The 72,089-nt window shown below is 29.6% G+C and overlaps 1 protein-coding gene across 2 annotated transcripts; it reads right to left on the bottom strand.

Moving 5' to 3' along the window:
- Window positions 1–24,384: 24,384 nt before the first annotated feature.
- On the bottom strand, window positions 24,385–70,556 carry LOC142331580 (uncharacterized). 2 transcript variants are annotated; one of them, XM_075377584.1, is made up of 4 exons: window positions 70,456–70,556; window positions 56,806–56,868; window positions 52,076–52,208; window positions 24,385–28,793 (listed from the first exon to the last, which is right to left on the bottom strand). In XM_075377584.1, the coding sequence occupies exons 2-4, from the start codon at window positions 56,815–56,817 to the stop codon at window positions 26,992–26,994; spliced, it is 1,947 nt and encodes a 648-aa protein (XP_075233699.1). In that variant the 5' UTR covers window positions 56,818–56,868; window positions 70,456–70,556; the 3' UTR covers window positions 24,385–26,991. The 2 variants fall into 2 exon arrangements, with proteins under 2 accessions (XP_075233699.1, XP_075233700.1); XM_075377585.1 differs by lacking the exon at window positions 56,806–56,868 and having other exon boundaries at window positions 70,456–70,521.
- Window positions 70,557–72,089: the final 1,533 nt, after the last annotated feature.

The raw sequence follows: 72,089 nt of genomic DNA, 5'->3' as shown, positions 1-72,089 counted from the left end.
AAAATTTGTTTCATGAACTATCATTATCTAATTGTTTCGATAATCTTCCATTAGAGTATATGAACGTTGAGGTAACCCAGATGAACCAAGTTAAATCTCCACCGATAGTCATCTATGGTATCACGGATGTCAAGCGATTGTTTGAGGCTCTTAAAACAGCTATCAGCAAATACTACTGTTTACTGTTTAACAGGTTCTAAACAACTACGAGTGCTTTTTAATGACATTGAAATATATAAGAAAATAATCAGTTTGGTACGCGAACATGATCTCATCGGATATGTGTTCACACGGAAAGTCAAAATGGCTTGAACCTCAGGGTAACAACAAGGCGATATATACCCTGAAATTCGTAGCTAACTATAATGTGACTTTTGAAACTCCAAGAAACTCCCTAGGTGTAGTAAAATTGCCATTGGTACGGCAATAATGTAGTATTGCCGTACCAATAAAAAACCGTATGCGACCACACCGCTGTGTCAATTGTGAGGAAAAGCTCAGTACTGCGGACTGTCTAAAAAGAAACCTGCGCACTCTGTAAATCAGGTCATCCTGCCCACTACAAGGATGCAGAGAGTACAGAGAAATATTGGAGAGGAAACAAAGAGTGCACCGCGTCTCAAAAACTACTACTTTCCCTTAATATGTAGGTAAAGGGTCAACATGTTTTGTTTCTGGCAATGCGAATTTTCCCGCAATTGAACGGGAACCATACTGATTTTAACAACCTTCCGCGAATCTATGCTGCAGTGGTGAAATGTGGCTGCGGAGTTGCCGAGGGTAAGATAGAGAAACTAACCTTCAACATGGAGTCCTTCATAAAAAAACAGCCTTATATTCTCATAAGCTTATATTCTTATATATTCTTATATTCTCGAAGCTAATCACTAAAGTTTGCTGATGGTCAGGTCTTCCAAGATTGCCAAGTGGAACATCAGTGGTCTTGCTGGTCGAAGGAAAGAGTTAGAGGTTCTGATTTTTACTGAATCGTTAGATGTGATCCTGATCTTTGAAACCCATTTTTAGTGATCGTTACTTCTGATTTAGTTATTGTGAGTATTTGATGAAACATTCAGATGGTAGGGTACGTCGAGGAACTGAGTTGTTAGTTTAAAGTTCACTAATACCTCACTATCTCCCGAAATTCCGTAAAGAAAAAATTCATGCAACCTCAGGTTTAACTTCTTAGCCTATCAGGTTTTCAGCGATATACAATCCCCCCACCCCAAAAGTTATTATAAAAAGATTATTCAGAGAGTTCTTTGAAACGCTGAGCGACCGTTTCGTATCGGGGGGCGAGTGCATGTTCATCGGGGTTCAAAACGTAAAACTACTCATGGGAGAACATTAAAGAGCTTCGATTTCAACCGTAACCTTGATGTAATCTCCGAGGTGCAACCTACATTGCTAACCATTCAACAGTCTATTCTTTTAATATATCATATTACCGTAATTGTCACCAAAACAATTTAGTTTAAATTATTATCGTGTATTATTGTTATAGCATACGAATATATTTATCGATAAATAATGTGTATATATATATATATATATATATATATATATATATATATATTTATAAGAACTCATTGTTCATTATATATACCCAGAGAAATATATGTGGATACTGTCGTTTATATAGTATACAATGAAAGAAGAAATGTATGTATCAGACATAAAAGATAAATGATGATAAAATAAATCAAGATTATCTTCTATTATTGTCAATTCCCATAACATTATCAGAAGTTACAACAAAGGCAAAAATTAAGAAAACAGTGCGAAAACTTTACGCTATAAGGTTACAGACTCAAAGAAGACGAACGTATTTCTGGTTAATTGGACACTTACTATGTTTATGCGGTTCGAACACAAAGGACAATAAGCTCAAACTTTATAGAAATGTATTGAATCGATTGTCGAGTTACGAACGTTTACTATAGTAGTTGTGCACCTAGAGACTATGTGCTGAACTAACAGTACCATTGTAATTGTTAAAGGCGTTACCGTGAACAAAGGGAATGCTACGTTAAGTGAACATTATGTACAGGTGACAATGAGAAAATAATTTCGATATAGTTCGATAATCTTACGTATTGTTCTTTCTGTGTTTATTTAAAACCTTTTGATCGATAACTGCCGATTTTTTTCAAGTTCTAGTTTATTATTTTCTTTTTTTAATAAACAATTATTTTTATACATATAAAAGTTACTTTCCCAGATAGACTATAGAATTAAATTTTATCTAATTTTATAGAGTATCTATAAAAATAAAAAGGTAAATGTTTGTTTGTTCAAAATCTTTCTCGAAAGTTCTTCACCGATTGTTTTGAAATTTTGGCACAACGTTGCATTCGAATACACTAGTGTTTTTATATACCTACTATTTATATATATCTAAGATGTCACACCTGTGACAGGTAAAATGATTTAAAAAAAAAAAAACAGCGTTATCTGTTGGACGTAAAAGCAACACACGCTATACTAAATAATTTACGATTCTCTTTCAATGTTTCCGATATGTGTGTTCGCTGTAGACTAAAAAACTACTGGACCGATTTACGCGCGGGAAAAAAGGAAGAAAGGGAAAAATCGGAAAAGTGAAATAGATAAATATCGGAAAAGGGAAAAGTTGAAAAAGGGAAGAAGAAGAAAACGGGAAAAGGAAATGGAAAGTAGAGAGGAGAAAAAAGAATAGGAAAAGAGGAAGGAGGAAAAGAAAATAAAGGAAAGAAAATAGGGGAAGGTAAGGGAAGAGGGAGTAAAGGAGAAAATGGGGAAAAGAGAAATTGTATATGGTAAAACGGAAAATGGGAAAAAGGAAAGGGAAAGGTAAAGGGAGAAAAGGGAGAAAAGGGAGAAAGGGTAAAAGGGAAAGGTTAAATTTTGTGAAGTACCGTAATGTTAATTTTGTACTTTCAATTGTGTTCATTTAATCTGTGTATATATATATATGTACTCAAATCTAGCAATACCGAAGCATTGCCGGGTCTGCTAGTTATATAATATAATATTACTGATATAGTATTGAAATCTTAAATAATATGTCTAAAAACAGAGCAAAACTTCAATAAAGTTACTCGATAATTTTACAGAAAAATCTCTGGTAACAAAATTTTACTATAATCTGTTATGAATAGTAAGGTAACTTAATTCTGTGAGAAGGTAGCAGATTTAATGAGAGTGTATATATGCACAATGACAAACACATGTGTATGTGACTATAAATACTTGTACAATTACAAGTGGAACAAAAAAACAAATTATAATATTAAAATAAGAACGAACTAAACAACTAAAAGTTACATTACTTAGTATAAATTAATTTAAATTTTAAACGATTCTAAATTGAATTAATGATTTTAAACTTAAATTAATACTGGTACAAAAATAATCTTTTATTCTTATCGTTACTTAATTGATCATGTTCGGAATGAGAAAAAAAAAAGAAAAATAATTTTTTTTTCACACGTAACCTCGTTGTGTTGAGTAAATTTGAAGTTTTTCTTAATTTTCAGATAGAAATTTTTTTTATCTCCACAGCATCGGTGAAATTTACCTCCAACTTCCGGCGTGCCGAAAAGGATTTTTTAATTAGTATTTTTTTTTAAATTCATCGACAGAATAATGTTTTTCTATAAAAGAAAATTGTCTTTAAATCTATTTTAAATAAACTGATGGGAAGATATGTCAAACATTTCGTTAATTTATTAGTAGCAACAACGAAGCATAATAAGGTTCCCTTTCTTGTAATGCAATGTTTTATGTTGAGTTACGCTTAAATAGTTATTTTATCTGGGTTGATACGGATGCATATTTTTATTCCTTTTAGGATTAGGTAACTATTTTTGTTTTAATAAAAAATTGTATCTTTATTGATACTCGTATAGACACTAGCCGGTCAGCTAGGAACTCTTCCTGTCTAGCAGAGGGCGGTGTCCCTTGGACCACCACTTTGTTCATCATCCATAAGCTTGTGAGAATAATAATGATGAACAACAATTAAAGTCTGTTCAATTTATAAAATCTATCAGCGTATTGCAATTTCTTCTGAGCAACAATTTGGTCCGCTCAGGACTCGAAACTTTGACTGATTCGAAGTATGCAAATTTCATAATAGTCGACCTCATCATAAAAATAGTAGTTACATCTGATTACCCGCTTTTCGTATTAGGTAAAGAAATTTTTACATACTTCTTAACGTTTCCCGACAAAGACTACGAAAAAAAAATTATTTTTAGTCAAGTAACCGGAGGCAGATCCAGCTAGTCGTGCCGTGTCACGTCGCACTCACAGTAACAGTAGAAGTGGCGTGTTGGTTGAGCCGCCTTGCCGTACACCGTCACGTATTTAAAGCTAATTTTATCGATAACCGAATGAGATGTGAAAAAGAAAAAAAAAAGAAATTTTCATTTAAATATTGCACGGGGTCTCCGAATTCGATTTAAGCAACGGTTTGGCGTGGTAAAGTCGAATATCGGCAAGCATCATAATTCGATTGTTATTGCAAGCTCTGAAACGATGAAACATTTAGTAATGACTATAGTCCTATGTTCTTTTCAGACATAAAAACTATTTCCACGCAAAAACTTCAGCTCAATCGATTGAGTACTTTTTGCGTGAAAGAGTAACAGGCCCGCTAGATTTATATATACATGGTGTTTCTAAAATGGTGGGCTGGCTATACTTTTTCGGATTCTATATGTAAAACTAAACAAAAAATATCCTTAGGAAAAATAGCAATTTCTCCTCCGTTCTTTCTCTGTTCCCTATTTTGTTATTTTTATATAATAATTTATATCTCAAATTTGGATAAACGAATCACATTAATATTTGGTAAGCGTCTTGATAATAAAGTTTTAAAATTAGAAAATAATCAGGACTTAAATATCTTCGCAAATTACGAAATGACGAGCATGTATATTTTCAATCCGTTATATCTCCATTAATATTAGTTTTATCAAAATTTACTAAAATATTAAGCCTTTTATTTTGAACAAACTGACATCTGATTTTTTAAAATCGGTTAGGAAATAGTCGAGTTATAACAGCAAATTGATGTTGTAATTATGTGTCTGTTTTCATGTCCACTTTACGTTTAATTCGAAGAAGTATTAGTTGTTTTTATTTATTTTTAATTCTAGTATTGTAAATTAGTATATCACACTAAGTAATAATTTTCTTACAACAATAGACATAATAATTATGACAAAATAACATCAATTTTCTCCCACAACTCGATTATTTGTAAACCGATTTAAAAAAATAAAATGTCATTTTGTTCAAAATATAACGGTTAATATTTTAGCAAAACATAAATTTTGATAAAATTAATATTTATGGAGATATAACGGATTTAAAAATAAACAGGCCCGCCATTTTGTAATTTGCGAACTTATTTACGTCGTGATTTTTTCTAATTAATGTAATTCGTTTATCCAAATTTGAGATATAAATTATTTTATAAAAAAAAAAAAATGGCGGACAGGGAGAGAACGAAGGAGAAATTGCCATTTTTTCTAAGGATATTTTTTGTTTAGTTGTACAAGTAGAATCCGTAAAAGTATAGCCAGCCCATCCATTTTAGAAACACTCTGTATATCAGATAGATAAGTTAACATTTTTAATTTTCCAAATATTGATTTGCACAGAATCATTCTTATACATACCAAAATATTTTTTGATACCCAATTTTTTTATCTTGAAAACTAGTTTCGTCTTTTTAAGGGCGCTCTAAGAAGTGTTCTTATAGTTTAATCGAAAATATACATAAGTAATAAATAAATATTTAATAATAATGACATGCTCCTTCACATTTAGACGCTTCATAGCAAAATCGTAAATACGAAGACCAACTTCATGTACCTCCTTATACAATATGAGTTAACTTAGGACTTTCCGTTAACCCTTACGAATTAACCGAGGTAAATCTGTACTGATGATATAATTCTTTCTCAATCTTTACAACGTTATAGGTTTTAATAACTTCCACAATTTTCAATCAGTGCGATATTTATATTTAATTATTTATTTTATATTTTTTAAATATGAAACGTTTAAATATTACTTAGAATTAATTCATATTTGGTGAACCAGATATTATATATATCAGAGTAAAATGATGGCTCGTGCCATTTTGTAGAGACAGTTCTTCCTCAATTTTCTGAAATTGTGTGCGATGATGATTACTAATTGTGCACTTATAATTTTATCAACCCAATATATAGTCTATTATTTAAACAAGAAATCTGATCGTAAAATTAATTTATAAGCATTAGAAAATAATTTTATTTTATGTTTACGTATAAACACGAATCAGAACCCGGAAAATAAACTGAGAAATTGGAATCGCAAAAGCTGAAGTTGTATTTAGAAGAATGACAGGTTGATTCCTTATTTGTACGTTATGACATTTCATGTACACATCCTTATGTAAGTTAATTGATTATTTTTAAATATAAATAAATTGTTTATTTCTTTGTAGCGGGTTAAAATGATTTTTAATAGTTTTGTTCTCTTTTAGCTTTAATTAAAATTTTTATCTTTTTAACCGTTAAGTTAACATACAATTTAAACTTTTCACAAATTTCTGAAACGACAACTGTCGGAATGATGAAATGTCTTCTTCTCTCTGGTTTCTCTGAGTTTATCATTGCAAAAGGATTCATATCTGGTGACCGGTAGAGTACTTTATCCCTTTGTCCTGAAAAAATTTGGTTACCCGTGAAACTCGGCATCCGTGTGAGATCTTGCTAAAACACAACAGATTTATTAGACTGAAGTGTTTTTATTTCTGGTTACTTCTTCGCTCCAGTAACGATGAATATTTTTCACTATTCATCATACCTTCGCAAGCCACAAGCAACTCCTCTATATTAAAATCCTCCCCAAAACCTCTTTTTTTTTTTTGAAGAGTTTCTTTTAGAAATAACGTTTTACGATCAGTCTCTGTACGCGCTATACTCTTATTCTATGAACGTAAGATTCAAATTCATAAAAAATAAAGCATTTCTCTAGTCTTCCCGAGTTCAGTCTTTATTCTTTCTATCCCATTCTAGTCGTTTTTTGTTTGTCATTTCAAATGTTAAAAGTTGTTTTTTACTAGTTTACGAGCTCTCCATTTCCATCACAATCAGTTCCCAACGTTCTAGTCGTGTATTTTGAATCTAACATCTGCAAGATCTTTTGAAGGTCAAAGCTGTTTTTTTTTTAAGGATCTTAATTACTTTTATTATCAAAGATTCCATTATCTTATAAAGAGGAAGTCCTTTTTATTAAGTTTAAGGGATACTAAACCGGTTTCATTTTTCATTCAGTTACTTTATTACTGAACTTAAACTCACTGTACAATAAGATAAAGCAACTAGAAAGAAAAGAACCCATAGCTTATCGAGCTTCAAAGTTACCTCTCAAAATACTTTAAACATAACATTTTAAGTTATGCACGATTTAATAATTATGAATATATTAATATATTACGAAAAAAAATAGTAAATTATAATTGTAAAAGACAAAATTTATACGGAAAAGGTACATATTATACTCTTGTTACTATGAAAAGATTAATGTGTCTCTGTAACCACACAATATAACATCGTCGTTAAAAGTGGCCTTCGGCATTTTTGGCATGTTTAAACAGCAAAGGTTTAAGACAATTTAATTTCTTAGCGTTTATAATTAAAATCAAATTATTAATTTTTATTATAATTGTAAGATTTTACACACGGTTAATTAAAATCTTTAAAAATTTTATTTCTTTGAAAGATACTAAATTTATTAAGTAAATGACTAAATTTCCCAAAATTTCGTTTGTTTTAGTATTAATACAAAACCGGTATTCAATTTTTTATTTTGTAAAATTATTAAGTATGTCCTACATTCGAAGTTTTTAGGAATAAAAATAAAAATAAAAATGTATACATATACGACCGAATAAAAGTAATTAATTAATCATATGCAATATCTGCCCATATACGCTTTAAAAAGCGCGATGAAATTTGTTTATTCCATAACAGCAAGAAACTGTAAAAAAAAACAAAATAAATAAATAAAACAGCCTTTGACGTAATTGTTTTCATCTCTCTCTCTCTCTCTCTCTCTCTCTAAAAATGTAATTACGGCAACAATTTCAATTAACTGAAACCATCTACTCCCTCACGACTCTTCTACATCATCAAAATAAAATTAAATATCTATCATCGATAAAAGTAATAATAAATATTAATGACTAAAAAATAACAAATGGAAAACACACTCGGAAAACTGCAAAGTAAAGTAATTACCAAGAAATAAAACTGCTTTTTTACAAATAAAACCAAAAAGAATTACTTCTATTATCATTTTTTTGGAAAGTATTATAAACCACTTTTCAACGCAGTTTGAAACTATATACAATGTTCATAAAAATCAACTTACACATTAGCTACACGTAAATATATATATATAGTTTTTTTTTTTTTTTAGCCATCAGTCATTTGACTCGTTTGATGTTACTCTTTTTTCCTTTGTTTTGATTCTCCAACCACAGCAGTTTTTATCTTTTTTCAGTTTTTTCATCATTAAATTAATCTAATTTGTTTACATATGGACCAGACACGATTTAGGTTGTCTCTTTACAAGAATTTGCCACAAATTTTTCACGTCTTCTACAATAAGGGCCTGTTTTCTTACTTCTAATTGAGAAAACTTACTTTTAGCCTAGACTGTATATCGTAGTATATATACTCATATTTTAATATATTTTACGTTTATTTGGCGATTCAAACATTTATTTTAATTAATGTACATAACAATGTTCGTGAAGAACTTCATCAAGTAAAGAAATGCTATTATAAATTTTACCATATATAATGAATACGTAGGTAAGTTAATAATAAATATATTAGAAGAAAGAGAAGAAGAAATAAATGTAAGAGAATGAAAATATCATTTTTAAGGTTTGACGATGAAATGGTAATTCTAGCTGAAGGCACACGTGTGCTTCAAAGATTGTTAACATCCTGAAGGAAGGTACGTAAGTACGAAAAAAATAAATATAGTAAATAAATAAATAAGTATAGTAATAATATAGTAAGTAAATATAACTAAAGTACGTTTTTTAATGGAATTGAAAATCAAACAGGATTTAGTAGTAAGAATAAATGAAAGAAGAATAGAAAAAGTAAAAAATATAGATATTTCGGAATTCTGATGTCAGATGAATAGAAGAACGCAATCGAAGTAACAGAGAGATTTATACTAACAAAGAAAGCCATCCATAAAAAGACGAATTACTATGTTGTAATGGTCTGAACTTTTACAGTAGTTGGAGTTAAGTAGGAGGTAGCCGAATGCTACGTACGGCATGTCTTACTGTATGGAAGTGAAGCACGGGAGATGTGGAAGAGGGAGACAGAATGGATTGAGACTTCTCAAGATGGAGATATAGTGGGTGGGAATTTAAGAAGGGAAAGAAGGAGATTTAAGGATGGAAAAGTAAGACGAACGAATAAAATGAGGAATGAGAAAGTAATGAACATGTTTATAAAAGAAAGATCACTTATATGGGAAGTACACAAAAGAAAACCAAATTTGTTTTAACATGTAGTTAGAGAAAATGGAATCGAGACGACGGCATCGGAAGGGTCGATAGAAGGAGAAATGAAGCGAGAAAAAGGAAGGTTGAAGTTAATAGATGAGTTAATGATTGGAAACTATCTGGTGATCGAATTAAAACCGAACCGCTACAGGCTAAACACAGTTAAGATATGTAAAGTTTTATGAATGAATTTAAATAATAAAAATGTAAGTTAGATTAAATTCTGTTGTTACTTCGGCTAAAATTTACATATTTTTACTGAAGACGTTCGAAGCGAGTTCCCTGCTTAGGGATACAAATGTGGGGGATGCAGAGACCACCCGTCCACTACGACAGTTCGTTTTTCTGTAAAAGCCGCATAAACGTGGGCTAGGGAATCGTTGACTGTGAAAACGTTGCTCAGTCTTTTTGGAAGAAGCTCTATCTTTTTTCAAATCTATTTTAGAAGTCTTCGAAAATTTTGTAATACTCTTCTCTATTGACAGTCCGGTCAAACAACCCCTCTCCACCCTATACGATTACCAAAAAACCCACTATATACCGATTTTCTTATCGTGAACTAGAACTGGACGCTCAAACATCTGGTGAGAATTCTCAGGCATCCGATGCCTGATGTTAAGCGAATTAACTTGAACAAATAAAAATGAAATCGTGCCTCGTCCGATATAAGATAAGCATCGGGTTTATTTATCCGATGAAATGTTTTTTAAGATGCCGATCACAATAATTAAAACGTTTTAGTTTGTTTGTTCTGTTATGTATTTACACCATACGGTTTCAAATTGTAATTATGAAGAATCATACGGTAAGTTGTGTATTTTTCACCGCTTTTTTTAATAACCTACGTATAGATATTTTCCGACAACCAGATATTATTTTTTGAATATCGGTTATGGTCTCTACGTGAAGGAAGGTCATTTATTAGGTAGATTTCATAAAAAAGCTATCTACTGTAATGGGTACCTAATGATTCGACTTCCGGAAAATTTCGGCATATCTTTGCGTTTCACATCCCCCAGACCCCAAAACCACCGTCAGTTATCAGTTTAAAACTTTATATATATGTAAACTTTTTAATACGTTAACTGCCACGTTAATTTTCGGTCAATCACTTTCAAATTTATATATAAAATATAACGACCCAAAATCTCGGTCAAGTTCGTTAATGGGAAAAATCGGACCATGGGGGTGGAAATAAGCAGGCTTTGTCAAAAAAACAAAATATCGCTATAACTTTCCTATTAAGAAACATATCGAATTCGTTTAAAGTTCCTCCTACTCCTTGGATAAGATCCTAAAACTTATATAAGTAATGTTTTTTGATATCACCAACCATTGGTAGGGGTTGGACAAAATGGGGTTTCAAAGACAAAAAAATTATCATACCTCCCTTAATAGGCACCGTATCGAATCGGTTTAAAGTAGTCGTTAGTCCTGTAATCATTACCTAAATTTTTTGTCTTGAAGCAATTTTTTTTTACGGCATGGGATGACCAAAATATTGCTGGAATTGTGAGAAGATGGGGCTTGTCGTATGCTAAATACGTGAAACTTTTTTCACATGCAACCATTGACGTATTGAGTAAATTTGACATTTTTTTTTAACTTTAATGTTGAAATTTTTTTATTCCTTACTTACCACCAGTGAAATCTGCTTCCACGTTCTGGCGTGCAGAAAGGATTTTTTCTTGTTTTGTGTTTGAAACCGACTCCCTTTTTAACCGAATCCTAATGCTACTCTTTGCTAGGATACTGGCATTTGAAATATTTTACCGAATATTTGATGCGTTTCTTGAAAGGATCTAGAACGGACGTAAGTTTTCACTACTGCAACTCTTTTTTCGATCGAATAATGCGTTTTAGAAAAATATAACTGAAAAAAAAAAAACGAATCTATAGTGCTCTAAAGCACGAACAGTTTAAAACTGACAACAATGAATACACAACCGACAGTGTCACTAGTAGTAGCAGCGCCAGTAAAAGCGTTAAAGGTGACGCTCAAATAACTACAGTTTGGGCTGGATCGGTTCGGTTTTAATGCAATCACCCTGTACTTCTTTTTACCCTTGTACAGGGTACAAGGGGACAAAGAATCCGGCTTGGAAAAGGGACATCTTTTCCAAGTCGGCTTCGACGGAGACAGCGGTGGAATAAGGAGCCTGCCTCTAAAAACATCGGATGATGAGGTAACAAGGTGTTTGTTTAAGTACGGTCCTGTAAAAGCAAAATAAATAACATAAATAAAGAAAATTATATCATAAACATTTTATATTATTTTATTTTACATTTGTTTAACAAAATATTAATAATTTACAAATTTACCGGGTAATTATGTAGCTTAATTACAGATAATTACGTTTAACAATAATTAATAATCAGTTGCTAAAACGGTTATGTTACTGAGTAGGTTCCCCATTAATAATGACAATATTATTATTATTGTAGTTGTCGTCGTTGTAATTAATGTATATATATTACAAGTTACAGTAACTTATATTAGTATAATGGACAATGTGCACTAAATTCTATAACAATTAGTTTTGATACTATTTAGGCAAACAAAATTACATTAACTCAACAGTAGATTGTATTGTAAAGTCACAGTTGCATTACTGTACATATACGCGATGCATTTTATTGCAAATTGGTCCCGGTGAAAATAGTTTAAGCTATTTCTACATTCTCGAAACTAAACGTTAACGTCACTGTTTTGTATACGGTTATATATAAATGTACAACATCCAGTTGGACCACCGCAATAGTATAAACAACCAAAATGAATGAAATTAATTAAATGAAATCTATTAAAACACCCAGCTATTGTGCTATTATAATACTATTGTATCAATATAGTACGGCATGTTAGTATAGCAGTTAGTCGTTTTGTAACATCGGAATAATATGTGTTTTCCTGTTATTTGATTATACTCTCCGCACCATTTACTTGTTCTCTCTATGTAACTATACGTTTCTGTGTTTTCTGTTTACTGATAATGTTATTTCTGTTAATAGTATTAAGATTAATGCGTATCGATATTTGTTTTATCATTAAATGAGGTCTGTCGATATTTATTTATTATGTTTAATAATACAATATAATATAATACATTAAATATAATACATTTAATATAATAAGAGGGGTTGCTGAAATGTAACGCACAACCACTCAAATGAAATAAATATGGCATAAAAGTACCTTTCACTTACTACAAAGACAATTTTTTTTGTATAATTGCCATTTATAGCTACACGTTTTTTTCCGACAAATGGTGATAATTTTTCTCATTTCCTCGATGAAGAATTTTGGTGGTCTTACCTTGATCAACAATTTAATTGCATCCTTAAGCTCCATCATCAGTAGTGAATTTATTAATACCCTATTATTCGTATTCCTCTTTAGCGGAAAAAACTGAAAAATTTAAATTACAACTTCATAAGGCCGTTGCACGTGATGTGTATGCCTGAGCATTACCGTGTTGCAGAATTATCGGCTTAGTTGATCGTTAAAAACGACACACAAGTCTCCTAAAATGGTATAATGTATGTATCGCACATAATTTATAGTAGATCAGACTTCTATGTAGTCATTCACGTAAGGTTTGGTATCCCAGAACACTCTCAAGAGAATTTATTTTCGCAGAGGACTGTGTTTTAAGTATTTTGATTACGGTGGATTATAGTATCGGTATCTTAAGCTCTTCCTTTCGTCATCTGGGTCGTAATGATGCGACCAAGTTTCGTCTCCCGTATATCGTAGAGAAAGTCATCTATCTCTTCACGACAACGTTTCAGAAACTGTTCGCAGCATTCCTTTCGTTGATTTTGTTATTTTCTATGAGTTTGCGTGGCACCCACCGAAAACAGATTTTACGTTAGTCCAGTACTGCAATAATGTGTCCTATTCGTTCTTTCAATATGCCTATCCGGATAGCGATGCGTTGTTGTATGTTGCGACGGTTGATATAAGTTATTTTAGACCATTTTTAAGTACATTTCAAATGGGACGGAGAACATTCACAGTTTTAAAAATCGATCAATTTGTTTTATCGACAGAATAATATTGCTTTTGTTTTTTTTTTGTCACAGTAATTAATTTGCAATCGTTTCCAAACTACCGGAACCAAAAGTAAATTTGAATACAAAAAAAAAATTACATGGTATGAGGGATTTTCATTGAAATCCCTCAAAGAACGGTATATATATTTACATATATATATATATATATATATATATATATATATATATCGTTTGTGTCAGTGAAAAACATTTAAATTTTTTGGTAAGAAGATTTTTTAAACAATTAGATTATTTTATAAAACGGTTACGCAAGTATAATAAGGCGCATTTTTTAAGCCGAAGTATCATCTTAAGTTACACGAAAAAGATTCTGTTTTACGGCTTCGTAGAGGTGGATGTTCTGTATTTTTTTTAATAATAACTGACTATTCATTTTAGCAAGATTGTAAATTTATAAATATATATGAATGAACAATTTAAAATTTTTAATTTTCTTTATATCGTTCTATACAACTTATATTTATTACATCATCGTCAAACAGCGGCTTGGAATCTAACCGGCTGCTAACCCTTATTACAACTAATCCTTAACGACCTTAATGATTTTTTTTTTAAGTTGTATGTAAGTAAAAAGAGCTTCTTTTAAATATTATTAATAGACATAGATTCTCTAAAAAAATTGTTGTAACTGAAATCGTCGTACCGTCTTGATTTTATGACGTATATTTCTGCTGATCAACTGCTGTATCAGATGTTTCTGGTTAGGCTTTTACCGCTCCTATTACATCGCTTAAATTTTATACATACACGTATGTAATTATGTAAATTTTGTAACAAAGGTTGTTCCTTATAAGAAAATATTCTTGGGAACATTTTAAGTAGGATTTTAAAAGTTTAAAATAAAATTTATTTTCAATCACCGGATAAATTTCAAATTTCAAGAATAATGAGATAAACCTTAATTAATGTACCAAAGAAATAAATTCAAAAAATATTTTAATTATTTTCTCAAAAAAAAAGTTAAAAATGAATTAAAAATTGGGTACTATTTTCATTAATGCCAGTTTTTCCCGAATAATTTTTTAAAAGGTCATTGTATGATGATAAAGAGAAATATAGGATGTTTAACCGTTATTGAAATAATCTGAAAACAATATTACACTAAAATCCTTTATAAAGAATATTATTAATCTTAAATTAAGTACTCATTACGTATGTCAAACAAATCATTACCAATACTTACTAAGGAAATGGTACTTATAAAAAAAATAACAAAAAATGATAGGCTACTATTATTAAAATGATTATAAAAGCCACCCTGAACCCAGTAAGTAGAAGAAGTTCAGTTGATACAGTCAAAAAAAAAATATATATATAAAAATAACGATTGTAAACATTACTGTTACTGTCCAGGTCAGAAAGAAACACGTTAGATGTTTCACTTCGATATAGGGAAAAGACGCGCTAAAAATAACATGTGCATACAGAACGGTGTCTGCAGAGGCGGTGGGAGTACTCGCTGGAGACTCCACGATTCGTTTTAGCCTTTACAGAGAAAAAGACAAGATGAGGGAATGATCGAAGAAGATGCGACTACACTATTATTTCAAGAATGGCAGGATGCATAGTACACAGCGAAGAATGCCGCCTGGACGCACAGACTTAGACCCAGGTTACAGTCGTGGCCGGGGAGGGGCATGAAGAGGTTGGATTTTATGTCACACAGTTTCTCTCCGAACACGGCGAATTTGGGGAATATCTCTACCGATTTGGTAGAAGGATGTTCCAGAATTGCATATACTGCGGGTTGCAGGATACCCCCTACCATACCTCCTTTGATGTCCTCGGTGAAATGGGGCCAAGTTAAATTGTGATTTCGAATGGGTGACACCTGAAACCGCTGTCCCGTTCATGTTGAAGGGTTTACGGGAAAGGCTAAATATGAAGAAGCTGATTGTAGACATCCTAAAGAGAAAGGAAAAGGATTACCGAGAATGGGCGCAGACTGAAGACCGGATGGAAGACGTGTGGGGAAAGGATAGCCCCCTATCATCCGTGCTTGCATTGGTGGGTGGTAGTGAGAAAGTACGGGGACTCCCAACCTCGCGGGACAAAAAAAATTGGAAAACAACCCAGCGGATGGGGTGGGGTTCCAGGAACGGCGTATCCAGGCCCGGATACCCCCGCCTCTGAAGTTAGAGGCAGGTAAATTAAAATAAGAATATCCAGAACCGGCGTGCCAACCTTCTCTGCCGGACCTACTGCCGACAGGCGGGATGGCCCGTTAGTAGAGTTGGAAGGATACGCCCCTGGATTGAGCCATGCTTGACTGCAGATCCAGTCCAATGGTGTAGGAGGAAGAATATGAAAAAAAATCGTTCAGTGTTGCTGTCCAGGTATCCTGTACCGAATTTAAGGTGCTGTGCATATTATATTGCATAAAATAACTTGAGAAGGATGTATAAAAATTTGTTGCTTTACTCTATTTTTGAAAGTTTTTATTACATATGTAAAACTTCTGAGGTATGAAAAGCATCAATCAAGAGTCACTTTCTCTGTAAATAGTGATGTCCATTCTAAAGTCTTTTCCTGTAATGCACAGAATAAAGATGTTATTTTTCTGTGGAACATCCTTTGTAATTACGTGGGCTGGGTCCGGTTACTGAATGGTCTTGTACGGGATGATGGTTAATTATTAAAATAGTTTGCCGTCTAGTTTATGTGTGGTAAATTTGTGCCACCATAGAAAAACATAATATTCTTACGTAGTCTTGATCTTTTGATCTCTTGATAAGATCTCTTGATCTTATGTCTTGAACTCATGACATAGCTAGTTAATTAATTACTTTAAATGATAAGTTACATTTATTACTTATTTAATTTTTATTTGGGGTTATTAACAGGAAGTCATCCCTTTATTACAGAGTTTACTTAAGCCCACTTTATCACAAGGCTCACAAATAATAGTTACAAACTAGGTTTGCAACTGCTTATAAGGTTACAAGAAGGGTTAAGGTTTGTTCTTATATATTTGTTTATAAAAAAACCAATAAGATTTTCTTCTTAGATTTCTCCTTACAAAATCGTGACAAATATTTCTGTACTTTTCTACTCGTTTTAGAATCCCTTCATTTCAAATCATTGATCCACCTAATGTTTAACATCATGTTGTAACACCGCATTTTAAAGGTGTCTCTCCTTTCTACTTCTAATAAATTTCTTGTCTCTGTATCGTGATGTTTTTCACTAACACAAATATTTTTAAGGATATATTTTTAATTTTTTAATTTTTTCCCGAATTACCAGATTTTTTCTGCATGATGACTCCTTCGATTTATACTAATTTACTTTCGATCTCTACTTTATTTTTTTTTATATTTTAACTTTAAAATAAAACATTTCTGAAATTTCTGGTATGTTACTTCCATTTTAATTCTTAATTTAACGGTTTGCATTTTAAATAATTATGTAACCAGATTCTGTCGGATCAAAAATTATATACATTCGAGTTTAAATCCGCATAAAAAATATATTATCAACCTGGTTACGAATCAAGTCGCATAGAAATTTACTTAATTTTATTCTGCGTTTGAATTTTATTATTTTATAGAGAACGATTTTTCCTTTATCAGCTCAAAAATTATTTTGTACTTCGTAAATATTCTTTAAAAAAAATTCAAAGTAAGTACCATTATTTCTAAAATATGTACTCACCAATTTAAAATAATTCCCAAGACATGGTGCCTTGACCGGTATTTTTACGTCGCATAATAAAGAAGATAAACTGGTTTTACAAATTGGATAACAAATTTTAACCGATTGAAGATACGGATCTGAAATTTAAGTGAAGATAAAATAATAGAATGGATTATCTTGCATACAAATTTGAGTGGGATTCGTGTAATTGTAATATAGTGGCAAGCTATCAAATTCGAATACATTACAAAAAACTAAAAGAAAGTTGTCTTCCATTATTAAGGGAATAACATACCTTAAAAGAAGTAGTAAAATATAGATGTTTAATATAAAAAAAATAAAAATAAAATTATGTAAATTTCATTGTAATTCTTGCAAAAAATAAGTTTGGTAACTTGTTTTTTATAATGTTTCAAACTCGAGCCCATATTGCATTTGCACCGACAGTAAAAACGCTGAATAAAGGCTTTTAAATTCCATGTAATGGTCACACAGGTTAGACTTATTTTAAATTTCAAGTCATTTTTACAACAGTCTCCACGCTGAATATTTCAGTAATGCTGGTCGCTTACCCCCACCTATTATTACATATATTTATTTAAAAGTTTTACTGGGAGAAATATAATACTAATTATTATATAATATAAATAATGAATCTACCGAACCGTTTCTAGAATGTACTAAATGAAGATGATCTCTAGCTGCATTTTTTATTTTTTAACGATTTTATAGATCTTTTTTGGAATTTATCCCCCAAAAAAAACAATTAATTTTTTAACCAATCGGCAAAAAATCGATGTATTTTTAATATCCAATAAGAATTAGGTGGGAATATTCATGTTTCAAAATAAAAAATAAAAATTAATAGTTTATCGTTTCTCCCCCCCCCCCCACGAAAAAAAAGTTTGGAAGTTTTTCACCTGGAGATAACTGAAGATAGCAAGAAATATTGATATTAACAATAATCTGGTTGGAAAAATAACCCAATAACCATTTATATTTATTTATTTTATAATTTAACCAAACTTAACTTACGCTCTCTTCGCTCGCTAACCTTACTAATTAACAGTAATGTTTTGAATATTTAAATAATAAATTCAGTAATTATTGCAATTATTTATTAATTAAATAATCAAAACATTACTGTTAATTATTTGAGTTTAGCGATCAAGCGAACGTAGTTTAAGTTTAGTTGATTATATTTATAATTTATATCTATAATTATAAGCAATAATGCCTATATTTTTAATATGTAAAATGTTTAAAATGACTGGTATAAAAGAGCATGTTAGTATGTTATTGGGTTGTTTCTCCAACCGGGTTATTGTTAATATCAATATTTCTTGCTATTTTGAAACATGCATATCCCCATCTAATTCTTACTGGATATTAAAAATACATTGGTTAAAAAATTAAGATTTTTTTTTTTTTGGGGGGGGGGGGTAATTCCGAAAAAGATTTTATTTATTATTATTATTTATTTATTTATTATTATTATTTTATTATTATTATTATTACTTTATAAATAAAGGGCATAATAGAATTACCAATCCACCGGGTTAGTCTTGCGGTTAAACTCGTCATCGCAAAATCAGCTGATTTTCAAAGACGAGTTCAAAGATTTGACTCCCTGAAGGCAATTGTTTTATATACTAGACTGAGAATACCGGTGTTGTTTGGTAGCCGGATTTCAATTAACCTCATGTCTCAGGAGCGGTCGACCTGAGTTTCTTTAAGACGAATACATTTACTACATTTACAGGTACATTTACTACTACATTTTCACTACGATTGTAGCTACGTATATATATAATTTTATTTGTTCATACACACACAATCCTTGACCCGGCAGTAGCTGGAAAACTGTAGGTAATACAACAATAGATTTACGAAGAAATCTAAGGATCGAAAAATCTGCTGATATGTGGTAGCGAGTGTAGATTTTTTGAATTAGGGGTAAATAAATTACGACTATGTAAAAAATAAATCCTAATAAATATTATTTTTAGTTGAACTTAACATAGCTTAGTAGTATATTCATTTTTCATAATACAGGACTATTTTTAAATTATGTAATCTAAACATTGTCAATCTTTTTAAAAATGACAACCGAATTGACTAGATTACATATGATTTATTTTTTTCAGAATACCCGACGTCCCTTCCTTTAACAAGGAATTCTTTCAGCCTATCCATTAGACCGTAACATTTTAACGGCAGGGGGAAAACAAACATCCCTTTTATTATTAATGTTACAAACATTCTAGTATGCATTTCGATTCGTTTAATTTGTGTTTTCATCTTCCTCTGAAACAAATTTATTTCATTTGTTAATAACCATAAATTATCATAAATAATTCCTAAACAGCTCGGTACGAAATAAAGGATTTACATGCGCTTTCACCGCATAGCTCATTAATTCATTCATCGGTGTATTTGGTAACGGTAAAATATGTAAGGATAAAAAATAATCGTTTAGTTAAAGATAAAATCAGTATTAATCATGGATATTCTAGTCCTCTTCATCGGTATTTCTTTTGCTATTTAAAATGCATTTCTCCTGAAGGGATATCTTTTAAAGAAAAAAAAAAACTCTTTTAAGCAAACTGAATAAGATAAATTGAAAAATGCAAATAAGATAAGGGGGTTAGGAGATATCTTCTGTGATTGCATAACGATTTACCTTCGACTCTGAACCCCTTAGAACGAGAACCTTGTTAAACCTGGGTTTGCATATCAAAGGAAGCAGTTCCCCGGTCGACTGTGACAGACAAGCAATTTGTGGGGATCACCCCGGACAATGCATACAAAAGGGGGTGGTAGAAGTAGAAGCGGAGAAGGTTAGAGGGCTGATCTGAGTGAGCCCTATGCTCAAAGCAAAGGACAAGTCCTAACGCGACAAAGACCTTCTATAAACGTAATTGCGATCAAGTCACCGATCAAATTTGTTTTCAACTTCAATATTACTTCCTAGTTTTGTAAAGAAATAAGATTAATTTTTTACAAGCGTATTCTAAGAAACCAAACTATACCTTGTATTATTGTTAAGTTATTAAAGATTTAAATATGAAAAAAAAATTATATTATTCCCGCTTTTCTAATTAACAATTCTTTTTCGTTTCATTTTACTGAAAAACCTTTTTAAGGTAATTTAATATTTATATAAATTGAACATTTTATGCTCATAAATTTATTGTATTATTATTAAGTATATGTGCGTGAATGTATGTGTATGTGTGTTTATTTTGATGTTATTCCGTGCCGAATCAAATCAATGTTGCTGCATCAAATTTTTTCTAGCTTATTTTAATTACCTAAAATTAACTTTGAGATATGATTTTTTAAATCCAATCTCGCTTTGATTTTTATAATTTAGTTTATTTTATTAGCAAAATTTAAGAATAAAGACTAAGTGCATATAACATTCTTTTTACATAAAGCGCTGTCTGCAGTAGGATAATTGTAACTAAAACTATACTAGAAATGAAAATAAGATTATTAATTAAATCTACATCATTCTTAAAAACTTTGCCAAACTTACCTGTAAAACCGTATCGGACAACTGCGTTTTAATTTCTACTTACTTTCTGAAACGTTCCTTTTCAACTTCAATTATACAGAACTAAAGAAATACGAAATAAAAAATAAAAAAAATAACAGTTTTAAAGCTAAAGAAAAGACCATAGAAAACAATAGTAGACTCTAATAATCAGTGGGTAACTATTTAAAACAATAATAACATAATTTTAAAAAGGAAATACACAACATAAATTATAATAAACGCCAAAAGAGATGTACCGATAATAATTTTAACATAACTTTTTAATTTGCAATTTCCTACACATCGGTTAAATTAATCTACTAAAAATGTTCCTCTCTCAATAAGTTAAATATGGATTTGTATTTTTTTTCCAAACCAACTCCCCCTCTCGGGGCCAGATCCGCAATCAAGCACTATACGGCCTCAAGAGGAGCCTTTGGGGAAGGAAGAATCCGGAGTCTCCGTGCATCATCACCTCCGACCACCCGCGCAAGCGCGGACGAACGACGGCTCCTTAGGCAGCTGTCCTTCACCACCGTTCCCCGTACACCGATCTTGTTCTTCGGTCTCTCAGAGGACTTTTCCATGCTGATACTCGGTCCTGACGCCTTAGCTTCTAAATGTGGGTATCCCGTGAAGGGGAACCACACCGAGTCTCAGTCCTCTTCATGAAGGGACGAGGGAATCCCAGTTTCTCATCCCTGCAGCCCATCAGTGCAAGCACCGACCAACGGCAGTTCCGCTGGTGGGCTGTTCCTCAACCCCACGCCGCTCCATCGTCTCGACTTTTCTGTTGAAGAATACGTGGGATAAAACTGTTTATTACCCAAAATCGATTTTGTTTATTTTCAATTGACCTCACTTTTCTTTCCTTTTCTGTTTAGCCTTCGGAACCAACGTAAGGTATTACTTCAGAAGATGATATGTATGAATATAAATGTAGTGTACAGTCTCAGGTTGACCGTTCCTAAGATGTGTGGTTAATTGAAAACCGATTGCCCAACACCGGTATCCACATCTAGTATTCAGATAAGTATAAAGGTAATTTCCTTTGCTAGGATTTGAACCTTGAATTTTTTTTTTTAAAATCAACGACTAAAACTAAAAAAAGTAAAGGTTAATTATTAACTTTACTTATTTTTAACCTTTCAACTTTTAACCTTTTTTTTAAATTTTTTTTTAATAATTAACCTCACTTGATATAATATTATATTGTATACATTAGGGCCGAAACCGTAACATTTTGTGTAAAAACTTAAAAGAGACTTCGATACATCAAGAGCTTTGTTATTCCCAAGTTTAGTCCGATAAGTATTATCAGTTTACGGTATGTTTTTAATCCCTTTCATAAAAAAATCTTACAATTTTTTTAATATACGTACTTTATATAAGTAATATTTCATATAAAAATATAGAAATTAATATATCTTACCTTTGCCATAATTCTAACAAACAGTTTTTCGTATTATGAAATGACTAACATTTGTGATAGGTTTCACTGTGTATTACAAATCTTTGTCCCGTTATAAACATAATTTTTTAGAAACAACGTCTCTCTTAATTTGATAACTGCTTTTTTAAATAAAAAGTAAAAATAAATATATGGAATTTAAATTCGTGACTATAAACGAAATATTTTTTAAAAAGTCCTGAAAAAAAATGAAAAACTTTTTATTGTTTAGTTGTTTGACTGGTCGGTGTACTTCTCCGTTTTATTACATTTTATCTATTCTTGGGTTATCGTCTGTACGGTATATCTTAATTTATGTGCATAAGACACGTAACTGAAGACACATAACTTATGTGTACCGCACAGAGAATGGTGTTGAAGGAATCACGGATAATGAAAAGAAATGATCGGTGAGAAAGGATGAAATTTTCACTGAAGAACTGAAGTACGAGATGTATAATTCTACTAAAGGAAATCGAATAGGGCCTCAACCAAACAGTAGACACCGTAAATAATTCCGCGGTAATTTATATCCAGGAGAGGGATACATTAGTGAACTACGGTTCTGTGTTCACCTGCTTAAACACATTCGGTAGAAAACGTTTTTCCCCCTTGAAATTAAAAGGCAGAAGATATTTATCCCGTTAATTCCACTATATACTTAAATTGATCTTAAATTTTGATCCATTTTTCTCTCATATTTTAAAATCAAATGTATTCTTATAAATATATCTAACAAAATTTCTATTAAAAGAATTTTAGAAGTCTCAAATATTTTCTTTGTTTATAAAATATATTGTAACAGAAAATAATGTAGGAATAAAAAAAATTGGAATGTTGTTTTATCGTATTTTATGAACTATTCCCGGAAAATTTTCAAAATAAGTAAATTTTTAACACAAACAATCTGCAAAGATAGCAACGTTCCATTACATCGGTCACTCAAATCAATTGTAATTCGATTTAATTTACTTATGTCTCCTATTCTTTAATGAATTTAAAACACTAGATTTGCACTACATAGTATAATTTAATTAATTAATTAATTCGGTATATTGTGAGCAAAACAAATGAATATCGTGCATTAAATATTTGATTTGGATTAATTGAAATAGAGGTCGCTGAACAGTAGAACTTCGGTTTCTCAGACGAGAAGTGAGCATTCAAGTCTTCACTAGTAGTTGTTACTCGACTAAGATGCGCTATAGTTCTATCCGGACGGGTATCTTAAGTGGTGTTGGCACTTCTAATCGTACAAAGGAGAGAATAGTGTTCCACAACACTTGGTGTTTGTGTTAATACGTCTCGTGATTTCCCTCCGGTCCAGCAATCCACTCTCACCTTGCGTGTCAGTTTAGTTTTCTATACTTTGATTAACAATAATTGTCTATTTTTACTTTCTTACGGAGAAAAAAGTGATTTATTTTTAAATGAATCATAACGTTGAATAATCACGATATTTCATCTACCTAAGATGAATAAGGCTTTATAAGGCATTATTTCTAAATAAAAATCAAAACCAGTATTCAAATATTTTAATATTTATTTTAATTTTAAAAGATTCACAAATATTTAGTTTAATTTAATTAGTTTAGTTCAATAAAATAGAAGGAGCCTACTTAAATATAACTATAAACACTTAAAATCGAAAAACAAATAGGACTAATAAAATAAATCACAACCTTTTTTTACATGCAACAAACAAAATAATTTTTTTTCATGGATACATAACAGATTTATTTAAAACTTAACATAATTTATATTTATTAAAAATTTAAAACGTATTTATTTTATTATTAATAATATCGTATAAAAAATGAGAGAAACACGAAAATAACACATTTAATCTTTTATTGATACTATTTTTAATAACGATATTTCAGATAAGCAACAAAAATTATCGTACATTAGTTATTCTAAATAATTTTACACGTCGCTAATAAAATTTATATTACTATATTTTTTATTGTTTTTGGCTTTATGTGTGAATTTTTATGTTTGAGATGGAGTTATGAGTGATTAAACTAAAATTTAAACTAAACAACTAAAATCCCAACAAATATTTTAAAATAATTCATATAAAAATGTTAATAGCATATATCCTTTTTTTTATAATAGGTTATTATACCTTTTATTTTATTGATCGAATAAAGTAAAGTGAAGGCATTTTCCAAATTTTTGATGAAATATTTGGGTAGAATTAACAGGTATTCTACCGAATCGCGGAATGACGTAGATTTAACGATTTTTTTTTAGTAAGTTTTCTTATTTCAAAATGACAGCCAATATATATACGTCTTTGGAAGAAGGCCGAATGTTAGCCTCACTCACCGATTATGGATCTGGCAAGTGTTTTTTCTGCACACTACTTTGTAAAAATTACCTTTAATGTATATTTATCATACGAGCAGTTTAAAATATTTTAATAGCAAACACATGTGTATTTAAATAAATAGTAAACACTTGTCGAAAGGCACCAACAATTGATTTAGACCAAAAATATCTAGATTTTCTAGAACAATAACTTGTTTTTTTACATAATTTTATGCGCTGAATCCGAATCTGAACTCAGAATGTGCCTATTACTTTTTAGATTTTTTATATAAACCAGATTATTTGTCTCAAAAACGAAATTTTGAACAAACTGAAGCTCTTGTTCTCTTGTATCGCAATTTTTTTTTCATGTTTTCAAGTTCTCCTTTCAAAATCTTTTTTAATACTTCTATACAATATTTTTCAATCGAGGTATACCATTTTAAACTCTTAAATTTTGCATATTTACAAGTATAAATCTTGTAGATGAAACTTGTACGTTCACAAGTCACCCAAAATTTTATTACATACAACTTATTACTCGTAAATAGAAAGTTGTAAACACAAAATTCATTAATCGAAAACCAAGATCAGATGTTTTGTCAAAATCCATATATCCTGAATCATAAAAACAATTACACATTGTTGTTTACATTTTTTATTATCTATATATTTTTTTCAAGCCAATTTGCGATAAAATTTTCGTCTACTATTTCGGATTAACCATTTTAGATTTGGTCTTTTCGTAATCAACGACCCCCAAAAACCACTTTAGACTCTTTTTCATTCAATTTTATATATTTTCGTAAAAACTTTACCTTAAGGAAAGGGCAACGGTAGAACGAAGTTTTATTGTAATATTCGGTCATCTGTCCGATAAACATACCTGTTTTGGTTCCCATCAAATTCTTCGCGGTTTTAAAAATAAAGCCTGGCATGTTTTCTAAAGATTAAACGTTTCCTGAGCTAGTTAAGACACACGTACGTTTTATTAGTAAACAAACGAAATTTTAATGTTTTTTATCTGTCATATCCAGGTTAAAAAAATATTGCCGGCACAAAGGAGAAGTATAGCACTGTCCAATTCCAATAAATGGCATATTAAGGGAAAAATACAGTAAATTAAGTAAATGCCATGATTTTGGGCGAATTCTGAGGTCACATTCATTTTTAACTGATAAAATTATGTAAAAAACGAATTCAATTTCGAATAAAGGATTGAGATACATATCCCTTTGATATTACATATAATTTACCTTACTTACGTAGTCCTCTGGTTCCAGGGATTCTTGTTAGGTAACTATTAATAAAAACCTAAGAAATATTAATATCTAATTTAACTAATAAATATCTTAATTACTAATATTAGAACTATCGAAAATATATTGTTAATAAAGTACGATCTGTTTATCAAACTTCTTTATGTACTCAGAATCGAACGACTCCGTTTTGTAATTTATTTTAATTTTCATTTTATTGTTTAATAAAGTGAAAATTATTTGCTTTAATATTTAATAAAGTTAAAATTTCACTTGATTAGAACATTTTACCAAATTTAATTCAAAATGAGCGAGGTCAAATGAATAGAGTTTAATTGGATTGAACTCCAATTTGACCTCACTTACGACTCTCATAATACGGTGGTATACGATATATAACAGATAATATAATTTAAAATTTTCGAAATGAAGAATACAATTTAGTGGTTTTTGTCGGATTTATGTGTTTTAGTTTGTATTTATTGTTATTTACGTGTCTACGTTTATTCCTTATTCTTTATTGTTCCTGTTTATTTTTGTTGTTTTATGTAACACTACTTTTATGATAGTGTTACTTTAGTCGCAGATGACTGTAATTGTTGATGCGACTGTAAAAGCATTTAAAAAAATACTTCAGCTTATTTAAATCGATTAAAGTATGCGTTGTGAGGTAAATAAACAGCTAAGTATTTTTAAATTTGCAAAAGAAGCACGAGAAGCAGAGCAAGAGAATACGCATGTTCTGTATGAAATTACGCAGTGGCGTATTAAGTAAACAATTATTTTTTTAATCTGACTACTAATTAATTAATATACATAAATATTTTTTAAATAATAAATTATAATATTTATTCTTATCGTTTTAAAATCTGTAAAGGAATAAAATAGTCAAATTATTTTTGCTGGGATTTTTTTATGCAAAAATCTTCTTTTTTTTCTTATTTATTCACAGCCGGTAATTCTTATTAAATTGTTTGTTTCTTTGTTAAAATATGATCATTTGTTTAAAAATTGTATATTTTATATTACATATCTTATGTACCTTGACATAGTTTAATGAAACTGCTAGTGGTCTTTAAGAAAAATCTTTTTTTTTTACTCGGTCAATAGATATTTTTGCTTGTTGTATTATATTTACTTATTTATTTACATCATTATTTTTATCATTTTTATTTTTATCACTACCGTCTTCGATCGATAGTAGATGTAAACTTTTTTCATCGTTTTTAATTTCGTCACCGACTAATATCGGATACAAAATTTTTTCATTAACGTTTGCATACATACGTTTGTCTTGCGGTATCATTCTAGAGGCATTTATTAAGAAATTGCCACACTTAAAACCAGATTTTCTTAATTCTTCCCAAAAAAATCTTAAATCACCAGGTGATACCGGATGAAATACCATTGTAAAACCAAATATAGAACATTTATCGGTTTTTGGAAGATCTGGAAAAGTCGTTGAAAATAGAGGAATGTCCTCCCTCGGTATATTTAATTTATCAGCGACTATACCGGTTATAAGTATATTTCCCATTTTAATGTAAGGTGTTTTTAATGATTTCTCATACAAAACCGGTGCTAATTTACCAGGAAATATATAACCTTCATCTGCTAAATAATTTGGATAGACATCTTTTTTAAACTGTTTTTTAGAAACGTAATTCTTCTTTGTAGGATTTCTTTCCGGTTTATAATCTTCATACAAGTAACCGTACATAACATTATCTTTAATATTTTCGTCTCGTAAAAATAAGGATAATTCCGGTAAATTAACGAAAACATTATCATTAGTAAATAAAACATATTTAACGTTAGGACAATAAAGTTTAATCCATTTCAAAGACATAATAGATTTAGCCGCATCATTTTTTTCGATTTCGCTTAAATCTGTCATAACGATATCTTGATAAGTGTCCGACTCGTGTTTTAATTTGTTATCCAAACTGTTATCGGAATCTATTCCTAATATAAATAAATAACTAATACCTTCCATTTTCGCTAATCTTCCCCAAGTTTCTCTAATAGCTTTTCTTTGCTGAAAATTTTTAACGTACGAACGTATTACAAGCAATAAATATAGGTCGTTACCATCATTAGGACAAATTAATGTGTTTGGAATATTGAAATCCATTAGATCGTTTACATAATATAAATCAAAATTATCCTCAAATTCGATAACATTATTTTCATGGTTTTCATCACTAGAAGACTGATGTGTTTCTTCTTTATAGCGTTTAGCATCATCTATTAACAAACGTTCTTTGGCATCTGTATTATCGACATTTTCCGTTTCTTTTGTGATATTTTCTGTTTTTGAATCATCTACGTGAACCGGTTCATTTTGATCGATAGTTTCTGTTTGTGTTGAAGCATCTACGCGAACAGGACCGGTTTGTTCAGATGATCTATTTTCAGGTAACGGTTCTCGGGGAAATGATCCTGGTATTATATTATTTTTGGGCACATAATCGCTAACCTCTGAAATTTTTTCGTCTTTTTCGTTGTTATTAACATAATTTATATTATTATTATTATTACTTATTTCATCTATATCATTATTCTGTTTAATATCATTTTTATCAATTTTCAACTTTGGTAGCGGTAAAGCGATCATATCCATCGATAAAATTACATCATCTTCATCACTGTTTTCATCTTCATGTGCTGTATTTTCATTATTTCTATTGATCGGTGGTCTTTCTACAGTATTTTCAACACTCTCACTTGATTCGGTATTTTCTAAAGGTATCAATAATACGTTGATAACTTTATAAAATAATGTGATATTTGGTTTTTTATTATTATTTTTAATATTGTTATCCATATTGTCTAATAAAATATCATTTATAGAATTAAAATTTGTATCTTCATTTTGTCCAATATTTTTATTAGAGCTTCTATAAATGAACGGTTTCTCGTTAGACATCAAGTTGGAACCTGTGCGATGAAAAATATTAAATTAAAAATTAATTATATGTTCTTTAAAAATATTATAAAATGTATTATTATATATTTATTACCTTATACTATTAGATGTTCGTAAATTATGGTAACCGTAAAGAAAAACTTTTAACCGTTAAGTATAAAATAATTAAATTTAAAAATTTATTTACGATTCAAATTCCCCCGTTCCAAAATGATCTATTTTTTCCAGTATGAGATTACCGCATTCCCGAGCCTTTGTGAGGGGTAATTTAAACATTTTAAATAGAAAGATTAGAATTGTAATAGATCAGTTAAATGGCATCCGTTACTACTATCGGGCTTCGACAATCCTAACCAAATTGGAGGTCATTAATATTTTTTACAGATTTTACAGCAGTACGGTACAATATATTCCAAGCAGTAATCGACCACGTCAATATATATAATTTGATTTATATGAATTCAGTAGATTTTGTTGTTTTTTTTTGTTTCCGCGCTGGAACAGTTGCTTAGGAAGAATTTCGACCCAGTTTTTAATGAGAAAAATATTAAAATACTAAATTTGTTAAGGTTGTCTTAGCCCAATATTTGTTATTTCTTTTTTTTTTAATGCCCTTTTAAATTAAACTACAATCTTACCCTTTCCGTTTAAAATGTTTTAGTTGATCTCCCCAATGGATGCTTGAGATGTTGTAGTCGCAAACAAAAAAAATAAATCGTTTTGATGTTGAAGCAATTGATAACTTTTATGTTTGTGTTTAACGATTGAAAATTTATTTATGTTTACCACATTTTATGAATTATGATCGAAATTAATCAATGCATACAATAAATTAAGTTACGCTGAAATGTATAGCTGAAAAAAAGTGTAGTAAAAATTTCTTCTTAAGAAAAAGTGGAAAACGATAGTGTTAAATTGCTTGATTCTAGAAGCTGAGATGTGATGTAGTGTTGTTAAACATGTGATGTAAATAATTGTTTTTATATTATTTTTCTTTTTAGTAAATTTGGTGTTTGACTTCAGGTCAAAAATTAAAATATATATAACCCTCTAAATGAATTAAAAAATAATAATAATATCCTTTATTGCGTTAAATAAAGAACATATTCTCAGATATTTTTTTTTTTAAACAGTAGTTTATATGAATCAATAATAAGAATCAAAGAATGAGTAATTCAGAAATATCATAAGTAAAAACGTATTTTTTACTTATGATTTTACAGTAAATACATTTATAACTGGTCCGGATCGTGTAGGGGTAAACATTTACGGAAGTATATTTTCAATAAGAAAGTTCTAAACATGTTAATTAAACCGGTTTTATTTAAACCCAACCCGTTCGTTAGATCCTTCAGCATACTACAATTTTTAGTTTTATTCTAATTAATAACATAGTTTAATCTAGTATATCGAGGATAAACTTGCTTTTTAGTAACAAGGGATGCAGCTACGAACAGATCCTTTAATAAGTAACGCTGCAATAGTAATGTTAGAGATTTCTAAATAATTATACTGTTTTCCCGTTCTAGGCGAGTAAACAAATAATCCGCTTTTGGGTCCGGGAAGTGGGGGGGGGGGGATTGCCTGGACAGAACTGGTTGGGTGCCCCTCAAGGGTAGTCAGCTACTGTTTAGGCGTCTACGACTACCTGAGCTAGTCTGATGTCCCGTGGCGGGTGCAATATGGTCATGAGTAATACCGAAAGGCAAGGCCTGCTGTATTAAGGGAGAAGAATTTTAGTCGGTGAGAGCCCGACACTACCGTCTGTGCGAGCGGGCGGTGACTGGCAGATCTTTCCCCTCCTCCAACGTAAAAAAAAGTGTTTTAAATTTTCAGTTTGCTGAAATTTGTTAATACTTCCATCTAAAATAAATCGTATTTTCTGTATTCTATTCACTAATATTACAAAAACAAAGAGATTGCTGCGTAGACTTCAAGTTGTAAACTAATTTTTAAAACTCCGTAGAATGTAATTATTGATTTAAAAATAAGAAAAAACTTAATTAAATCTCACTGGATTTTGTAATTAGTAATACTATTAATTACTTTTACAAAAATTCTTATATATGCATATTTTAACAAGGTTTATAGCCGAAGTTGAAAATTATATTTGGGGCACAGGATATCTGTTTGGAAATTAATAGGAAAAAAACAAAGTAAAGTTTCCATCTAGAAGATAGAGATATCTAAACCGACTGCTAGTAATAGAAGCTTCTATAAATTATACATAATTTTTAAATATAAATGCGTAACTCATCTTTCAAAGATAAAAGATTCAAGGCAGTATAAGAGGTTTGTAGTGCTATATTTTTCAGAAATATTCTCGAAGATTCCATCAAAGGAAAAGGATTTAAGAAGATGAAAAGGGAAATATTTTTAAGAATATATGAATCGGTAAAGGAAGGAAATAAGCGAGGAATAAGGAAGTATAAGAACTGGAGCGGCTGTGTGGAAAACTGTATATTGTTGTCATAATATAAAAGAGGAGATTCATCGGGCAGGGCATCTGGAGAAAAAAGAATATTTCCTGGCGGTGAAAAGAATATTTCCTGGAAACCTGGAAGAAAAAGAGGAGATGATAAAGGCCCTTCTTGGGCTTCTATTCTATTACATGGGATTTAGAAGATAGAAGGGAAGACCGGGATAGAGATGAGTGGTGGAATGGGGTACAATAGGCTAATAGATCTTCAAGTTTAATAATACTGGCATAAGATAAGAAAATTTCCATTCTTATTATTATTATGAAATCTGTGAATTTATTTATATTTCTAATATTCTATTGATGACGGTTCTATTGAGGGCAAAGTTTTTCCCTTATAATCTTACATTATCTTAAAAATTACCTAGAAATCGTAAAGAGATACAAATCGAAGATGTATTTCAACGCTGTAAAGACTTATAAATTTAACTGATTTATACTTATAAACTTATATAAGCTTATAAACTTATTTGATGATAGATCAAATAAACAGGAAAGAAAATTCGATTATTGATTGAAATATGTATCCATCGTTTCGCATCCAGTAACCGTAAATCAAACATAATCCGGTTTGCTACAGTAAAAATGGTCTTCAAAACTATAGCGTAAACACATAATATTTTTGAACAGCTGTCACAACTTAACGGACGGAAATTTCAGTGAGCATCTTAAAACCGAACCGCTATAGACAAAACACAGTGGCAACGTAATATTTTATGAATAAAATTAAAAATAGAAAATAAAAATAAAATAAAATTTTATTTTTAAACTAGCAAATTTTACATATTTTTACTAAAATATCCGAAGTGTGCGCCCTGTTCAGGCATAAACGTATCTGATCGAGTAATCATATTGAGAATCGTCTGATGCAAGACGTTGTTGCCATGCAGTCAGTTTCTTGTTGAATGTTCACCGTTAGTTCATCAATAGTGTAGGGAATTGATTCGTAAACTCTATCCTTCGAATAGCCCCAAAAGAAAAAAATCGATGATAAAGAATAGAAGTTCATAAATATATAAAAAGGAAGTGACAGCGCTCACAAAACATAGAATAGAACATAAACACTTGTTTCATTTCATCAGCACCAAAATATTAGACAAACAACAAAATACATATGAAAGGACTACTCTAGAAATGATATACATCAAGAAAAATACAAACTCTGTCAACAATAGAACGGACATAGGCGGATTAAGTAACATATATGTTAACTTAATTTAAAAAATCATATTTATATTGTAAATTTAGTGTTAAGGAAAATAATGTTTAATATTTGTAATTTTTGAGAAAAATATGTGCATTATATAGGTTTCAATACACAGGAAAAAGCAATCTGGTTATATAAAGAGATACTTATAATTATTTAAAGATAAGATGAATCATGTATGAGTAAGGGGTTCTGTTATAACAAGAGTGGGGGTAAAATATTGTTATCTAGAATGGGTAAAACAGTTAATTTCTTAGTATGTAAGAAAATTTTGTATGATGTGTGTATGAATGTGTATTGTCATGTGAGGAAGCTTAGAGAATTCTAAGTGAAACGTAGTGAATTTAATTTATAAGTTTGTGTAGTTGATTGGTTAACCCTGGTTAACCAATCAACTACACAAACCAAGAGATTAATAAAGATAATATTTTTAAGTAAAATTTGTCTTGTTATTATAAATAAATAAATAAATAAATAAATAAATAAATAAATAAATAAATAAATAAATAAATAAATAAATAAATAAATAAATAAATAAATAAATAAATAAATAAATAAATAAATAAATAAATAAATAAATAAATAAATAAATAAATAAATAAATAAATAAATAAATAAATAAATAAATAAGTAAATAAATAAATAAATAAATAAATAAATAAATAAATAAATAAATAAATAGAGAGAGAGAGAGAGAGAGAAATTGAGTGTTTATCCTGATTATTTTGTAACGTCTACAGAAAATCTTCATTTTTACTGGAATGTGAAATTAAGCAGATAAATTTAGTTCTTATTTAAAATTTTTTATAATTATAACTGTTTTTTTTAATTTATTGAAAATTATCACCGAAAGTAAACTTTTTTCAGTTTTTGTTTGCTGTGGATTTGAATATTTTAATTTTAATTTTAATTGTACTGGCGTGATTTGTATTGTAAGTATATCCTTATTAGAAGCTCTTAAAATATATATTATTATTATTACAATAATAATTCTACTATAAAATCATAATAACTTTCTTTTTTTTAAATCCAGATTCCGCTAAAGATGCCACGTAAAAAAAAGATAACGTAGATAAATTTAACGCTTCAAAATTATGATAAGTTAATTAATTTAAAGTTATTTCATCTCTTAAATTTTAAGGATTTTATCACGAATACGCATAATTAATAAAAGAAAAAATTACAGAATCCAAAATAGAAATTTAAGAAACAGTAAAAGAAAAAACACTTCATTAAATTTTATTACGTAATAATAATATTATAATTTTATACCGGTACAGCGAAGAAGAGATTAATCAATTAAACTCCTCTCACAACTTCTAATTTATTATAATGTAACAATTACAACTTATATTTAATATAGAAATTTATTTAATGATATCAGAGTTTAATCATAAAACTTTATAAAACATAAAAAAAGTATAAAATAAAAAGATTAGTTTCCTTTCTAATTTTAACGTGGTTGATAATTTATATTATTTTATCAACCTTTATTGAAATATAATAATCAACGATCAATTTTTTCCTTACGTTATTTTCATTTCTTTTTAAAGGGAACTTTTATAATATCGCAAAAAGAAGCAACAAATTTCAGTTTTAGAAACCAAAATATTATAATTAATAAAATAAGAGCTCATATAAATATATATATATATATATATATCACGTACAATGAAGTACAGATCAAACTAATTATAAAACTATTATTTATTAATGAAACAAAATAGTAATTAATTAGATACAACGATAATACTTAGATGAAGTCGCGCTTACAATATTCAAAATAAATTAAAATTATTATTTGTAAAATTGTTAAATCGTAGATCATGTATTTTTAAGTGGATATTTAAACGTAGAAATAAGTTTAAATACTAAATAAATAAATTTAATATTTGTTAATAAACGTATGAACTAGGCGTAGCCAACAGTTTTTGCCTCCGGACCGAATTGGAAAGAAAACGTTTTTCACTCGCCGAAGGAAATATTCAAATTAAAAAAATGTAAATACAAAAACGATTCATTTAAGTAAACAAAATTTGTTATATTTAGATTCACTAAAGAAAAAGTTTGTTCACAAATATAGGTTGAACTGAAGATTACTAAATATTTCTTGGCAAGTTGTTTTTTAAATTTCCGTATTTTCCATTATTCAAATGCTTATAGAAAAAGCTAATATTAAACATTTTTCGCGGGCCGCATAAATTCATTACGCCGGCCGGATTAGCGGGCTGTATTTTGACCAAGCTTGGTATAAACTGTTAAATACAAATCTGTTATCAAGATATTGGAATATTATTAGTGCCACATAACTTGGCGGATGAATTTAACATTTATTATTATATTATCAATAAATTGTAAAAAGAAAGAAATTATATACACCATTAGGTTCATCCTTTTTTGAGTAAAATATATAAAAAAAACTACTATTATTGCTTTCCGTTTATGTTGTACCGATACGAAAATAGAAAAAAAACACGATTTTTCAGGAAAAGTAAAATTTCAAAAGTTATAAAAAAATAACTACGGATGGTAAAATTTGACCACACATCTCAGGAATAGTCGACCTGAGACTGTACAAGGCTATACCTACTTAATTCATACGTATCATCCTCATTTATTTTCTGAAGTAATACCTTACGGTGGTTTCAGAGGCTAAACAGAAAAAGAAAGAAAGACATTGTAAAATGTTGTTTATCTAACCCTTATTAATCACACTGTCAAGTACCGGTTTGATTAAACGGTTTTTAAAACGCCCATAACCTTTTAAGCAAAAGAAGCGGATCTAGAGATCTGACTGGTATTTATCGATAAACTCGGTATCTTTGGAAATGCGAGTGCAACACGAATTCAACTATAACAATCTTAAATCGAAGTAAACTGGTGGAAATAGACTTGAAACTATTTTATGAATTTAAAAAGGGAGAAAGTAGAACGGCAGTTTTTCTCCTTGAAGTACCATCTAGTTGTGATGCAATCCGTTATGAACTTCTTCAAAAATTTGCATGTTGGTTATTATTAACGGTTTAGCAGTTGAAACCGTGTCCGTTTAACCAAACTGATACGTGGCGTGGTTAGATTACACTCGTCTACATCTACCTAATTAAATGGTAGTTATAAAATATATATTTTTCTAAATTTTACTTTAAAAAAAAACTCTTGAATAACCACGTTTTTTTATACTTTCACGCTAATAAAAAGTAAACGGAAAACGGTAACGAAAAAATGAAAATGTTGTTTTATACATTTTATATGTTTTATACATAAAAAAAGACTGATGATTTTTAACGCTGTAATTATATTTTTTCTAAGACTTATTTTGATGACAGAACACTCGGTAACATCACCGATCAAGTTATATGGTTGATATATTGTTACAATTAAGGATAAGTAACAGAATTTAACAAATTAATTAGAAACCAAGTTTTACGGATTATTATTTATTATTGGAGATAAAATAAAGGTAAGGTGTATTACTTGATAAAGGGTAACGTTTATAATAACAGTACAACTTAGATCGCAACATAAACAATTTATTCTTATCATTATTACGTCTAACATAAAAAACATGTCTAAGTATTCTTTATAAAAAAGAAAAATAAAAAAAAGAATTTTTATAATGTATTTTATATTTTTTTATATTTAGCAAGAAATTATTTTTAGTTTATGTGTATGTTAAATGAGTATAATGCTGTACGTCATAAAGGGAATAATATTAAAACAAAAATTATTAAACTTAATTTACAGTGTAAATAATATTCATAAATTATAAATTGCTGAATAATCTTTATAACTTTAATTTTTTCTTCATAATCTTTCTCTATATTTACTTTATTTCTGTTACATTCTGTATCATTCATTATTATCGACGTTTAAAAAATCATAATGAAACGCGTCGCATTCACATCGGAGGTCTTGAAATAATTTACATTAACCTTTAGTATTATAGTTTTCATTATAGATAAATCAGTTTTGAAGCCTGTTTGAACTTACGGGTTTCAGTTGTGGAGTAAAGAATTCAATAGTAGTATTGACATACTTGTACGCTACCAGACATAAACACTACGAAAAATGCTAAACATACCCTGGTACAAAAGCAATGGCCTCATGCAAAATGATCTTATGTTGCGAACTGTTCGGCAAGAAATCTCTCTGGTCAGCCTACGATGACGATGCGAAGTCATCCGCATCGGCACCCGAATTATTTGGCGATCAATTTATTGGATAACACCATCAGGTGATTTTTCAATATTGCTGAGGTTACAATATTCTTGGTTTGCCTTATTGTTTCAATTAGGTGACTTTATGGTCCGCCTAATTAGGTGACTTTATGGTCTCGCTGTACGGAGTACTCTTTTATTTCCTTTCTTTCATTTTGTTGTTATCGTTAAGTCACCAGCCGCTGGGTCTGTGACTACTTAATGTTAGTTCAAATGTAGATCTTATTTACTTATTATTCGACTATCTTGCTGAACAGATTGTAAAATTACTGTGTCGTTATAATAAAAATGATAGACTTCATAGTCGAACGAAATACTATCGATTTTAGCGACAGATGATTCAACACCAGTTTTACTATGTTTATTATTTATTTTTTCGTTCAGAATAATTACTGTTATGACTATCGGTACGTATAAAATCATCATGGTGGTGGATGTCATTACGATTAAATTTAGGTAGAAATGAAAATATTTTATTAAAAATGTTAAGATAATATTAAAAGTTCGATCGTTGCTATTACTATTTGTATTATTTACATTTTTTTTTCAATATCTTTGTCTTCATCAAACTTTAAGTTAGATATGATATCCATTATGTAAGATTCACGACTTTTATTTTATATATACATATATATATATATATATATATATATATATATATATGTAAGCGTCTTCAGATAAATTAATCAATTTATTAAATCATTATTAAAATTTCATTTCTTATTATCCATATCAGAAATAAAACTAAAATTACTCATTTCAATCGATTCGTATTCACCATTACCGACTGCTACTTCTTCATTTCCTAGTCCGCTTCAGTCACTTTTATTACCTTTTTGAAATCCTATTTTGCAGTATCGATTTCACTGTTGTTTTAAATATTATCATTTTTATTTTGATCATTCTCCTTATTGAATTTAATATTTAAATTATATTTGTCACGTAATTCCCATCTTATTTGTAAACGATGAGTTTTTTCGGAATAATTACTCGTTAAATTTTTCGAACTATTAAAATTACTACGTAGTAATTGGAAGGAATCATTCCTTGTGTTATTATTTTTTTTTTGTCTTCAGTCATTTGACTGGTTTGATGCAGCTCTCCAAGATTCCCTATCTAGTGCTAGTCGTTTCATTTCAGTATACCCTCTACATCCTACATCCCTAACAATTTGTTTTACCTATTCCAAACGTGGCCTGCCTACACAATTTTTCCCTTCTACCAGTCCTTCCAATATTAAAGCGATTATTCCAGGATGCCTTAGTATGTGGCCTATAAGTCTGTTTCTTCTTTTAACTATATTTTTCCAAATGCTTCTTTCTTCATCTATTTGCCGCAATACCTCTTCATTTGTCACTTTATCCACCCGTCTGATTTTTAACATTCTCCTATAGCACCACATTTCAAAAGCTTCTAATCTTTTCTTCTCAGATACTCCGATTGTCCAAGTTTCACTTCCATATAAAGCGACACTCCAAACATACACTTTCAAAAATCTTTTCCTGACATTTGAATTAATTTTTGATGTAAACAAATTATATTTCTTACTGAAGGCTCGTTTAGCTTGTGCTATTCGGCATTTTATATCGCTCCTGCTTTTTGTTTAATTCGACGTTATCTGTTAAAAACGATTTCTTCATTATTTAATATCAAATTTTTCAGATCTTATTTCTTTCTTATCCGATCTAAAATTAGTAAAACTTTCAGATGTTTGCTTCTTGATATTATATGATTCCGATGATGAACCTAAAAGATAAAAATTAGTTCGATTAAAAATATTAAAAAAATATTATTAAATACTTATTAAAATAATAAATAAAATAAAATTTCGTTGTCATTTTATATTATAATAATAATTTTTTTTCTTATTTATCCTGCAATAGTTCTATTGCTGTTGTAGCAATACAATTTTAAAGCAAAGTATGGGAACGGCCAAAATTTTTGGGATCACAGTTTTTGCAAAGGTTACCTTTGAAGAAGTAATTAGTTTCTAAAAAAGAAAAAAAAAGAAATTTTAAAAACTTCCAGAAGATGTTTGTATGTTCTTGTGCTCAATATAAATTTGTCTAAAAATGGCTCAAATTGTCTACGTATAAGGTATTGGCAGCATTAAATTAAAGGTAAAGTTAAAAAAAAGGAAGGACTTTTTTAAAACATACTTAATATGTTTTAAAAAAGTTCAAAGTTTTTTTGAGTCGATCAGATTTAGGGATGGGAAGATTTATTATTATTTCTAAACACTTTTTGCTCTACATCTCGATTACCCAAGACTATAATGCTGAATTTTACATAAATATTTGGCCGTGTATTTGTGTAATCCCGGTTTTTGATTTTCAACCCTATCAGGAAAGGAACCATACAACCAATTTTTTTTAATAAAAAATATTTTTCTAGTCTTGCTAAACAACATCGCACCAAAGTGAACCTAATTACTGAAGTCAACAATTATTGAACCTAATTATTGAAGTCAACTCGAATAAATAATCTTTTTGCCCTCAAAACGAAGGGGACCGAATAAACTGCGATAAGGGGACTCGTACTTAAATTACAAATTGTTTAAATTTTAATTTTCAAGACTGAAAGCCCATTGCATCAAGTATTAGCCTAAAATTTCTTTTTATAATTTCTGATACTTTACCTTTTTTTTCATATTGTTGCTGTTGTTAAAAATATTGTGAGATAGCTAACGGAAAAAGGGGTGAAAGGGGGGGGGAGGAGAAAGGCGGAAAAAAGGAGAAAGGAGGTCAAATGAAATACAAATTTTTTTATTAAAAATTTTAATTTTTTTAATATTATATTCTTAATACAGTTAAATGTCGATGATAAAAACATCATTCGGTATGGTCAACCGGAAGCCAACATTTTTTATTAGGAATTTTTAATTTTTTCTTCATTAATACAGAAAACTTTTAAGACATAATGTCATTTGATCAAGGAAGTCAAACGGATTCTAATTTCATTATTGTGTAATTTCATATTGTAATTAAATCCGTAATATTTAAAAAATTCTACGGGCATTTGATATAAAAAAATGAAGGATTTGTGAGAGAGGAAAGGATGCACATTGACAATAAGTTCACGGAGATGTACCGCTTGTTAGGCACGAGGGCGCAACTATCAAAGATAACAAGGAATTATTGTAGTCAGCGGTAGCATCGAAGTCGTTCAGCTATTCATGAACAAACTATTGAGAAATATAATAGAAGCGTCGTGGTTTACGAAAAAAATTGAAATACACAATTATTTTGAACCAACCGATCGAGAGGAGATACGGGCGATTCAGTACATGATACAAAATGATGCTGAACAAACATGTGAACTGGCTCGCGGTTAACCTCCTGGATAGCAGCGAGGACATTAGACGCATACTGCATCCTGGTGTTTTGTGCATAGTAAACTTAGTTTACTTCGTTTAATACACTTACGTTTTGTTGGTTCTTTGACTTGTTTCACTGTTTCTTTATTTGATCAGTTATTTTTGTGCGATTTTTTGGTGTTTTCTTTGCTTATTATGTTCTGAACTTTATCAATGTTCCTTGGATTCATCCTCATGTGCACTCATTTATGTTTAGTATTTATTTACGTACACTGTATAAGATATGTATATGCATATGCATACATATGTATACATCTGCAGTTCTTTGAGCAATTTCAGTGGAAACCCCATCCTGCATGTCATTTTTTTTTGTATTCAAATTTACTTATCGTTCTGGTAAATTGGAACCGATTATAAATTAAATATATCACCAAAAAAGAAATCAAACCTAGCGCTTTATAACGTTTTAAAATATAATGGATGCAGATATTATATCTTTTATTTTGGAATCTTTTACTTTGAATATTATTTTATATAAGAATTATTCTAATTATTATAAAGTTTTGAATTTGTCAAAAAAATATTTAAAGTACTTTTCTAAAGTTATTATTTATAGTAAATGTGAACACCTATGACACTTACTAATATAATGAAGATTGTGAATACGAGTTGCCATGTCCATTTGTTTTGATAATTAATAGAGCGATAGCGTGTATTTGTGACGTCGCTGAGCAATAAATTTCAAAATGTGTCCGATATAGCGACCACTGAATCAGAACAACTTTAATGAGAATCTTCTTTAATGAAGTTAAACGAACGGTGAACGTCTTCTTTAAAAGTTTGATGTTTTTTATTACTGGTATCAGTAATAGATTATTTTTACAAAATAAAATAAAAATATTTATTAAATGAAATTCTTATCTTTTATTTCGCTAATTACGTACCAAACGATTTTGTTTAATTCTATAAACGTTAAGTAGTAAAGTATATGATTAATTATGCTATAAGAAAGGTCCATGCTCATCTTTACCCGTCGCCATTTAAGTAGGCAATATATCTGAGCGAAAATGAATTTCCAAAAGTTATATTTTTCTAAGCTGTATGGGAACACAAAGAAACAAGACCCTGCACTTTGCACTTTGCTGACTTTTTTTTTCAAATATGCCAAAGAAGTTTTAAATAATACGACTTTATTAGATAATATTTAGAGTACAACTGCAAAAAAGATTAAAAATTCAAAAAAAAGTTTGAATCTAATTTAAACACCTCGATTAAATGACGTTTTTAACTTAAAAATTATGCACTATTAAAAAAGTATAATTAATAAATAATAGATCTAGGGCCCAAGTTGACCAAATTACATTTTATTATAAAAATTATATTGAATTTAGAATTGGTTAATTGCCAAAACAAAAAAAAAAAAAATGTTTTTTTTGTAAAAAGGGTTGAGTTATATTTTACCTTCTCGCTCGTCATTTACTTAATGTAATATTTTTAATTTCGTAACATAAATATGTTTTATTAACATAATTATCAGGAATAATAAAAATATATAACCGATTTTTAAAATTATTAAGTCGGTTTCCATGAGATCCCCCTTTTTAAAAGGTTTCCATAGTCTAAATTAATATTAGAACGGTTGAATTTTTAATCTTTAAAATTTTAAGTACGGGTTCCGACTAAAAATTTTGGAATTTTAAAGTTATTTTCATACTCAATTTTCTACGACCGCTAAATAAAAGGTCTAAAACTAAAAATGCAAACCTAATCTACTGTTTTTTTTTTTTTAATTTTGTCCGAATCTTAACGTCTCATATATACAGATATTTTTTGAGCTATTGTCGAAGAAATATGTTGAGACAGCCGGAGATCTTAATGTAAATATAGGCAAAGCCTACATTTGTATAACGTTTTTCTATTTTTTGTATTAAGGGGTTTTTAAAACGTGGACGTTTGCAAAAACCGGGATCTCCAAGACTTTGGTTGATTGTTATACTTTCCTTTGGCAAGCATTCCGCTGTAAAACCAGGGAAAAGTAGAAATTCTACTAAAAATATCAAACAATCATCCGAGAAAACAGAATTTTATTGAAAAATATACGAATAACCGACCTAAGGTCTATAATGTGCGCTACAGGAGTTCTATTAGATTTTACTGTAACGGGAATAGGTCAGTTGTGAAATAAAATCTTGTTGTTACTGTAGTAAAAAATGTAGACTGCTATCAATTAATGTGAATATCAATTAATTATTAAGTCGGTGTCTCAGATTATTTACGTTTCCAATTATATTTGGAACATACAAATAGAAAGATAATAATAATTCATTATTTTGGGATCGGTTAAATGTATAATCTATTAATCGTATATTTCCCTTTATTAATTTCTAAGTAACAAACTAAAGTTTGCTGAACTAATTATAAGACATCAAAATTTAAGTGTTACAAGATAATAAAAATGTTAAAATAAAAAGTAAAATGGTTCTTCCCGTTTCAAATTTTGGTGTATTCCTCACAACAAAAAAAAAGTCTGGTTTTACTGATATTTAAAATATTGGTTTTGTAGATTTAAATTAAATATAGCTGACAGATAAATTATTTTTTTTAATATTTTTTATTAAAACAACAGGGTATACTGTTGAATGTATAAATCCTGCAGATCAAAATTTTAGTTTGATAATTTCTACTTGAATGATAATAATTTTTATTTCTAGATTTTCATTTATTTATTTTCTTTTATTAATAATAATTATTATTAAGCTCCTGGAATAGACGGAATACCTGTAGAATTACTCCGCAGTGCAGGTGAGGAAGCGATTGAGAGATTATACAAACTAGAGTGTAATATTTATGAAAAAGGGGAATTTCCTTCAGACTTCAAAAAAAGTGTTATAGTCATGATACCAAAGAAAGCAGAGGCAGATAAATGTGAAGAATACAGCACAATTAGTTTAACTAGTCATGCATCAAAAATCTTAACTAGAATTCTATACAGAAGAATTGAGAGGAGAGTGGAAGAAGTGTTAGAAGAGGACCAATTTGGTATCAGGAAAAGTATAGGAACAAGGGAAGCAATTTTAGGCCTCAGATTAATAGTAGAAGGAAGACTAAAGAAAAACAAACAACATACTTGGCGTTTATAGACCTAGAAAAGGCATTCCATAACGTAGACTGGAATAAAATGTCCAGCATTTTAAAAAAATTAGGGTTCAAATACAGAGATAGAAGAACAATTGCTAGCATGTACAGGAACCAAACAGCAACAGTAACAATTGAAGAACATAAGAAAGAAGCCATAATAAGAAAGGGAGTCCGACAAGGATGTTCCCTATTTCTGATACTTTTTAATCTTTACATGGAACTAGCACTTAATGATGTTAAAGAACAATTTAGATTCTGAGTAACAGTACAAGGTGAAAAGATAAAGATGCTACGATTTGCTGATGATATAGTAATTCTAGCCGAGAGTAAAAAGGATTTAGAAGAAACAATGAACGGCATAGATGAAGTCCTACTCAAGAACTATCGCATGAAAATAAACAAGAACAAAACAAAAGTAATGAAATGTAGTAGATTAACAAAGATGGACCACTGAACGTGAAAATAGGAGGAGAAAAGATTATGGAGGTAGAAGAATTTTGTTATTTGGGAAGTAGAATTACTAAAGATGGACGAAGCAGGAGCGATATAAAATGCCGAATAGCACAAGCTAAACGAGCCTTCAGTAAGAAATATAATTTGTTTACATCAAAAATTAATTTAAATGTAAGGAAAAGATTTTTGAAAGTGTATGTTTGTAGTGTCACTTTATATGGAAGTGAAACTTGGACAATCGGAGTATCTGAGAAGAAAAGATTAGAAGCTTTTGAAATGTGGTGCTATAGGAGAATGTTAAAAATCAGATGGGTGGATAAAGTGACAAATGAAGAGGTATTGCGACAAATAGATGAAGAAAGAAGCATTTGGAAAAATATAGTTAAAAGAAGAGATAGACTTATAGACCACATACTAAGGAATCCTGGAATAATCGCTTTAATATTGGAAGGACAGGAAGAAGGAAAAAAATGTGTAGGCAGGCCACGTTTGGAATATGTAAAACAAATTGTTAGGGATGTAGGATGTAGAGGGTATACTGAAATGAAACAACTAGCTCTAGATAGGGAATCTTGGAGAGCTGCATCAAACCAGTCAAATGACTGAAGACAAAAAAAAAATAATAATTACATTTTATGATCGTATGATCATAAAATGTAATTATTTTATTACTAAAATGACATTTTGATGATTAACTGTAACAATGACCTTTGTAAAAGTTATCTTTTTAAAAGGATAACAAAACTAAACTTATTTTTAATTACGGCCTTTTTTGTACAGAAAATTTTGTTAAGTAAAACTTAATTTATTTAAGAAACCAAAAAAGAAAAAGATGGCCAAGCTTTTATTTATTATATAATTTGTTTCTTATTTTTAATATAATTTTATGTAAAACAGCATAATTAATTAAAGTACTTACGGTAGAAGATGAAATGCAGATCGGGTTTTAAGCTGAAGTAATTTTTGGGCCGCCAAAATATTTCCGACAGTTTTAAAATAAGTCAAGTTATTTTTTAATATAAACTTTTTCGCGATGATTTTAAAATTTATACTCGAAAATTTTTTTCAAAGTAAAACCTGTTCTAAAAACCATTAATACCGCATAAATATTTTAAAATAAAATCGGAACAAAATAAAAAAATATTCGGCAATCTCAAGATAAAAGGAATTTAATCAAATATTACTTGAATTTTTTTTTTCTTAATATTTACGTACGTATGATATTATAAATTGCAATTTTATAGGACTTGAAAATTAAAACAGGAATTTCAGAAACAAATCGTTGCAGTTGTAATTAATAATATAAAATATATATATTTTTTTTTAAACATGTTTTCAATAACTTCAGTAATCTTAGTATATACTAAATCATATCCTTATTAAGAAACGCTTACATGTACAAAAATAATAATGATATTAATTTTTCCTTACATACAGATAAATTTTTGCATAATATTTGTATTCAAACAAGGAAATAACTCTTAAATAAATGGTAGTTTATTATAGTTCACAGTATAATTTGTAACTTGTAGTAGAAGAGTAAACATTAATATTTTAATCCCAAAAAAATATATATATATATTAATAAAAAGATAGTACTCATACGTTAAACAATTTCTTATGTTTATTTAGTTTTTTTTTTACTTAATTTAAAAATAGAGTCTGTTCTATATTGAAGCCGAGTAATCTACCAGTTCAGTTAGGGTGAATACTGACTACTCACTCTCCGGGTTTTGAAACCTGATTCGCCTTCTCTGTAAAAAGTTAGGGAAACGTCTTTCGTCAATCAAATTTTGATTGAAACATCGGGGATCCTCCAGACGAGATGGAAGTTTAAAAATGGCATATTTAACGCCGAAAATACGTATAGCAATAGTTCATGTCAATATATGTTTGTAAAGGCGCTCGAGTTCTGTCGATTCACGACAACTTGGGAAAGATGAACTGAGTGAGCGTGAGGGAGTAAAAAGGGAAAGGGTTAGCGAGAGATAGAAATACGTCTGAATAGCTAGATTATTCCATCAACCAGCCGCGTGAAGAAATACGTTTAAAACAAAAAATAAACTTTTATTCAGATTAGTATATAATCATAATTATACGCCGTTTTTGGAAGGGTTATATCGTATTCCGAAGTTTTAACGTCAAAGATTTTTTACCGATGTCCATTAAAATGATAAGTTACATTTCTATCGTTTCCATTCTAATGTTTGTTTCCTTCATGAGGCTTCACGGGAAAGGCTTGGAGGCTTGGTGGTCTCACGTCCAAAATTAGGTCGTTTTGAGAGAAGAACATTTGCTGAATTAAATTTTTTTATGTTTAACTGTTGTAAAGTAGTTCAATGGATATCGTATTTTATTAAAAATCTATATACCGGACAGATGCTTTATTGATATATTTTTTTTTCGGGGCGATACGAGATATTATCATCTGTTAACACGTAAACAAAATTCACCAAAAATTAAAATTTAAGCCGAATACGATCAACATAAATAAGGACATTTTCTTGACATCACCAACACAAAAAGCAACTGATAAAATATTATTTTTTTTAAAAATAAGTAGAAAACTATAACGGAAGACATAACACCTTAAACCATCCGATCTCATATAAATTGTTTTCTTTTTGTCGTGTGATCTACGAACTATTATACAACCCATGTAATCCGACTATAACAAAGATTAGAATATCTCAACTGTATAAAATATTACACACAAACGGGCATCAAGTACATCCATTGATAGACTCGTACAAAAAAAAAAAATGACATTAACAAACATAAAGAGTTTTAGGAAAAGAGATTTTAAGAAAACTCATAAATTAAAAAAAAAAATCTGGATCAATAATAATAAAGTGTTAAGAATAATAAACAAAACGAAACGAAACAAATCATTAAATATACAATACATTCAATTCATTGGAATATATAAAATGAATTGTTTCGACTGCCGAATGGACTTGTAAATCGGTCAAACAGGACGCAGTCTCGAACAAAGAATGAATAGAAAACACTTTAAAGTCCACTTGAGAGTTAAATTGCCGATAATTTCTTAAAAATAAATTTGTTACTGTTGTCGACGATCTTAATAATCAACAGTTAACACATAAAAAATAACATGCTACAACGTTGTGAAATGTATATACATGGAAAAGCATAAAACAGAATTACATGCTGTATGAACTTACAACTGCATTCTAATTAAGTATTCCAATTAATAAATATATTTATAAAATAATAATAAAATTACCAAGATAAATAGTAAATAAAATCAAATAAAAATTTATAAGGATGGTTAATTGAAAAATATCTCGGTACAAATTATAAATCACGTTAAATAAGAAAACAGAAAATTTAATTGAATTTAATTAGTATAATTTAATAATTCATTAAAAGATAAATACGTTTGTTTTTTGTAAAAGATAATAGTTTTATTTAATTTTAAATAAATCGTTCTCAAAATCTTTGTAGCGGGTTTTATGTTTTTAAAACAAATTGAAAATTAAAACAATAATGTTATTTATTTTTAATTATGCAACTAAGATTGTGTAAAATGATGATTAAATAGACTATATTTACCTACGCAATAATTACGAACAAAAAACAATGAAACAGATGTTGTTATGACAACAAAGGTAATACCGCACTTAGAATTTGTAAAATGCAACGATAATAATGAAATATTAAACACAATCTTTTATGTACCATCGGTTACGAAACTATTACGTAATTATTATTTTTTTAAATTATTAAACAGTATATTTAACAGATTACATTTCAGATTATTTGAAAAATTGAAAAAAATAAATTTTCTGCCGAGCACATAAAAGTATTTTGGATAGATTTGGTCATCTACGTGGTCGATTGTCGAATTAAAATCTGTATAAATGGAAATGTAAATGCTCGTTTGTTCACAATCTTAAATCTCCGAAAGTTTTCGTCGATTGCTTTGAAATTTTGAAAAAACATTGCATTCGAATACGCGCGTTTTTATGTATCTAAGGTTTCACACCTGAGACAGGTAAAAACATGTTTTTTTTAAACAGCGCTATCTGTTGGACGTAAAAGCAACAAACGCTATACTAAATATTTTACGATTCTATTTCAGTGTTTCCTAAATGTGTGTCCGTTGTAGATTAAAAAACTACTGGACCGATTTACGCGCGTGGAAAAAGGGAGAAAGGGAAAAAACGAAAAAGATGAAAGGTAAGAAGGTAAAAAGGGAAGATGGGGAAAACAGAAAAAAGAAAAAGGGAAAAAGGAAATGGGAAGGGGAAAGGAAAAAAAAGAAAAAGGAAAAGAGGAAGGGGAAAGGAAAACAAGGTAGGAGAAAAGGGAAATTGGAAACATAGGGAAGAGAAATAGTATGGGGATATGAGGAAATGGGGGAAATGAAAGTTGGGGAAATATGTGAAAGGGAATGTGATAAAAATGAAAATGGGAAAAGGAAAAGGGAATAGAAAAGAGGAAACCGAAAAGGGGAAAAGGGAGTAATCGTATAAGAAAAAAAGGGAAATGTTAAATTTTGTGAATTCCGTAATGTTCATTTTGTTAATATGTTTTATCAAACTTTCAATTGTGTTCATTTAATGTATATATATATATATCCTCAAATCTAGCAATTGCGAAGCATTGCCGGGTTGCTAGTGATTTTATTAGTCATTTTTTTCTCCGTTTGAAAAGCTACATTTCAAACTCTCCTGTCATTTTGGTCATATTGTTGGGAAACTAAAAAAAAAACACTAATAATTTGTCTGATAGTGAAAAGTTTCAGCTGAAAATTTGTAAATATTATCTGTTCTAATAGAGATAGATGACCTAATTTTTTCTAATTGTAGAGTTAACTTGTAGCTAGATTTTCCAAAATTAAAATGCGAGGCCCTTCCAAAGTATCCTAAATTACCGACTTTGGATAGTTAGAAATGAAGTAAGTAATATTGTTTAGCTAATGATGTTACTTAAGACTTATGATAATGAGAAAATAATAACCGTTTAAAATTTTTCATTATAATAAATTTGTTAAAAGAATTTACACAAAAAATATCTGTAAGAGATTCTGGCGAAAAGGGAACAAAACAAATATAAAAAATATAACATTTAAAAAAAAATTACAAAAACAGTTCATCTTCTTCACTGATACCTCCATAAACTACTGTATCATTTCCCACTCTGTTCCCAAAGGATTATCATAAAAATATTTTTCTTCATCATTAAGGGATACGTATGCATAAGTCTAAGAATGTAGTTCTTTGTTTTCTCTGTTTATGCGGCTGACAAGCTGACATAAGCTTCATTTAGCTGCACTTTTTTCTTCAAAACTTCATGTGTATCTGAACCGCTAAAGTAAACGTATGTAGTTTGTATTTTTTGAGAACTCTCGGTATAAGTAAGTACTCGCCGATCAAGAAGTTTAAATGAAAGTTTTCGATTAATTACATTTTTTAATATTTGTTTACAATCATAGACTTACCAGTCTAAACTAATAATATAAACATGTATACACATCTTTGCGGTTAATGCGTAGTACATTGCGGTTAATATTGCAGCCTCTCAGTCAGCAGCTCTGTTGACTTAGGCTTAATTGGAAAACACCATACGACTTAGGCCAATTCAGAAAAAATTAAATATTTTATTGAATCATTATACGAGAAGCAGTGCAGTTTGAAACAAATAAAACACTGCCGTATATTCCCATATGACTTGACTACAAGATAAACACTTTAACCTATTTTTGACAAAAAGTGACTTAGAATGGTTTGGAATGTTACTCTTTAATTAAGTAAATAAAAAAAGGAAAATAAATATGAATGAGACTCGAAGAGGATACAGCTTAGCTTGTGTTATATCATTAAAACTCGTTTTAAACAGATTTAAAAATGTTATTTCAGAATAGCAAAATTATTATTAATATATAGAATATTAATGAAGTATGAAAACAGTTAAAAAGATTTTCTACCGTTAAAACAGAAAAAAAAAAAATAGCGAATGGTCTTACCTCAAAAAAATCTATCTTTTTGGTATAAGGACAAAATAATAAACAATCACATAAATAATGAATATAAATGTTAATTCTGATTATTGAAATTACTGATCCTGTAGATGATATTATATTTCATGTTATTAGTTGTTTGGATAGTCTGAGTATTGCCGTGGTATCCCTGCTAATCCTAAGAAACTTTAGGCTTTTCCTTAGGTTTTTAACTTTAACCTAAACCTTAGGCTTTATAAAACTTTTAGGCTTCTACAATTCTATCCAAAATGGTGGATTTCGTATTTTTCACAACTTTCTCAGAAGTAGTCTGTAGTACATCTTAATAACTGAACGACAGTGAAACACTAAAAAATGAAATTTATCAAATGCTCTTACCTTAAAACGATCTACTCTTTTTGGTATAAAACTACTTTTTTGATCGTACTGTAGGCCACATTAAAAAATTACCTTTGAAAAATATTAAAAGGCACCCATTTTTTTAGAGTTGTCGATGTCTGATGTTGTTTACGAACAAATCTTCTAAAAAAGCCTTTTTAATAGTACATCACGACTCAACCCTTTTCATTTAAAATTTTTGAGTCTTTCTCTAAGTGAATTCAGGGTGCTTAGGATGTTATGGTCTTATTACGAAAAATATATCGATTTGAGGTAGAATCGTTTCCTAAATTTAATGTTTCTATTTAAAACAGTTGTAAAGTTATTTAATGTTTTAATATTTTATTAACGATGCGAATATCTTATATAAAAAGGAAAGTTTGTATGTCTGCTGGTTTGATTGTTTGTAACAGTATCACAAGAACCAACAGACCGATTGCTTTCAAATTTTCAGGGTACGTTCGTGTTATCCCAGAGAAGATTATAAGCTACAGACCGAGGCAGCGACTTCACCGCTGCCTTCGCGGTGAAGTGAATTAAAGATATTCTTCAACGAAAAAAAGATTATCCCTTTTACTTCACTATTATATGTCTTACCATGGCCGCAGAAATAAGATTTGAATTTCTCGTCTTCAAAGGTATGTATACTTTATTTACCGTTGTTACTATTATTCTGTCTTTTTAAATTTAGTTTCTTTTTCAGGTGTTTTATAACGTTTGTATACTTTAATCGTTATTTAACAGTATTATTATCACAACCATGATAGTAAAGAATACTGCGGTGGTTCAGGGGGCGAAGTCCTTTGAATAAACGAGAACGGCACGTGAAGTGAATTCTTCGAGGACTCAGAGTAACAGGGTCCCCTTGGCAAGATGGTAATGGAAAACGAAGCGAGCTCTGCGGCCCTGGGGTATGCTCCATGATCTGGGGAAACCACTGGGTTAGATCGGATTAAACATAGGCCAACCTGGAATCTGGGGCTAGACTATCAAAAAGTAATATATATATATGTGTGTATATACATTTTACTAAATCTGTTTTTAAAGCTCTTTTACATAATTTTTTACATTCCAACCCTTTCCATTGCCTCCCTTACTAAATGCATGGGTTGTGGTTGTATCATAAATGAAATATCGTTTCATGGTAAAAGCATTCCCTAAATCTCATTTTTTTCTATGTTTAATTGTAGAAAAGTTATTTAATGGTACTCAAACTTCCTTCACATCCTATTCATGTTCATATTATTTTGTACTACTAAAGTTTTTTTTTTTATGAATGCTGGATGATTAAAATAAATTTGTAATCGGTATTTCCCGTGTAACGTTAAATATTATATACCAGATAAAAATGTATTTTATTTTCTGAAAATAATATAGCATTCATTTATCTATCCCCCAACATTTTTAAATACAAATTAGTAATAGATATTTTTAAATATTTAACCAGAAGAAATGCGTTTTTAATTTTAAATGGGTTGTAGATATAATTTAAAAAAAAAAATTTTAGATGTTATTTTAACGGAATTTTCTTTTATAGGATAGTAAACATTTTTTTATTTTAGTATTTATACAAAACACTTTTACTTATTTAATTTTACCAACTCTTCTAAAATTAATACATTAAAATTCTACGCTAAAATACCCTTTGCGAACTTGGAAGAGAAAGATTAATAGATTTCTTTTAAGGATTTTTAATCGTGATAACTGAAAAAAACTTTTTAAATTAACGTAACTGAACTCTTCATTAACGTTTTAAAGTTTAAACTGCTTTATAATAAATCTAATATCATTTTTATTAAGTTTGAATAAATTGTAAATTTCTATTTATAGTTTTACGATAAAGACGACAAATATAATAGAAGTTTATTCTATATTTACTCGCGGAAACGTGTATTACGATTAAATATAACAAGTTCAACGATCATTATTGAAATTAAAAAGAGTCAGTCAAATTTAAAACCGAGAAAAATTTTATTCGATTTGATAAATAACCATCATTCATTAAAAGTAAGTACATGTAGACCGATTAAATTATTATTAATATTATACTTATTTATATAAATACCATTACAATTAACGTTAAATAAAAATCAAGCGTAAATTAAATTAAAAAAAATACCTTTTTGTAGGATCGGAGGAAACTCGAAGAAACAAATAACACAGAGAAAAAACACAACAATAGGTAAGGTGATCAATGCAAAAATGCTACACGCATTCATTCGAATCCATACAACACTTTTCGGTATCATTTCCTGTAACATAAACAAAAAATTAAACATAAATCCTCGAAGGATTTTTTTTTAAATACTTTAAAATAAGGAAAACAGGATTTATTTAATAAATAAATCAAAGTAAGTAATAATCGTGCACAAAAACAAAAGAAAAAAAGTTGATTGCATAGATGAAAAAATTACCGTATTTATTCCAGTACCCTCACCCCCGAATAAGCCCGTACCTCGATTTTCCGGAAAGAAAATCTAAAAAAAAAATCGAGTATATACCGGTATTTAAAAATGTAGCAGATATGACAAAAAATTCGTAAATACGAAAATATTCGGAAAGTGAAGCGTTTAATTCGTTCATTTAAATTAGAATATTAATAATACATTAATAATTAATTACCGTAGGTACTAGTTTAGTACAGAATCAGTAGGCCAGTAAAACAAAAAGAAAGTATCATATTAAAAAGAATCATTTCAATACACATTTTAATAAGGATTTTATTTTTAATTAATCTCTGTCACTGTCAATGTCTGTAGCAGAGTTACCGGTCGTCTCCAAGGTGCTCTGACAAAGGTGATGGGCTTCACTACCATCAAATTCATTAGATGTACCGCATTTTTTTAAACTTTTCTTTACTAATTCCGTGGAAATACCTTCCCAAGCATATTTTTTCCAAACACCAATTTTGGTTGTTTGATTCTTCCTGTAGGCGTGAGAAAGATATTTTCATCAGCCATCCATTTACTGTACAGTTGTTTTAATAAGATTTGAACGGTTTATTAATGCAGACATCTAGTGGTAGCAATAGAGATGTCAATCCGCCTGGAATTATTTCTTGGTTTGTCATACCCTTCTTTAAAATGTCTTTCACATTATCAGTCGTATGCCCCATTCTCAATGAATCAGTCTAGTAACTACCCATTACTAGCATACCGGTATTTTTTTTATTAAGTAAATCTCCTGATCGCTTCTGCCATACACACCTGATCCAATCTAAAATCAAGGTTTCGTCCATTCAACCTGATTCCTGTGCTCTGATAATAACTCCATTTACCTGTACGGTAGGAAGAGTTTTTCTTTTAAAAACAATGTACGGAGGTATTTTGATCCAACAGAAGTAATGCAAAGCATAACACTACACGTTTTTTTTTCATTTCCACCAGTGCGAATCGTAACACTTTTTCACCTTTTTTGTTTACGGTTTTGTCAATGGCATTTAAAAATAAACGGGGGTTTGATAAGCGTTTCCTATTTGAGAAGGCAAATAGCCTTTATCTTTTTTAAGATTTATTACGTATTTGTGTAAATGTAATATATTTTGTTTATCAGCGTCTCGAAGTCGTTGAGAAGTGGTCGTCCTTCGTTTTATTGACAAATAATTTCGTGCAAAAAATCGCGTTATCCATCCACGGCTTGCTTTAAAATCAACTGTATTCAATGATTTAGTTATTTCACGAGCATATGATTGACATTGATTTCTGACGCGACAGCATAACCGCATTTCCTTTTTTCCATAATAAAGTCATACAATTTTTTTTCTATATCTGTGTATTTTGGTTTTAAGCCACGAAAAGTCCTTTTATTACCAGCGCCTTTCACCGGAAGTTATTTCTTGTTACGCCGGTCGGGAATGCAGATTTCATCTACGTCAAATTTTCTTCCTGCCGACCGATTTCCAAGTTTTTCAGCCCTTCTATAACGGGCAGTTTTTTATTTACTGTAAAAGATCGTAGAAGCTGTCCTTTTGTACTCAATTTAATGCCGTAATTAAAACAAATCTCTGTATTAAACTTTAAAAGATAAAATGCACATAACCGTCCACAAATACAAACAGTACAATGGCTATGGCGAATAGACAAGACGACGATGGGTAACTGTAACTGGAACAACTGTAACAAGGATACTGTAACTGTAGTGTCATTAGAACCGGATGCACCCAATACAGAATGAATCAGTTTTATAAAAAATACCGTAACTTCGTTCCTATCTATAATATGAACAGGATGTTCGTAATTAATAATGTATTCTGTACAAGCAGCATCCGGTATTGATAAACGAAAGCCTAATATAACTATATCTACGTGATTGAATTTAGGAATTTCTAAGAAAACGTTTACTTTACATAAATTATCCTGGCTAAAGACTATGTCTCAAGTAAGCCCCGCACCCTTATTTTTTCCCTCCAATTCTAAGAAAAAAGGTGCGGGAGTACTCGAATAAATATGGTAAAATGATACTCTCAAACCGTACATTTTCATAATTGAAAAGTAAATATATTACAAATAAATGAGCATAAATAAATTAAACTTATTTTTCTGTTCGGTTTGTAATAATATTACCTAATAACCTGTACAATATTTATTAATATTATATAGACCAGGAATGGGTAAGTATTCTGAATCACGGGTAATAATGGAATTTCCCTATCATTTGCTCAAGTTTTTCAAGTGAAAACGTTGTAAAACTTGATCAGAGCAGCATCATTATTCACACAAAAAAGATGCGGGTAAAATTCATATTAATTATTTAAATTATAAATTTACGATAGAATAAATGTGTTCTTTCGAAGTTAGAATACGGGTCTGTACTATGACTCTGTGAAAGAGAAACTTAAGTGCATACTTGACCCCTTGCACAACACCTGCATTCGCATGTCATTAGGAGCATTCACCACTTCCCCTTTACCAAGCTTGCTGGTGGAATCCGATGAATTCCCACTGCGTTACAGAAAGAAATACAAGACCATCAAACATGCGATCAACTGATCACAGCAAATGACCAGACACGCTCACACTTTGCTACTTGAAAGAAGAACGTCCTTACCGCAGTCTTTCAGTCTCAGGCTGCTTTGCTATCTCCAAGAACTAGATCTGCCTGCCCCGAAGATCCTTGAAAAGGGAATAGGATGCGGCGCCCCTTGGTTACGCGCGTCTCCAGTGATCGTATACTTACAATCTGCAAGTCATAAACGGGACACAGGTTTCTAGTCTGTTAGAGACCAATCTAACAACATGGCCAAGACGTACAGTTAGTACGCTCTCATCTACACAGATGATATCTACACAGATATTATATAAACTTAATGCAGGTTCTTCTGTGTTATTTTGCGAGGCCTTTGCGATCTACTTCGCCTTGAAAGTTATCGAAAACCTTAACGATGACAGCTTCTTCGTAATTACAGACTCTAAGAGTGTTCTTGAGAGCTTGAGCTAACACACGTTCTGAATCCATCGTCCAGATTATTCATGATATTCTTTAAAGGATAAATAAGATTGTGAAACTGGTATGGGTCCCTGGCCATTGTGGCATCCTCGGAAACGAACGGGCCAATGAGGCTGCCAAGACAGCTGCAATAAATGGCATTCGAGTAAAATTGACATGTGAGACAGACTTCATGAGATCAGTCCGTGTAAAATTACGGGCCCAGTGGAGTAGATTCTGGCTGCTGAGTCCTCCAACAGCATTACATAACATTCGGGAGAATGTGCTCGAGAAACATCCATCCCCCGGCAACAGAAGAGACCAAGTCATCTTAACTCGGCTAAGGATTGGACACACCAGACTTGCCCACCCTCACCTACTTGGCTCTCCTCAGAAGCAATAACATTACGTTTCATTTTGTTGTAAAAGAAAAATTAAAATATACATTTGTAAATTTGAAAAACTTTTCGTTAATTATATGGATTCAAACCTATTTTTTTCATTAGTGTTTTATCGTACTAACGTTTTAATTTAAAGATAAAAAAAAAATCTAGTAGAACAGAATTTAGGAAAAAAGTTTTTAATCGTATCCTACAAAATGAAACAATGTTTGTAACGATAAAAAAAAAAAAATTAAAAATAAGCTCTACTAGACCATTTTACTTAAATTAAAACGTAAAGTGGATTACACGACGGAAGAAATAAAACGGAGTAAGACCGTCTTTATCGTATCCAACAACTAAACACAGAAAATCGTTTAATCGAACTTCAGACATAATTTTACTTCTAGGTTACATTAAAACTAACTGTATCAAATTTCTCCATCAAAATGTAACTAAAACTTTGATAAGATCGAGTAGTAATAACACTAATAGTAACGAAATAATTAAAAATAAATAAATATTTTCTCCACTGAAATAAAATATTTAAAATAATTTCTTTAAATTTCTGTTTACATGACTTAAAAGTATGACGGTATTTCGGCACAATCTTATTATCTTGACGCAAAAACAATTTTTATATAGATTTCTATCTGCTTGAAAAAAATCAATAATAATTAACTCTTAAAGACGATAAATACCATATACATGTACTTTCACTGATTTAAAAATAATATAATTTGCAAAGGTTACATCATATTTATATATTGTTTTCGTTTAATTACCACTTAAATAGCAAAACAAAATGTTATGCTTTAAACTGTGTAGTACTAAAAAATTATACCTATATGTAAGTTGTACAAAAAAAAACAAAAACAAATATTTCACATTATTATGTAAACGATCACGCGTGCATACATATGCCCCCCCCCCCCCACACACACATACATACATACATACATACACACACACACATGTATATACAAACGCATTAAAAATATATTTCATTTTTATGTTGTTTTACGTAAAGAAATAAAAAAATTACCTTCTCAAACATTATTTCTAAATATTACTGAAAATTCTTTTCTAATATCCTTTTAAAAATTACCTGAAAAAAAAAAATAGAATGTAATAATAGATTTTCATTTATAAATTAAGATGATTCTTAATTAATATACAGTGGTTTTTTTTTTAAAAAAAAAAAGAAGAAAACATTAATATTTTCTTTGTAATCTACATAACTTCAATGTCATGTAGAATACAAGATAAGTCACGAATTGTTTTGTAAATATGCAAAAAACGCACACTTTAAAAAAAACAATACTCTGCTAAAAAAATAACAAACTTTGTTTAAAAATTTCAAATAAAATAACTTCCTTACATATAGATATAACAAAAATAAAACAAAAAAAAAAAAATAATAATTAAAAAAATTAATTTGGTGAAAACGAGAGTAACAAGAAAATTAAATCTAGATTAATTAATGGTACGTAGTTTTTTTAATTGCAACCAATAGCGATATAAAATTTACATTTTAATGAAGTTCAGATTTTTAAAATTTTATTTGTAATCTTAACTTATTCAAAAATTTATTTTCATCATCGTAAAACATTTGCATATGGCTATTATATTATGTACTAAATAACATTAAAAGTGAGATAAATTACCCCAAATTCATTAATATTTCCGTAAATAAATAATCAGATTACCTTCAATAATATTAATATTTTGTTAAATTAATATATAACTGAAAATTACAAACTTCAAATTAATTTAATGCAACTAAATGTTTTAGAATAAAAGCTATTAAAAATTATATTAACATTAATCACGATTTTTTATTGTTACAGTGAATTTTTCTTTAAAATCTTAAGTAAATATATAAACGAATGAATAAATAATATAAATAGATTTCATTCGGAAAATACTTGTATCGTTTAAACATAACAGAAGTTCGGATTTTCCTTTATCTCTTTGATTTCTAAGGGTGAGCTCTAATTACCCGCTACGTAATTGAAAATATCGGTTCAGTTGACTCTTTTAAAATTAATGTTAGTAGCGTCGAAATTTTTTTTTTTTTTATTATTTTAACGACACAGCGACTTTACAATCTGTTCATAAAACAATAAGTAAATAAGTTGTATTTGAATTAATATTGAGTTATCATAAACCCAGCAGGAATAAATGAGCATCTGTACGGCCAGACCATAAAGTCACCTAATTGAAGCGGTAAAGCAAACCAAGAATATTGTTCCTCAGCAATCTTGAAAAATCACTTATCGTATTATCTAACAAATTGACTGCTAATAATTCGGATGCTGATCCAAACGATTTTCATACCATAGGCTGACCAGAAAGATTTCTTGCCGAACGGTTCGCAACTTAATGTCATCATTATACATATAACTTATGTACTAGAGCATGTTGAGCAATTTCCGCAGTGTTTTATTTTAGAACCGTTCAAGTATGCTAATACTGGAGCTGCATGATGTACCCTACAATTCAAGCCTGTAAGTCCAAACAAGCTTCAAAACGGATTTGTAAATCAATAATTTACTTTCTGCTAAAAGCTGAGATTTATGTCCTACCAACCAGTACATGTATTTAAACTTGAGAAACAACTGTTTCCTTTTAGAAATGATATGTTTCACGTAAATAAGTGTCGATCAAGATAAAAATCCAAATATTTACAGTCTTGAGATCTCGGAATCGGAACATTGAAGATAGAAACAGGCGAACAGTGTTTCTTATTAAGGAATAACGTGATGTACTTTGATTTTGTGTTGTTTATATTTATTTCCCAACTTGTATGCCACGATTCGAGGAGAGTGATATAATCTTGAATAAAACGAGATGCAGAAGTCGGATTTTCGTGGACAGGCTAGGATTGCAGTATCGTCAGCAAACGTTGCAACTGTAGTATCTGCCGTAATTGGCAAGTCGCCGTAAACAGAACATAAAATATGGGTACGAGAACGCTTCCTTGAGTACCCCTGGTTGTATAAGGAACAAATCCATCAAAACTTCTCCACATTTAACTTGAAAGCACTTATATTTTAGGTAAGATTTTAGTACCACATAGAAAATATGCGGTAAAACCTTTTTCAGTTTATAGAGGAACCCCACATGCCAAAGTTTGTCAAAAGCCTGACTGATATCGAGGAAAACTGCTTAATAGTATTGTTTCTTGTTTAGGGCATGATTCATAAAGTTTACAATCCTGTTTTCCTGCTCCACAGGAGCATGTTGCTCCCTAAGTAGCGTCGTAATAAAGAAAGAAACAGACATACTTATCAGATACTGTTATGAATGTTAGGGAGCCTTTAGAACCTTACCTTGGGAATTAGATACTTTCTCTTAATTAATTTACGATGGCATTACTAATAATTAATCTCTTAAATTATTAAAGACCTATAAGATTAATTATAACTATTAATATGTATATAAAATTGTAACGGGTGTTTATTATTTATTTAGGTTAAGAATTATAAATTGAAAGAAAAGCAAAGGGAGATAGTTTATAGAGTTATTTTTACACGGATTTGAATACTAGATCGTGGATACCGGTGTTCTTTGGTGGTTGGGTTTCAATTAACCACATATCTCAGGAAGGGTTGAACTGAGAATGTACAAGACTACACTACATTTACACTCATACATATCACCCTCATTCATCCTCTGAAGAATTATCTAAACGGTAGTTACCGATACCGGAGGCTAAACAGGAATAAAAAAAGATAGTTTATAGAAATGAGTAGATATAGTTGGTCTGTCCTGGTGAAAATGTTTTATTCAAACCAAACCTAAGTTAACCTAACAAAATTATATCAAAAATAACTAAACTAGTAGTATTTTACAGAAAAAATTCAGATCTTTGCAAGCAATATTTTCACATTAATGATTATTTAATCTATTAAATTCCAGAAATTCCCCAAAATATTTCATAAAAGTACATATTTTATAATATTTTGCAAGTAATATTTTCGCAACCTTTTGCAAGTAACATTATTAATGTTATCATATACATGATACATTATTTAATGTATCTAAAATTAGGAAAAAATAAAAATAAAATAAAATTATTAATCTCTAAAAAATCTATTCTTGTTTTATTACTTTTCTAGTTAATAGAGAATAAGCAACTATAGTATTATATATATTAATAAACAATATGCAGATGGATTGGATTTGAAATTTCCTTCGGTTTCAATTCTAATTTTCAAATCAACAACGCCCATTTTTATAGATTCATCTTGTAGAGAACAAACAATTACATATAATGAATAATTGTTTTTATATGCTAAAAATCTGTATGTTGACTCGATATCGTTTTAATGTGACTTTTGGAATTATATAAACATATGATACATCAACATTTGATTTCCTTCCAAATTTTCATATGGATATTGATCTAAATTTATCATTCATTACCTTAATATTTTTCACATTATAAGAATCAAATTTTGACGTCTAACAAAATTATCTTTAGTATTAGTTTGGAAACCTACACAATAACGTAATGCGGTTTGTCTGATTGTGATAAAGTTTTTACATTTCATTTTATAGAATTTGTTTGAGGAATTGATGGATATTCGTGAATTTCCCATTTTCTAAATTTCCTGAACATGAAATTCCATGTTGCGGAGCTCTAAGAGTTTTGATACCATTGCAGGGTTTGTGACGAAAGTTCTTCAGGAGAAGTATCGGAGGGCTCGGGGATGAGGACAGCCCTGTGCAAAATTCCTGTTCGCTCGTGCTTGCACGAGTGGGCAGTAGCGATGAGACACGGGGACTCTCGCACCCTCGAGCGAAGAAGACCGAGTCCCGCCGGGGATACCCCACTCGGGATGTCCCCGTTAGAGGCATTGGCATAAAGACCGAGTTCCGACTCCCGCAGTGGGGATCCAGGGATGGTATAGCCGGGCCTGGTGGATTCTACTCTGGGGGTTTGAGGCGGGCGCAATGTGAGATCCGACCGGCGGGCCAGTCGTGGAGGCCCGTTGGAGTATAGGACACTCCCCTGGACTGTGTTATACTTAACTGCAGGATCCGGCCAGGAGAATGTGAAAAAAAATTTCATAAGAAATTATTTATTTTGATCTCTCAATTTAACTAATTACAATTAAACTGTAGGGGAAGCTTTTAAATATGGTACGTTTCATTATTACCTATTTTGTTATTTTCACCATAAATTCAACCAGGATTTTTAGCTGATGAGATTAAAGAATTTGTCATTGAAGGTATATTTTCCATGATTGTTGTTACACCTACATTTCCAGTATTGGCTATTTCTTCTCCGTTTATAATACTAGATCTCATCAAATAAAAATGCATCCACAAAATTTACTAAATCTGATGTTGATTTTTTACCCTTTTTACCTGAAAGTTTTCCATTAACAAAACATTATCGCCCGGAATAGCATATATATCTGGTTGGTTTACAGCCATTCTAATTTCTATACCATTATCGAATTTATTTATAAATGGATAATGTTTGTCGTACTGTTTATACGTCAGTGTAACATCTTGACGTTTATATTTGTTAACGCTTGAATAATTCGTTATGTAATCTATATAAGAAAAATTAAATTTTTAATTTCAATACTTATTGCTTTAAAAACTTTAATTTTATTTAGCCGCGGTCAGAATTTGGCTTCGGGTTTTTATGATAAATATTTCATATAACGTAGATTTAAGCCATAAAAAAATAGTGATATTAAAAATTCACTTTACAGATTTTAATGTTCCATTTACAATTTCAAGACCCTATAACTTTTAACTTTTTAATGCTTTCTTCAGTCAATTTGAAACGCTTTATAATAAAAACATCATCTTCAACTGAATCTGAATGAGTAATAGATAACAGGCATATTATGTATATCTATAAAAAATAATTTATTTGTAATAGTTTATTTAGATAGTTTCAGTACTAACAACAAGCTGGCTTCTTCACTTGTTCACCACGTAAATGTAATAAATGATCATTTGATAGGTCAATTGTATCACTAAATTGTTAATTTCTTTCACATTTACCGATAAAAATATATTAATCAATGGATATTCTTCAATTATATCAGGCAGTTAATGGAAATGTAAACCAAATATGTTCTTGATCTCTATTTTGTGAAACTGCCTGTTTCTTCATTTTACACGTATTACATTTATAGGAGCAATATTTATTGTTTGATCTGATACATGAGTTATATTTGGTTTCAAAGGTATCGATCTGTAACCCATTAAATTTCCAATACTGCAATCTTTATCTGAAAAATCTATCCAAACTGTGCTTTTAATTTCATTCTGTAATGTATTGACGTTTGGTTTAACGGAAACTGTTTGTTTAATCTTTTTGAATTCAGCTTGTATTTATATTCACCGATATCTTCAATTTTGTAACTGTCTGTCGGTATAGTTACGTAATGATATTATGGTTAGTTAACGTGTAATTATTATTGTTTTTATCTTTTCTTACATATTCATCAAAATCAAAACATAATTTATTATTTCTATTTTCTTCTATATTTGGAATGCTGATTCCGGTTATTAAAAATTGTAAACTCATTTCCTAGTGTCCTTTTGGAAGACAATTGGCGGAAAAAATGTATTCTTAATCGCTGACCTATTACCATCAATTGATGAAAGAAGCGTAATTTCTTTTAATATTAAAAAAAAATAAACAATATTAATATTTTATTTATTTATAAATTCATAATCGGATATAATTGTCTACAAATTACGTCATCATCAGTTTGATATCTAGCGTAATTGTTTGTTACATTGCAATTGTCACCGAAATTATTCATCAATTTTATTGGTGGATGTATATTGCCGATATTCTCCCTTTTTTACCCTACGGAACCACCGTAAGGTATTAAATCAGAAGATGAATGAGGATGATATATATGTATGTAAATGAAGTGTAGTCTTGGTCAGTCTCAGGTCGACCGTTCCTAAAACGTGTGGTTAATTGAAACCCAACCACCAAAGAACACCGGTATCCACGATCTAGTATTCAAATCCGTACAAAAGTAACTGCGTTTATTAGAATTTGAAATCTCGACTTAGAACTCTCGACTTTGAAATCAGCTGATTTGCAATGACGAGTTCGCCACTAGACCGGATTTCGGATTTCATATTTCAACATAAATATCCATTTTGACCATCCATGACTCCATTTTGATTAGTTTCGGTGTGACGTCTGTACATATGTATCTCGCATAACTCAAAAACGATTAGCTGTAGAATGTTGAAATTTTTCGATTTAGAACTATTGTAACATTTAGTATTGAAATGTTGATTGCAATTGACTGAATTAAAAGTGTGCAAAAAAGCTCAGCATCTAGAAAAAATTGGATTTTGACTTTTTCGTAACTTCAATAATAAGCCCTCATTGAGAGCTTTTCAACGATATATCATAAGTGATACTTATTTTCATTGCTTCCAGAGTTATAGCCAAATAAATATTAATTAATGAAATATTTGGATGTTAGGAGAAAGCACATCAATTCGAATCAGACTTCATTTCCTTTTGTTTTTTTTTTTTTTTTAATTTAATTATATTGATTTATTAATAATTATTAACCTCTCATTATAAAAAAAACTTTTATGATGAATAATAATTCAATAAAAACAAAAAAAAAATATCAGGAGTTATTAATGAAATAAAATTTTATATACTTTCATTTTAAAAAAATGTGTATGTAAAATTTAATAGGCGTATAAGGAAGTCATGTGATGTGTTCACATCTGATTTTTACTTTCTTGTACGAAGTAAAAGAAGTACTGTGAACGCGAAAAATTTCGATCTTCAAATTTCATCTCTTTTTTTAAATTTTTTTTTAATTCCTTGTGCAATGTAAAGTAAGTATTGTGATCAAAAAACATTTCGGTTTTCATATTTCTACGTAAATATCCATTTTGACCATCCCTGAATCCATTTTGATTAGTTTCGGCGTGACGTCTGTACGTACGTACGTATTTATCTCACATAACTCAAAAACTATTAGCTGTAGATTGTTGCAATTTTTGGGTTTAACATTGTTGCAACATCTAGTTGTGCACTTCCTTTTTTGATTGCAATCGAAATTAAAACTAAAATTTTAATTAATGAAATATTTGGATCTTAAAGGAAAGGATCGGTTCGACTCAAACTGCATCTCCTTCTGATTTAAAAAAAAAAAATTTATTTATTTTTTTTAACTTTTCTTATTTTAATTTAAATATATTGATTTAATAATTATTAACCCGTCATTGTAAAAACATTTTACAATAAATAATAATTTAATGATAATAAAAAAAAAAGAAAAAAAATATTAGTGAAATAAAATGTTATGTACTTTTTTACTTTGTAAATGTGTAATTTAATAGTCATTGCGTATGTGTATATGTAATAAATTTTGGTGAAACAACTGATTATGTAATATTAATTGAAAATTATAATTTAGAATCGTATTATATTTGGATTTTCTTAGCAAATTCTTAAAAAAATTATATATTTATTTTAAAAAAATAATAATTTTATTTAATTATTTGACAGAAAAATAAAATACATTTTTGAATTGTATTCAATTTAAAGTAATTGTTGAAAATTGTTGTTTGCTTGTGCTTAATATGCACAAGATTTCTGTGTGCCGTATAAATAAAAGTTAAAAATAATTAAACTATTCCGTTTAGTGAACTCCTGTGTAGTAGTTACAAATATTAATTTTGATCTTAAGGTGTAGAATAATCATTTTTATTATTGGACTATTTGGTAAACAATTTATTTAAAAAGTAGTCTAGGGAATTTTCCTCTAACCTAATTTTTCAAATAAGATTGTTGAATTAATAATTATATAAATATTTGTTGTTAATAAAAACTAATATTTTAACAATTGTGTAACTGTCCACTTTTATTAAAGAATTGGAGGATCGTATCTCACTTTCTAATGAAACAAATTTAAATGAAGTAAAAATGTGTATAAGTAATTTCATAGATATACAAGAAAGTAGGATGTGGCGTCCACACCACATTTTTATATTTATTTTCCTGCCAGAAATAAGGAAACTTAAAATCCTCCGTAAGTGTTGTTTTATAAATTTTTCTATGAAAAGATTGATTATCTAATGTTCTAATTAAGCTTTTTTTTATTAAGGATTATTTCTTAAGTGCAAAAACAAGAAAAACTCATTTGGCAACTTGCATGTCTCTTAGTAAACTAGAGAAAACAAATAATAAATAAAAGAAAAATTTCAGCAAAAGAAAAACATCCACAGACTATCGCAATGCATTTGGGATATTCCCCATAATGGCTATAAAAACTAGATTTACCTGTTGAGTATTAAAAAAAATATTAAAAAGTTACTTCGGGGAAAAATAATTTCATTTCTACCTCATTTTTAGATATCCAGCAAACTTCCTGGAAACCTGGCCTTCTATGCAAGTTAAAAACAATGATACCGCAGTCCTTTTATTTAATACTGTGTAGTTACTTGGACGGACAGTTCTCCCAGATTAAATATAAAGAGGAGTTATCTGAATTTCTTGAAACTTCCTCGGGTGTTCCTCAGGGCTCAGTGTTAGGTCCTATCTTCTACTTCATCTTCACTGCGGACTTTCCATTCGCGGACAATACCGTTACAACATCGTTTGCCGACGGCATGGTAATCGTAACTGTCGATGATTATCCAACTCAAACCTCGACTAAGTTGGCTAAATTTTCTTTCCAAGCGGTTGAAAAAATGGAAAATAAGGTCCATCGGCTCACACTGCTTCGCGATGACTGCTCAGGAATCATTTAGTTGGAGTTTACATTCCGCGAGCAGAAAGTGTACAGTATTTAGGTGTTCAACTATATCGTCGTCTAGCATGGAAGGTTCACGTTAAGGAAAAAATAAACAGCTAGATGTCAGTTTTAGGAAGCTATACTGATTATTAGGCAGGAAATCCCAACTATCCCCATCTTACAAGCTACTTTCGTACAAAGTGTTTCTAAAACCGGTTTGTACATACGGAATCCAACTCTGGAGTGCAGCAAGTACTAGCAATACAGAGAGATATTATTCAGCGTTTTCATAATAAATTTACGAGATACATTACATAGCCGCTGCGTTTCATACGAACAACGATATTCACGATTACTTAGGGTTACCGTTTGTTCGAGAAGAACAAAATACGATTTAATGAACCGCGTAAACATCTAGCTTAATTTCTCAGATAACGTCGAAAATGTAAAGCAATTAAAGCGGGTGCATGTATTGGATCTAGGAAACTAATAATGATACACAGGAAGAGGTCTCTCTTCTTAAGATGTACTTCTTCAAAATATTTATATTTAAGATCATTTATGTTTCTAATTTTATTTGTTCATATGTTACTATTTTTTATTTTTTTTTTTTTTACATAGTGGACATTATTCTGATTTCTAGTTCATTACTGGCTGAATTTTATCAATGTTTATGCTATCTTTATTTACTGCTGATGTCTAGAATGTATTTAATGAAAGTGTTTCAAGGGAAACTCATTTATAACTTGATTACTGTGATGAAATTTACCTACGGTTTCTAATCTACGTAAAGGATTTTAAATATAATTTGAGATACAATAAAAAAATTAATTTCATAGGTTTCATTTTATAATTTATTTATCTATAATTATTATTTTTTTATTTTTATTTAGAGTGATTCTATTTTATAACTATTAAAAATACATGAGCGTTGAAAAGCAGTATTGCGGCTATTAACGATTGTTTAGTTTTTTATTCATACGAGGTGTGTGAGAAAAGTAATGAGACTGACTTTTTACTTACCAAAGTTTTTATTGTTTTCAAACAACAATATTATCCCCTTCAAAGTAGTTCCCTTGGGCAGCTATACACCGGCGGAGTCGTTGTTCCCACTCCTGGTAGCAGCGCTGGAAGGCTTCAACTGGTAGGGCTTTTAACTGGTCGGTCACAGTCTTTTGAATGTTCTTCAGGATTCCAAAATGACGTTCTATTAAGACATTCTTCAATTTTGTGAAAAAAGTTACAAGGACTCAAATCAAATAAATAGAGGGATCGAGGAACCGTAGGAATGCGTATTGAGGTCAAAAATTCCCTGATGGAAATGGGCGTGTGACACGGGGCATTGTCATTATGAAGCATCCACTTGTCCGCAATGTCTGGTCTCACGCGAATCGCTCTTTTCCTGAGCCTTTCAAGGTAACCTTTGTAAAATACTTGGTTGACAGTTTGTCCTGGAGGAACAAATTCTTTATGCACGCTACCTCTACTGTCAAAAAAGCAAATCAGCATGGTTTTGATCTTTGATTTGCCCATTCGACATTTTTTCTCTTCGCTTTGCCGCTTTGTTTCAGGATCGTACTCAAATATCCAGGATTCATCACCTGTGATCACACGATTGAAGAATTCTTGGTCGTTGTCAATCCTCTCAAGAAGATCAACGCACACGTTTCTTCGATTGCACTTCTGTTCCGTTGTGAGGTCTTTCGGCACCAATTTCGCACAAATCTTTCGCATGTCCAAATCGTCTGTCAAAATTTGATGTAAGGTGAAAGTGTTTAAATTTAATTGTTCACTCATCATCCTTATTGTTAAACGACGGTCTGATCTCACAAGAACCCTCATACGCTCAACATTTTCGTCAGATTTTGAAGTTGAAGGTCTTCCTGAGCGAGGTTGATCTTCAACGTGTTCTCAGCCTTCCAAAAATGATTTGTGCCAGCGGAAAACTTGTGCTCTTGATGAGCAATGTTCCCCATAGGCCGTTTCAACTTTTTAAACGTCACACTCGCGGATTCCCCAAGTTTAACACAAAACTTGATTCCACAACGTTGCTCTAAATTCCGATGCTCCATTTACAACAAAAACACAGCTTCACTGATGGTGCTGTCAAAAATAATGTGTTGGCTTAACGGAGTTGAAACTCGTACTGAGCATGTGGAAGGGATAAACAAACCGGTCTAGCCCAGACCGGTAGACACAGCGTTGCCAGATCTCTGGCAGTGTTACCAATCTCATTACTTTTATCACAAACCTTGTACGAGCTCTAGGAAATATCCATCTACGAATCTGATGTCAGGAAAAACTTTGGAAATCTAAGGATTATATTTGTCATAGATTTGCAATGCAATAAGACTTGGTATGCGTACTATTTGTTCGTTATTATTTTATAGTTTCATTCTTTAATTATTAGCGAATATATAATTTTTAATTAATTGAATTATTGCATTGTATAAATAACTTTATTTTACATGTTTTTGGATGTTTAAATTATTGAGTGTTAACTACATATTATAAGCTCAAACTATTCCTGCATAAATAAAATCTATGCAAATATTCACCACACTCATCATCGAGATATATTACGTGTTTACCAATATTAATTATTTAGATAACTAAATTACAGATTCACTGATTCATAAATTTGTGTATAGAATAAATTAGAATAATATTCGATATCACAAAATACATGTAACGTTAAACAGGCAAATCGATTGTTTGTTAAATTCAATAACAGTAACTCCGCATAATTAATATAACAAATCATTTTTATTGTTAAAAAAGACTCTATTATAGGTACTACTCATGCAGCCGTGTTGCGGCTTTATCGATGAATTTTAAAGTAAACAACTCGCTTCATAATCGGATTAAAAAATCGTGGGTGTTATTCTCCAATTAATTTTGTGTAGTTTTCTGATTACATCACAATTATCTTCAAAAAAATTAAAAGATAACTAAACAAAAATATCCATTTCTGACTAATTTTTAAGCGAAGTTGATTCTTTTATCCGTAAATGTAATGTATCTTATTAATCGATGAATAAGTTATTTTTTCACGTAGTCTTTGCTAAATTTGGTTGTATTTTTTTAAACAATCCTTTTTTAAATTATTTACAATTTTTAAAATAATAATTTGGAAAATCACTTATAAATAGTTAAAGACATAAAATTTTATTTATTTCCAAAATTCACTTTCAAAAAATTTGTTAAATTCCTTTTTTATGTCGATGTAAAATAAAAATAAAAAAAAAAATACAGAAGAAAGTCATTTTTAATTGTTATTGTAAGTAATTTTTATTGTTTGTAGTAACCGGCCAAAAAATAATATAGAAATAAATATTGTGCAACGATATTTAGGAAAATATATTTATTTGACTGATGTGAAAAAGTTTTTAATATCTTTCTATTTAACAAGGACTTTAATTGGAGTTATGTTAAATATGAGGATTATTTTATTTCTTAGAGTATCTTTTTTTTTAAAGACGAATTATTAACATAAAAAATATCTAAATTGTAAACGGTCTTTAAAGCGTAAAAATTGAGAAAGATTTAAAAATGTTCTCTAAATCTTTCTCTACCATGATTCTGTCAACTAAATCATGACCCTATGAATAAAATAAAAAGTAACTTAAAAAACTTTAAAAAAAAATTTGTGTAACCCAAAATTCTGTACAAAATTTGGTGTAAAATCAGACACAGATATTGCCCCGTATTGTGTAACTCAATCTGACGAAATTTGTAAATTGTTGACGGTTATATATCATGCCATTTTATTTTGGATTGTCGGATCTGAAGTACTTTTTCATGGGAAATAAGTTCAGTTTTTATGTTATAATCCATTCAATGCATGTAGATGGAATAATTTTCAATCGAAATATTTCTAACAATAAGACAATAAATAGATAAACCTTTCCGAATAAAAATACTCGCTATAATATTATTATATTTATTAACAATATAATAACTATTTAATTTGAGAAAAAATTGGTTTTTTAAAACAAAGTCTGATTTAATAAATTTTAAAATAGTTTTTTTTAAAGTTACATGTACGTTATATTTTTACTGAAAACAATAACGCCCAATACAATTTAAAATTCTAGGGTTGTTTTAAATTAACTATAAAGAAAAGTTTATTAATTAAAACTAGACTATAGGACTGATTTTTATTCCCTTGTGCAAAAATTTCTTCTTTCTTTAGTAAAAATTAAGTACGATTTACTGCTTCCCATCTTTATTTTAATCTCTAAATGCTAAACTTATGTTAATTTAATATAAAAAAAATGATGTACTTCAAACAATTTCTTTCTTTGTTATGAAAGAGCGCACATTTACAGCTAAGATCATCAGCTCGTTGGAAATTAGTAGCGCATGAAAAGATTCTGTGCCTGACCGGGATTTGAACTCAGGACTTCCGCACGAAATATCGAGAAGCTATCTACTCAACTGCGAAGGTCGGCTGAGTACTCATTTATTTTCATTAGTTATTTATTTCAATTTTCTCATTACGATTATTATTATTTTGCAATAGATAAATCTAGTAAAAAAAAAAAAAAAAACAGAATTAACAGAGCCGAGAAAAAAATTCATCAAACGTAAACCATTACTGTGCTAAAACATTAACTCGCTTAATATTCGGCTTTATAAGGAGAATAAATGCCCAAAATTTAACATAAGTAGTTCGTACGTAAGTCCCTATTTGAAAAGTAACGATCTCGGTTGCAATAAAAAATTTCTTTTAAACTAAATAAAAATTTAAAAGTAAATGTAACAAAGTTTCAAATCAGACAAAATATACAGTTTCAGTATTTCAAATCTTGTAATACTTTTCATAAACATGACATTACATAAATAAATCTTTTTAAATCCATATTTTTTATGAATCTGTTTTTAAAACGTAGTTTAAAAAAATAGAAATAAAAAAATAATTAACTTACGAATTTAATAACGTATAATATCAAATACAGAGAATAAAACGCTGCGTTCTAGGACGTGTAACAAACAAATATGGCATTGAAATAAGGTTGCCGATTGAGAATATTTATTTAAACAGGTGTGTTTTAACTTATGAATAATAAATTCTAAACGATGTAGAACTGTATGAAGAGATGATAATTTTGTATAACTTCTAAACACGAACTTTAGCCTAACATAATTACAATTATAAATTGTAATAATAGTTTTAATTTTTTTCTATAGAATTATTTTTCTTATAAGATCTACACGTTACAGAAATTAACGTAATTAAAAATTAAAATTTGTATGCCTTTTTTTGATAATTAAAAAAATTTTTAATTATAAAGGCAGAACTTCAAAATTAATATTTCATTAAGAATAGGTGTAATAATATGATTGTAGAATTTTAACCCCCTTTTTTATTTTTTTTTTAATCTGGATAAAAACGCTTATTAACTTCAGAACCAAAACAGAACTAAACGATTATTAATTTATAAAAAAAAGAGTACTGAATTTAATTTACTTAAGACTATTATTTCAAGACAAAGCAAACAAATTTCGCGTAAGCCTCGGACTGTAACAGAATAATGAATCTTCACCTTGGAATTGTAAAGGGACTCGCTGAAGTGATAAAAAAAACTAAAACAAGACAAAAAAAGGGACTGTAACTTTCCGAGCCATGCCCTAGACAGATTTTTATTTCAAATTCGTATTAAATTATATTGGATAATCTAATTATGCAATATTTAGAGTACTATTACGAAAATTACCAGAATTTTCTGTAAAATGATTTAGGTGCAATTTGGTTCCTTTTATCAAATGACGCTTTAATCATTAAAATTTTACTGCATTTAGAGAATAATCGCTTCAAAAAGAATAACAATTTTTATTAAAATATAAAATAAAAAGTCACAGCAACCTGTTTTCCCATGGTACATGTTTCAAACAAAGTCAATATTATGAAATAAAGAAAAAAATGTTATAACAATGGAAATTCGTTTTGTAATAGTTGATAATTTCCACGTCGAGGGTACCGACTTGAACTTTAAACAGTTTTAGTTTATTCGATAGAGTAGTTGAAAGATGCACCTATTTTCCAAATAAACGATGAGAGCAAAGCTAAACTTTTTGTTTTTAAGTCGACAGACATAATCAAAGTTACATTGGCAATTTAGATGTTTAGTTTAAACTCATTTCATGACAACAGATGAAGCTATTCTAATTAACAATGGAACAATCGCATATAAAAACAAACATACACCGACTAAATATTAATACATTTAATACCTATAATTATATAGATACTAAATGTTAATATAGGTAATAAACCTCATTATATAAATATGTAGATAAAAGGATTAAAATTGATGTTCAATTTTTAAAAATCTAGAATTCCCTAAAGAATAATTTCATTCCTTCTATAATATTTTGTATTACTGAGTAATTTATTAATAAAGTAAATAATTAACTTGATATCCTCATCATTTAAATAGTTAAATACATTACCCTCTTCCTGGGATAAAAGATTTTTTTTTCAATTCAGGATCCCTGAAGTGAAATTTTTTTTCTAATTATTTTTTGACATGTAATGAGTAATTTCTTCAGAAGCAAGTGA

Source organism: Lycorma delicatula, chromosome 10, assembly GCF_047948215.1.
Source record: "Lycorma delicatula isolate Av1 chromosome 10, ASM4794821v1, whole genome shotgun sequence".
Classification (NCBI taxonomy): Eukaryota; Metazoa; Arthropoda; class Insecta; order Hemiptera; family Fulgoridae; genus Lycorma; species Lycorma delicatula.
Note: the sequence above shows the minus strand (reverse complement) of the source record. Positions and strands in the feature narration are given on the sequence as shown.

What these genes read in the sequence shown, in the direction of transcription:
- LOC142331580 (XM_075377584.1), bottom strand. An exon ending in TCCTCCGATCCTACAAAAAG is followed by an intron (nt 28,794 to 52,075) that starts GTATTTTTTTTA and finishes TTCATCGCACAG; the next exon opens with GTTCCAACTTGATGTCTAAC.